This window comes from Notechis scutatus, chromosome 1, assembly GCF_049901735.1.
Source record: "Notechis scutatus isolate UNSWTSFEM ecotype Mainland chromosome 1, rNotScu1.2, whole genome shotgun sequence".
Classification (NCBI taxonomy): domain Eukaryota; kingdom Metazoa; phylum Chordata; class Lepidosauria; order Squamata; family Elapidae; genus Notechis; species Notechis scutatus.
In genome coordinates this window covers 41,701,031-41,761,978 of record NC_142009.1, presented here as the reverse complement: position 1 = coordinate 41,761,978, position 60,948 = coordinate 41,701,031, and the positions used below count along the sequence as shown (strand labels likewise).

General features: G+C 37.7%; 1 protein-coding gene across 2 annotated transcripts; it reads right to left on the bottom strand.

Annotated features, from left to right (window-relative positions):
• Positions 1 to 436: 436 nt before the first annotated feature.
• Positions 437 to 38,177, bottom strand: MRPS5 (mitochondrial ribosomal protein S5). Of its 2 annotated transcripts, none has more exons than XM_087961941.1 (11): positions 37,792 to 38,177; positions 35,551 to 35,688; positions 30,633 to 30,758; positions 29,011 to 29,244; positions 26,219 to 26,253; positions 9,555 to 9,645; positions 7,614 to 7,660; positions 5,916 to 5,973; positions 5,060 to 5,122; positions 2,174 to 2,310; positions 437 to 909 (listed from the first exon to the last, which is right to left on the bottom strand). In XM_087961941.1, exons 1-11 carry the CDS (start codon positions 37,859 to 37,861, stop codon positions 688 to 690), a joined length of 1,221 nt encoding a protein of 406 aa, XP_087818067.1. In that variant the 5' UTR covers positions 37,862 to 38,177; the 3' UTR covers positions 437 to 687. The 2 variants fall into 2 exon arrangements, with proteins under 2 accessions (XP_087818067.1, XP_087818075.1); XM_087961949.1 differs by having other exon boundaries at positions 29,011 to 29,219; positions 30,662 to 30,758; positions 37,792 to 38,169.
• Positions 38,178 to 60,948: the final 22,771 nt, after the last annotated feature.

Genomic DNA, 60,948 nt, shown 5'->3' with positions numbered 1-60,948 from the left:
CAGGAAAGACTTCAAAAGTCAATCTTACTATCAACCTAGGCTTAACTTTGTAGTCCATCACCAAAAAAGATGCCATGTTTTTAGATATATTTAGAGTGGTGGATGTTGCATGCTGATATCGCTGAAGTCTTATACCATAACAAATGATTTCTTCTATTATCTCAAAACTTCCTACAAAAGTTTAAAACAGCTCTTTAGGGTTTCAATTATATTTTTCACAGCCCTGAAATTGGACCTGGAGCTTATACCTCCTCTAACATAATGATGTTAGGCTAGGAGGAGTTAGCCAAATGTTGTTAATATCACTGGGACTTCTTCCAACTGTTCCTTTTGGTTCAGCATTGTCCAAGTAGTATTAAAAGCCAAATGCATCAAGCTGCCTTTCATTAAAAGCCCAAGTTACCTACTTCAACATATAGAGATAAATAAAGCTAAATGAAAATCAATTACAACTTTATTTTTCCATACTGTTATCTTCTCCAGTTATTTGGGAAAAGATTCATTTTCCTGCCAAGAGATTTTGTAAATTACCCTTTTCCTTTACAGCTTACACGCCACAAGATGATTGCATTTTAAATAGATATCAACTGAAGAATTTTTTTTTCACTTCATGTGGAAACAAAGACTGCCTTATTATGCGATTATGCTGGATCTTCTTTAATTTTTATACCTAAATACTGCCCAAATCTACCAAACTACTCTTTTGACATCAGCCCATCTACTCCTTATTCCTTGTGCTGCCTTCACTTCTTTCCATTCCAGTTTGACATCAAGAGCTACTTCTTCTGGTTCAGGATCTTCTCTGACTGGTCCATTAGGCTTTGCAACAACAATGGGCAGTGGGCCACATTCATCACGGAATTCTACCACATAGAGCTTCTTCTTGTCTGCTAGCTTTTGATGAGTTTCCTGTGGGGATAATTCAAAGAGCAGATTCTAATCTACAGAAATACCAATTTATCAGTTTTCAAAATTAAGTAAACCAATAGTTTCATGGAAGGTAAAAGCTATCCTTAGCTGCTAGTCCTAACTACTGTTTTTAGTATCAGACACATAAAGTATCCCTTAGCCTCAGCTTTAACCTCAATATTTTAGAATATCAGGAAAGATGGACACGATAGCCTTTGGTAAGGAAAGCCTGAAATGAGGAGCGAAAATTGAAGATTTGAAAAGTCAAGACATAGAAAGAACAATATGCATTCTGCTTTCACATATGAATAGCTTGTTGCATCAGGCCAAAGGATATTTTAATCTAGCAATATTTGTCACTTCCTAGTTCTTCAAACTAATTCCTAGTTCTTCACTCTTTCTAGTTCTTCAAAACTATTTTGCCTATTTCCCATAATAATGTACTGCATTCTTACTAACTAATGAGATCTGCAGATTGATTTCCACCTTTACAGATTTTCTTGGCATAAAAAGTGACTGCAGGTTGGATGAGCTGAGATGATTTCACAGACATATGATAATAATGAAAGCAAGCCAGTCAGAAAGCAGGCTCTACAAAGCACAAATGAGGCTGAATAAAATACAGCAATATTATAAAGCTGAAACTTGTTTGTTTGAAAATCCCTCAGTTATGAATGAAAGTACTCCCCTCACAAAACAAAATTTAGCCAAAAAAAGAATGGCAAAAATCAATATATTCCAAATAGGAGGACTCAAGTTAATCCATGGCATATTTCAGTAATAATGGATGATGAGAAAAAAATATCTACTTGCCCAAAATCCAAGAGAGACTGTCACTCAAGCTGTTAACACTAGGCACACAACTAAGGTACACAACTTTTTTATTTGGCTTCTGATTGTCATACCTGGGCAAAACTCCTAACTGATTTAATTTCATTCACCTTTATATTGCATCAAAGTTGCCATTGTTCTGTGCCTGCCTCAAGTCTCAGCCATGGCAGTATTTTAAAGAACAAATACAATCCATCTTTGGATTATAAAAAACTTATTTTTAATCAGAATTGGAGAAAATTATCATACTCCACAAACCATGCTTAGGAGATCAAGAAACTACTTTACACCTATTCACTTTAAATTAATTTGAAAATTCCCTCCCACTGCACTACGGCAAAGCACCGTTCATAAAGTGTAATTAAAATACAGGTCCAAGTTAATATTTTCAACACACTGAGATGCATGCATTAATCACTGACTTCATTTTTACCTGATTAGCTAATCCCTTAAAAAGGCATGTAGTGAGATTCAGTATATTCTTCGATCCATAAACCCTGGCATACATATCTTTAACCCCAATCAGTTTGCAGAGTGTGATGATAGCACGGTGACAACGAAGACCATACCCTGTGAAAAACAATTTAGTAAGATTCAAATAAAAAGGGTAATATTATAAACAGCAGCTATTATTACAAGTGTTTAAACTTATCTGAGGACTATATTATTTGGGACTATGTACAATAATGTATTCTTGGAAGCAGGTTTGCTAAATGCTCCAAAAGGTGATGGATTTCTTCCTAATACAAGAAGTATCTGGTCTGTTGCAATTCACTTGAAACAGCAAAGCCTAATTAAATTTCGTTCAGATACTATTCATATGCTTTCCGTTTGTTCCTCCTTTGTCTTTTAAATAAATATTTTCTATGTTTATTAATCAATGTTAATTAGCAGGTTTACCTGTTAAATTAGCTACGTCATGAAATTTGTTTAATTCAATTTTTGACAGACACATATCATCTGTAAAAAAGTAAATGTTGTACTTTTAAGACCCAGAATATTCATATTCTTCCTAATATTTTGTTTGATATTATTGCAATTATATTAGTATAAGATCAAACAAAATAGGTAAGAATGGATATACACTGCTCAAAAAAATAAAGGGAACACTTAAACAACACAATGTAACTCCAAGTCAATCACACTTCTGTGAAAGCAAACTGTCCACTTAGGTAGCAACACTGACTGACAATCAATTTCACATGCTGTTGTGCAAATGGAATAGACAACAGGTGGAAAGCATAGGCAGTTAGCAAGACATCCCCAATAAAGGAGTGGTTCTGCAGGTGGTGACCACAGACCACTTCTCAGTTCCTATGCTTTCTGACTGATGGTTTGGTCACTTTTGAATGCTGGCGGTGCTTTCACTCTAGTGGTAGCATGAGACGGAGTCTACAACCCACACAAGTGGCTCAGGTAGTGCAGCTCATCCAGGATGGCACATCAATGTGAGCTGTGGCAAGAAGGTTTGCTGTGTCTGTCAGCGTAGTGTCCAGAGCATGGAGGCGCTACCAGGAGACAGGCCAGTACATCAGGAGATGTGGAGGAGGCCGTAGGAGGGCAACAACCCAGCATCAGGACCGCTACCTCCGCCTTTGTGCAAGGAGGGACAGGAGGAGCACTGCCAGAGCCCTGCAAAATGACCTCCAGCGGGCCACAAATGTGCATGTGGCTGCTCAAACGGTAGGAAACAGACTCCATGAGGGGTAGTATGAGGGCCCGACGTCCACAGGTGGGGGTTGTGCTTACAGCCCAACACTGTGCAGGATGTTTGGCATTTGCCAGAGAACACCAAGACTGGCAAATTTGCCACTGGCGCCCTGTGCTCTTCACAGATGAAAGCAGGTTCACACCGAGCACATGTGACAGACATGACAGGGTCTGGAGACGCCATGGAGAACGTTCTGCTGCCTGCAACATCCTCCAGCATGGCCGGTTTGGCAGTGGGTCAGTAATGGTGTGGGATGGCATTTCTTTAGGGGGCCGCACAGCCCTCCATGTGCTCGCCAGAGGTAGCCTGACTGCCATTAGATACCGAGATGAGATCCTCAGACCCCTTGTGAGACCATATGCTGGTGCAGTTGGCCTTGGGTTCCTCCTAATGCAAGACAATGCTAGACCTCATGTGGCTGGAGTGTGTCAGCAGTTCCTGCAAGACAAAGGCATTGATGCTATGGACTGGCCCGCCTGTTCCCCAGACCTGAATCCAATTGAGCACATCTGGGACATCATGTCTCGCTCCATCCACCAACGCCACGTTGCACCACTGTCCAGGAGTTGGGGGATGCTTTAGGAGATCCCTCAGGAGACCATCCACCACCTCATCAGGAGCATGCCCAGGTGTTGTAGGGAGGGTCATTCAGGCATGTGGAGGCTACCACACTACTGAGCCTCATTTTGACTTGTTTTAAGGACATTACATCAAAGTTGGATCAGCCTGGAGTGTTTTTTTCCACTTTAATTTTGACTGTAACTCCAAATCCAGACCTCCATGGGTTGCTAAATTTGATTTCCATTGCTAATTTTTGTGTGAGTTTGTTGTCAGCACATTCAACTATGTAATGAACAAAGTATTTAATAAGAATATTTCATTCATTCAGATCTAGGATGTCTTATTTTTGTGTTCCCTTTATTTTTTTGAGCAGTGTATTTGTTTAGTGTGGTTATTTATTTTAAAAATGTTTATATGGGAAGTCTGCTTAAACACGATCAATTCTTAATACGGGAAGTCTAGTGGCATGTCGGTTGTAAAATGGAATGTAGAATACTTTTCTTTGTAGACTTATACTTATTTTTGATGCAGTTATTCTACTGTCACTTTCACTGAGAATAATAGTCCTCTTATATTTTCCAACAGAAACTGGTTTCATGTGATTAGGCTTGCAAAGCTTTTAAAAATCCAAGTCTGACCAAATGTATTTTATTAAAAAGCTACAAATACAGCTCTTTGTGGTTATTTCAACTGTAGGGCAAAACGTCACCCAGCGACTGGAGAACTGTCCATTTCTCGTAACAACAGTAGATGCACAATCTATTAAATGAGAACATTCCACTAAGATAGCTATATGAATAGTAGGACAATACTTTTATCATTGATTCTTCCACAAATAAATATTGCGCTGTTATGTTACTTTATAACTATAAGAGACTTAAACCAAGTTGCTAACAAAGAGTTCAAAAGAAAATTAAAGCCGTCCAATTGAGTAGGTCATTCTGAAGTCCAAACTGAATATTAACTAACTCTGAACAGGTAATACTATACATTTTCCCCATAATAGAAATTCCCAATCTCTATGCAAATGTCTTTTCCCCTCCTCACCTTTGTTTTGCTTCTTCATCCGAATGGTTGTTTTCTTAAAAGTGGCTGCAATATCATGGTAAACTAAAATAAAAACAAAATATTGCTAAATATTTTGAATCCTGAATTATTTCAATGCATAATTTTAAGCATGTTTACTGTCTGTTTTTTCACAGAAAATCTACTTCTTAAATAGAAAGCAGTACAACACAGGAAATAGAAGCATTTTCATTTGTTGAGTGTGTACTGCTTTGAAAGTTGTCTGAAGAGCAATTTGTACAATGTTTAGATCTTTAACAATATGGCACAAGAATGAAAACCAAGTATATTGATTTTCTGCTTCTGAATCTTGAGAAAACACAAAGCTTTTCCTTTTCTATTGCTAAGGTAACATAAATAAGAAGGCAGTTTTGGGGCAATCCACAAATTGGTGCAATTAATTTATGTTTGTGTGTTTTATCCAAGTAGCTAATTCAAATGAATCACAGTAGTTACCATGCATAAAAAACCAAGGCATAATCTGGAAGAAAAGGCAAAATAATCTTGCTAGAGCTAATCAGATGTTGATAATCTCAGGGATGGGAGAGGAAAGAGGAAAGGGAACTCTGCAGGCATTCCCGACATTTTCTAATGAATTTGGATAAATTCACGCAAAAGAATGAATGGGTGTGAGATGGAATAAAACAGCTATTCATTCATATGGCCAAAAGAAAAGTTTTATATGGGGCATATTAATCAGACTAATTTTGCAAGTTTATAAAACTTGGATTTTGAGACAAAGAGATGGAAGAAATAAACAGTTTTATAATATCTGGGGGAAAATACTGTAACTAGCTCACTTTTAAAATTTCAATTAAAATATATTTCTCATACTTACTTGTATGATCTTCATATCTTTCAACATAATGTAAATGGCGAATAGCTTTGTTCTTTGCCTGGGGAAACAACATCATTTTTAAAAACTAGAAATGATTAAGAAAATGTACCAACTCAATTTTAAAGTTAAGTCACAGGATTGATAAAAAAAGAAAATATTAAACTTGCTTCTGGGTCAATTATAAACTACAATCTAGTACTCAAATTAAAAGAATCAAAATGATAGTTGGAAGTACTGTCCACTTATGTTAATATTGTTATTGTTAATATCTACTTTCTCCTAGGCTCTACTTTTAATAACTGTTTTATATTTTTAATGCTTGTTTTACAACATTTATTTTTTATTTTATTCTGTATACCACTTAAGAATGACTTTTTTGTGAGATGGATGACTATATACATTTTCTAAATATACTATACTTAACAAATTCTTGTAGATTATTTAGTACGAGATGACATTTTAATAATTTGGGTCATTAAATAGCAGCCCTCTTGAAGTCTCCTGGAGACAATAGCTTCCTCAATCCAGATGACCAAATAAGGGGCTAAATTTAATCTAGCAGACTGATATTCAAAAGAAATGTCAAGTCTGAATTAAGGAAACCTTATTATTCTTCACCTAGAACTTAACAAAAAGACATGAAAAATAATTATGATACTAAAAAACAAAGGAAAGAGATGCTTAATTAATTCATCTGGAAAAACTGACTTGCAAACCTTTCTTTTAAAGAAAAGGGAAATTAAAATGGCCCGTGATGAGTAAAAAAAAAAAAAAAAACCTCCAAAGAAATTATATTCCCTCCAAAGCCTTAGTTAGCTCAAAATAAAAAAGGTTATATGCAGGAAAAAAAAACAGTTGCATATAGTATTTAAAATCTGTATATATTTGTTGATTTCAATTTGTCATTTTTGATTATGACTTTGAATCATAAATCATAAATTGGCTTCAACTGAGAAGCCTGATCTGATCCTTTTAAACTTTTGATACCCTATTATTTTCATCAAAATATAAACAAACTGGTTCTCTTATCATTTCCTTCCTCCCTCCCTCCCTCCCCTTACTCTAAAAAAGTTAACAGCAATAGGGATTTATTTAGCACAAAGAAAAGCACGAAGCATATGTGAATGAAAATGCAAAGCCAGTTTCTCTACACACGACAAACAACATCTTTCAAACGGATGCTCTTCCTTGACTTTTAAAATTGTGAAATCTTTCAAATCTGTCTTTTGAAAACATTGCAATTTGTTCAAAAAGAAAAAGAGGAGAAAAAGGAATACAGTCTGCAGAAGAGCCTATCTATCTTTTGAGTATCAGTCTATGTGCAGCAATGGGAATTGAGTGAATCTTTGCCACAAGTGGCAGCAGTGAATAAGAACATTTTCCCGTCCACACCACTGTCAATTCACAGTCCTTATTATTCCATGAATGATGTTTATAGAATTTGTGATGAGAAGGACCGCTGAAGGACAGAGAATTTATTTCGCCCACAAGTTCAGTGTCTGCCAAATGCATATAAAAGCAGCAAATAGAAAGTGATAGGAAAGGTTGTTTATCAGAAATTATGGAAAATTTAACATTTTCCAAATATATTCACAGAAGGGTAGAAATACGAGATTGTGACTTTATATCTCAGAACCATGGAAGTAAACACAGACTTTAACAACAATAAATGGTGTTACACTTTTTTGCATTACATACTTTTCTTAGTGCATTCTTCATGTTAGATGCTTTTCCTAGAGCAAAACCTGATAAATACAAATGGGTTGTTAGAAAACAAACACCACAAATGGAAACTTGCAAAAAAAATGAGGAAACTCCTATATATAGCACCAACGTTTTTTATATGAGAAGATTTTCACCCCAAGGCTGCCCACCATCTTGATTCTTAACTTTTAAACTTTTTATTCTAATTTTAATTGTTTTAAGTACTTTTTAACTCTTTATTTTATTGCAAGCTTCCCAGGTTTCTGTATTAGTAAGATGGAAGCATAGAAATTTAATACATACATACATATATACATTCACACATACATTACATACAATACCAAGGCTTTCCCATGTCTATGCAATATTAAGATTCTATTCCAGTTTCCCCACCAGGAACTTTTAAGAGCTGCAAATATATCCAAGTAACTAGAAGGCACAGGTGGAATTCTTGTGATCTATCTCAGTGAAAAAGCCTCAATGAATTTCAAAAAGGAAAATATTTTGAATCCTGAATTATTTCAATGCATAATTTTAAGTATGTTTACTGTCTGTTTGTTCACAGAAAATCTACTTCTTAAATAGAAAGCAGTACAACACAGGAAATAGAAGCATTTTCATTTGTTGAGTGTGTACTGCTTTGAAAGTTGTCTGAAGAGCAATTTGTACAATGTTTAGATCTTTAACAATATGGCACCAGAATGAAAACCAAGTATATTGATTTTCTGCTTCTGAATCTTGAGAAAACACAAAGCTTTTCCTTTTCTATTGCTAGGGTAACATAAATAAGAAGGCAGTTTTGGGGCAATCCAATTTCAAAAAGGAAAAGATCTGCCCCCTTCCACTACCCCCAATAAATATGCTCCTTGATTAATCTAAGGTTCACTTTTCATTCAGCAAAAGTCTGAGTCACATAAAGATTTGTAATTATATTTTTTAATTTTTATGATCAATAATTGTTAGCATGTAAAAAATTATAAATGGTAAGGGAATCTAACAGACAAATATGGGTAATTATATTGGCCTTGTTGCTGGGCGTTATTTTTGTTCTGAAACATAAATAGGTCCCTGATGCTGAGCTTTACAATCTGGGCTGGGCTGCTGCTACAAAACAGATTATTTCCAAGAAGACGGTTGACAGATTTAGAAAGCTTCCTTCCCTGTTTCTTCAGTCTTTGCCAGATTTAGGCAATACTGTGTTGTTGCTACATTTCTGTCCTAATATAGAAACTTCTCTTTTACTTCTTGGGCGATTAACTCATATATGACATATACTGCATACATTTAAGTTCTAAAAGGAGAAATAAGACGAAAGCAAATAATGGGGCTTATGAAACCAAATGGTAAGAAATAATGAAAACAGCATCACAGGTGAGATGAAAGCTGGAGATGTTTTCAAAAAAGAGCGGGTGGAAGGTTGAATCTGAAGAGCCTGCTGCTGGTCTGTTACCACAAAGTGAAGGCTCATTCATTTGTCTATCCTTCAGTACATGCTTATATCTGAAGTGCTAGCGGTTAACAGAGAACGCTATGAATAGAATCCATTTTCAGTCAATCTTGTTTAAGAGCTGCAATGACAACCTTATTACATACAAAAAACAGTATCAACACTTAATGTGATTCTCCATCTTTCTGCAGAATAATATTTAGAGGAAGTTACAATATACATTCAAAATGCTTATTCAACCACGCCCAAAGCTATCATTTCGCAAACCTTAAATTTACTGGGATCTTCTGCATCTCAACACGAGTCTGGAAAGTTAGAGCAGACACAAAAGCTATTTGTGCTCTTCTTTAATACTAAAAAATGCCTGCCTGATGCTATATTCCCCCAAATGTTAATTCATTCAACAAAAGGAAATTTCTACCTATATTGGAAGGGATTAACTATAGCTTTCCATGCTTTAAGTCATTTACTAGAGGACAATTACTTACCAGCAGATCCTTTTCCATTGCCAACGGCCACAAGGGCCCTCATGGATCTTTTTCGGCCTTCATTTGAAGTCATGTTAAATACAGATCTTAGCTGAAGGAAAAGATAGCAATTATTCAATGTGATTAGACTGACTCAGTAACGTATATTCTTATTTATTTTTTTAACATGAACAAAGAGTTGTGATTTCTCCCCCAATGATTTGGGATTGAAGGGAAGTTATTCATTTGGGAACTAAATAACTGCAAGATTATTATACTGTTTTTCTGAGGTAGAGATGAGATCAAGGACCCTTGGTGCTCTCTGAGCTTGGTTGTTTTCTTGCCAAGTTTCATTATCCAAACTAGGGGTAATGAAATGTCTGCAAGAAAATATATAGGCTGCTCTAACTGACAAGGATTCTAGGCAGGGTACAAGGAAGTCATACACAGAGAAAAAAGGAGTACACCACAGACCTGATTAAAAGCTATAATAATAATTTTTAAAAATCCCATTGGTCTCCAATAACTAATTGCCCTAATGGCCAAGTGCCTCAACCACCAAGTAAAGTAATAACCTCCTATTCCAGGTGTCAAAATTCCAGGTGTCAAAATGTTACCTGTCTCTATTGGATTGGAACTGTTATTACATATAACCTGTATTAACATTGCTTAATACAATAGGAGGTTTTTTCACACTATGAAAAACACAGAAGCCTAGGTGCAACAAGATCTTGACTGGGTTCCATGAGAGTAAAGATTAAAAAAAAAAACCCATCCAAATGCAGCCAATTTTCCATCACTAGTTTTTGCTTCTTAATCAGGAGTTTTGGGGACTTAAAAAAAAAACCTAACAAGTACCACAGCCTGAAAAGATTAAAAAAAAAAGCACTCTGGACCACATGCATGTTTTAGATGTTTTCAAATATTCTTTTTCGTCTAGTGACCATTCCAAGTTACAATGGGACTTTAAAAAATGACTTATCACCAGTTTTCATACTTATGACAGTTGTAGCATCCCCACAGTCTCGTGATCAAAATTCGGATGCTTGGCAACTGGCTCATATTTATGATATTTGCAGTCATGTGATCATCTTTTGCAACCTTCTGACAAGTAAAGTCAAAGGACGAACCCAGATTCACTTAACAACTGTGTTATTGACTTAACAACTGCAGTGATTCACAACAATGTCAAGAAAGGTTGTAAAATGGGACAAAATTCACCTATCTTGCTTAGCAACAAAAATGTTGAGCTCAATTGTGGGCCATAAGTCAAGGACTACCCATTTAAGCAAATTACTGACAAGTTTAACATATCATTGTGATGTACTATTGCAGCCTTATGTTTTATGCTGCTTGAAGTCACCAAGATTTTGCAATATCTAAATGTTAATCAGGATAAAGTAGAGCTTGTACATGCATTTTTATGGGAAAAGGGAATCTTTAAGGAGAAAAGATCCACATATAGATGATTTGCAAGATATGCTCTCTGTGTTAAGCAAACCTTGGGTCAACAGAAATTTGCAAGTATGTTTCTTAAGATCATACACTGATCTATGGGAAGAAAATGTATGGCTTTCATATTATCAGGAAAGCTGTTTTAAGAACCACTGCTCTAAGATTATGTATAGTCTGTACAAGTACAGAATGGCTCTAACTTCCCAACTCTGGATTAAATGTCAGAGCACCAGGTGTTCCTTAAACAAGTCTGGAGACAATGTTCACCATGAATAATGCTAACCAAGACTTCTTATTAAACCGGGATTGAAAGATTAGCACATTCTAACTAAAAGTAGGAATGGTTGCTATGGATTGGGAGAACACAATTCCATGGACTACTCGGTATTTCTTAAAAATGTGTGAAATGTGGCATTTGTATTAGACTGCAGATAAACTGGCAAATGAAAAGGCAGGAGAGCAAGGCTCCTTTCTTCCTTTCCAGCAGATGGCAAAAGCAGCACACAGAAACAAGTCAACCAAGAAGTGACTGTCTTAAAAAAAAAAAAAAAAAACTACCCACGTCAGCTGTTTTTGTGTAGCTTAGAAAGAAAATGTGCCCAGTCACCCATCACAATCACAGCTATCACATCTCTCTCAAAATTCCATAGAGACTTTTCAAGCTTGCTCACATGTACAGGCAGCCATGGACTGGCACTACTTTTTTCCGTTCACTGAGCATTGGCAATTAGTTCACTTCCTTCCCCTTTGTAGAAAAAAAATATATCTTGGTGCATAATTGCATTGCTAAGAAATTTATAACTCTTACAGATATGAAAAAAAGCCCTTACTTTGGCTTCAGTACTATCATGTCCTTCAGAATCCAGGTAACTCCATGCTAAACATAATCACTCAGGTATCTAATACCATCCTCCGTTCAACAAGATTTTTACTCAGCAAATTTATTTAGAATGTACACTTTAAGGAATGGAGGATAAAAAAGCATGTTTGCACAGATATATGTGTAAAGGTGAGGGAGAATCACAAGTACTGTACATTGGTTACATCCAGGTTGCTACAGAACAGCTTTTCTCAACCTCAGCAACTTTTAAGATGCATGGATTTCAACTCCCAGGATTCCTCAGCCAACACTTTCCAAGACAGTGGACAGAGGAATAAAACTACTGCACTGTTTTCTTTTTAAAGACTATTCTACTCTGTTAGTAACTAGAAATGTAAAACATGCTAATAGACATATTTAATCCCTCTACAACTGCTAACTTGTCAGTCAAAGCAAAAATTATTTCAATGATGACAAACATCACTTCATAACCCAAAGCTCAATATACGAAATTTTAATAACATTACTGTTATGTATTAAAGACAGATCAGAGAAAATTCCTTATAGAAGGAATATCACGTTTATGTTTCTCTCAGGTAATGTGGAAGTGTAGCCTTAAATCATGTGCACCAGTTGTGACCTGATGAAATGGGAGGATCAAAGAAAATATATCAAGAGATATAAAATATAATCAGTGTAGATAAATATAGTGATAGACAAAATATAGTGATAGACAAAATTATGGATTTTTTAATATAGCTGTTAAAGAAGAAACACCACGAGTTACTCTGTGCTGAGCAGCAATAAAAATCAAAACGCCAAGGACTTAGCTTAAGGACTAATAAGAAAATAATCACTGAAATCATAGCAAATTCTATAATTACATAGATCATCAATAGGCAGTACACAATCACTTTCATTCTATATTGCATGGGACTTGGCAGAAGTATATTCCTAAATCTTACTTTTATGGGGTTTCAAACCAGAATTTGAACTCCTGAACCAATGTACAAAATTTTGAAGCTTTCCAGTTCTGGTGCTCAGCAATACAAGAAGGGACGTGTTGACTTTAGTATATACCGTTCCACATCTTTAGAAAACTTTTAATTTACCTTTGAACAGAATCCCAAGGGAACCATTAAGTATTGCTTTTATGATACAAATTTAAGGTCAAAACAACATCTCTTAATGCTGGACTAAAGGACAAGCCAAATACCCTTCACCATAAATTACTTGTGTACAAAAAAAACTCTGAAGGTGTAGTCTTAGACAAAAGCTAGGAAGCTATTAACAAATACAACATCCAATATGCAGATATTTACTATCCTGTTGCATCAGCAAGACAGATTAATCATTGTTTTCAGAAGGGTACCATTAGGATTCATTGTTCATAAAATACTAGTAATGCTGCTTTGGCATCTTTGTTCAAAAAGCAGTGTCTTCTACAGTATAATTAATTTTCAGGAAAATGCTGATTAGCGTAGGCCAACAGTCAAGCACTCCGCAGAACCATTCCCCTTATTAACAGAAATGGAAACAAAAGTAACAAAGGGAACTATATAATCATATATAAGCCCCCTACCATTAATTATTCCATGGTGCCATTTCTGTTTGAATTATTCTATTATTATATCATTCACATGTTGGTATAACTTGCATATTTTAATACAATTTGATATACAGTATAGAGTTGATATACACAATTGTACTTTGCTAGGTTCTGTCAAATTTTCTGTAACTTGCCCAGAATGTTTTTTGTTGAATGGATGGCCAAACAAATGTTTGAAATAGATCATAAATATTAATGAAAATATGCATATATTACAATACTGTAGTGTTCCTTGATATATTATGAAAGTGTATGGATTCCTAATATAATGCTAACTTATTATTTGGTACTTTAATACTGCTACCCTCAAAAGTAAACACATACTTGCATCTAAAAAAAAGATTGCGGAACACTATGAAAGTGGGAAGGGGAGGACACAAAATTATGATCATTTTTATACTGCTTATAATTTAAAACTTCCTCCTCTTCAATGAAAAACATACGCTTAACAGTTACATTCTGAATTATTTGCTGGTCCTTTCCAAATTATTGAGTGACTCAATAATTCAAATCATTAGTTACAAGATTTTAAGGTTCTTGTGAGAAAAATATATTAATCTTAACTGACAAAACCTCAGCAGTTTTCAAAAACTTTATTCTTCAAGTGTTTTCTGATAACACTAATAAATTTAAAGCTATGTAACTCTGAATCAAGATACTGTAAGGCTGGACATATTTTCTAATACAATGGTTTCAGATTATTTCTCCCAATGTAATCTGTGTCAGGATTCCGGCAGTTACTCCAATTAAATCATGAGCCTCGAGCCACACTCCCAAAACTAAAAAAGATTTATTTGAAGGTAACATTCTACCTCTGGCATTTACCTGGGCGTAGCCAACTCTGAGATACATAATTCACTGTCACCCTCGATCCTGCTTTCCCCCCCATGCCTCTGGGTGTATCATCCAACGAAAAATGTCCATAGCCAAGAGTCATCAATCATGCTCTCCAATTAGATTTCTGCCGTTGGAGGTTTCCGGTGGCAGGACAGGGACGTGCAGAGGTGGAGAAGACTGCTGTGGTTTTCTATTACCTTCTCTAGCGTCTGGAGCGATCCCAGGGGATACACAAACCCCGGAGAGGTTCGTGTCAGTATAGGAGAATCTTGAGTTACAGGGTGGGGTAGGCAACCCCCTGGTAACGAGAGAGAAGAGCTCCTGAGCCCAGCGTGGAAGAGCTAGCTGCCAGTTTATGGCGGCTCCAAAGTCCGGTCTGCCACTGAGGTGACTAAGCAAGATAGTGACAGCCTGCAAGATCGGAGCAGGAAAAGGTGTTGAAAGAGCTTAATACAATATTGAAGATCGAAGATTGAAGAATGACAGTGGGGTGAGAGATTTATCTTCCTGGTTGTGAGTAGCACTTTGTGGAAGCAGAGAGAAAAGCGGCCAGAAAAGCAGCTTGAAAAGCGGAAGTGTGACAATCACGAGCAGAAAGGCTCGTTAGAACAAAAGTGTGGATTACAGCTTTTGAAAGGGAAACTCCTGGGGAGAGAGGAAGAACATCAGAAACCAGGAGATTGGAGACTTGAATTTGTGAGTGATTTGGCATTTGGGATTAACTTTTTGACAATATTTGAGAGGAAGGAGGTGACAGAGGAGGAAAAATTGCGGCACTGAAAGTGACTTATTAATTCTCTGAATTGAGTTCAATAGGATTATTGGCTTTATTTAATACAGCTGGGAGGACAGATTGTTAAGTGACCAAGAAGAGATGACTATTGGATTTTGGAGGGAATAATAGGTGAAGGAGATTTGCACATTGAACTCAAAACCGGAAGGGGAAAGAAGGAAGAGGAAGAAGGAAGAAGAGACCAACAGAAGGCTGGGAAGGATTGACTTCTTATTGCGATTAATCAGCACATTATACCATTCGCTCCCGGAGTGCTGGGAAGAAACTCAAAACTTAAACCTTTAGCTTGAAGACTGACTATAAAGTTTATTTTATATTTTTTCTCTTATCACATTTCTTTATTTGTAGGAATTTCTATTTGGTAATACTTTAATATTACCATTTGGGCACTATTTTTACAATTTGAACCTCTAGCCCTTGCTTATTGACTGCCTCAAATCAAGGTAAACTTTTCCCTCTTCTCTTCCCCTATTGTTCCAGTCTTTCTCCTTCCTATCTTAACCCCTTAAAAGCCTGATAAATTTACCTACTCAAAAGGAGGGGGAAAAAGGTATATTGTCCTTATAGATTTCAGTGACAATTGATTTGATTGTCTTAAATAGTAACAACAAAGAGTGAAAAATAGTGTTGATTTAGATTATTTAGAATACTTAAGATTAATTCTTAAAGAAGTAACTGGGTTGGATTTGATGTATTATTGATGATTAATATTGATATTCAGTATATAAATTAATTATAAAGATTATTATATTATTAGATAACATTTTATAATATAGGTGTACAGACTGCCTATCTATATATTTGATTGAAGTATTAGAATAGAATTTTTATTTTAGGGTTAAACACTGAATGGTGATCTGGGACAATATATCCAATATAGTGCAACAACAAAAACAAATATTAAGAGAGATGACCTCCACAACAACTATGGCTTTGAAATCGGGAAAGAAGACCACCCGACCCTAACAACTACTTTAACTTCTGCTTCACCAACAATCCAAAAACCATTGAAGAATCTCTAATAGGGGAAAAACAGTCCAATGTCTCTAACGTTAATATACAAGCTACCCTACTATCCTTGCAAGAAGCAATATCCAAGATGCAAGAAATAATGATTAAGAATCACATAGAAACCAGAGCGGATATTAGCGAATTAAAAGATGAGATGGGAAAGCTTAAAGTGGAAATGAAAGCAGATTTACTTAAGGTGGAGGATAAGATAGGGTCCTTGCAACAGGCTATGGAGAAAAACGAAGTTAAGATAAGAGAAATAGAGAGTAGGACAGAACGGATGGAGACAAACTTTGAAAGGATAGAGGAGGAATTTAGAAATGTAACTAGAGAAACCGAAGACTCCTCGTCCACCTCGAAATGGATAAAGCAGCGGCATATTTAAGGTTTCAAAATGTGGTAGAAGCGAAAAATGAAGAACTAGAACAATTAATGGCAGATCTATTGGCTGAATGGTTAGGGAAAGAAAAAGATGATCTAATCAAAGAATTTGACGAGGTGTATAGGGTCAGCACAAGTTATGCTAGACGCCATAACTGCCCAAGAGAAATTCATATTCGTTTCACAAGGAGGTGTGTGAGAGACCTAATTCTTAAAAGGTCCAGAGAAGAAACAATAACATATAGAGGTAAAGAGATTACGATCCTAAAACAAATCCCAAGGAAAGTGAGGGTCATAAGACAGGATTATAAATTCTTGGCCAATTATTTAAATAAAAAGAAATTCCTTTTAAATGGTTAATCCCAGAAGGGATGTTAATAACTTGGAAAGAGAGAAAAATCAAAATAGATTCTATAGAACAGGCCCAAGACTTTCATGATCAGCTAATAGGCACGGATAACCAATACACCAAGGAGGAAACTAAAAGGAAACCACAGGATGATCGTAATCGCCATAGAAACCAAAAAGAAGGACTTCCTCAAAATTTAGGGAACGACAAACCACAACCAGGGAGAGAAGAACTAATCTCACAACAACAGCAAGAAGAAAACCGAATCATCACTAGACAAAAACTAAACAGACCTAGATAAATGGAGATAGGAAAGAAACTCCTCTCCATTAATATAAATGGTTTAAATTCAACATCTAAAAGGAAAAGGATATTAACTAAATTAATTAGACAAAACGCGACATAATATGCCTACAAGAAACACACATTAGGAAAAAGGATGAAAGATATTTAATTTGCCCGAAACTTGGAAAACTTTTTACAGCACCAGCAGACAAACATAAAAAGAAAGGAATTGCAATATTTGTGAAAGATGATGTAAAAGCAGAACTAATCTGGTCGGATCCGGAAGGAAGAACTCTGGTTATACAAATTTGGATTAATCATATCACATTTTTATTGGTAGCAATCTACGCGCCAAATGAAGAACAAGGAAATTTTTAAAGATCTTCATCAGAGAATAATAGGTTTCGAAAAAGGAATATCTGCATGATAGGCGACTTCAACTCCATTGCTGATCATCAAAAAGACCATAGTAATGTGAATAAGAACAAGAAAGGGAAAAGAGAATTTTCTATGCCCTGTAAGGACATGATGAAAGAATTAAACTTAATAGACTTATGGAGAAAACTAAACCCAGAAGAGAAACAGTTCACATATTATTCAAATCCACACAAAATCTGGACCAGAATAGATATGGCCTGGATGGATGGGGAATTGGCCAATGAAATAAAAGAAATTAAAATCCTACCAAATGAATGGGCCGACCACAACCCAATACAACTAATTTGGAGAGATAGGAGAAAAACAAAGAAAAGATGGACACTAAATACTCAGTTAATAAGCGAAGAAGAGTACATTAAGAAGCTGAAAGAGGAATTAAATTATTTTCTAAAAGAAAATAATAATGAAGCAACCACGAAACAAAATATTTGGGATACAATGAAGGCAATTATAAGAGGAACAACAATCTCCTATAATGCCATGAGAAATAAAAAGAATACATGCCCAACAAAATAAATTCCAACAACAAATTAAAGAATTAGAAATACAACTTCAAAAATCCCTAAAAACCAGAGAACACAAAATCAGTTAATAACAATTAAACATAAATTGAACTTACTTGAACAAGATAAAATAGAAATTAACTTGAAAAGGTCCAAACAAAATTATTTTGAGCATGCAAATAAACCAGGAAGATGGCTATCCCATAAACTTAAAAAGTGAAAGAAAAGAGATTGATACACCAACTAATGGATGAGAAAGATGTCTTACAACATGAGATAGAGAAGAAAAAGATATCATTTACAACTATTTTCAAAGATTATATAAAAAGGAGGAAGTTAATGAAGATAAAATAAGAACTTATTTAGAGGAGCGAATGACAAGGTAATTGGAGAGGAATGGATAGAGTTATTGAATAAAGATATTACATGGTCTGAATTGAAGTCAGCAATGGAGAATCAAAGTAATAACAAATCTCCAGGACCAGATGGGATTCCGGCAGAACTATATAAAGTAATATTGGAACTAGTAGGACCACTGATGCTGGAAGTGTTTAATGAGGTACTTCTGGCAGCCAAGATGCCGGACTCGTGGAGGGGGCGCTGATTTCGCTAATCCCGAAGGAGGATGCAGATCATAGATACATCAACAACTATAGACCGATTTCACTTTTAAATGCCGATTATAAATTGTTTACTTCTATCATAGCTAATAGAGTAAAACAAGCTTTAAATCCACATATACACGAAGATCAAAATGGATTTCTTCCGTCCCGACAAATAAAGAACAATTTAAGAACCGTTATCGATGTCCTAGAATATTATGAAGCCCACCGGAGAAACAATCCGCACTCATGTTTTTAGATGCTGAGAAAGCATTTGATAACTTAAATTGGCACTTTTTAATTCAAAAATTTACAATATGAGTCTTGGCACCAAATTTGAAAACATTATAACAACTATTTACAACACACAACAGGCTAATATACTAATCAATGGCGAACAAACAGATCCAATAAATATAGAAAAAGGTGTCAGACAGGGCTGCCCTCTCTCACCTCTTCTTTTCATTTTTGCCCTAGAATCACTCTTAACACGGGTTAGACAAAACTCTGAAATTAGAGGAGTGAGGGTCAAATCAGAAGAATATAAACTACAAGCGTTTGCTGACGATATGGTTTTCTTTTTGGAGGAACCCATGGAAAAAGGTTATAATCTAATAAAAGAATTAGAACAATTTGGCACAGTGGCAGGATTAAAAATTAATAGAAAAAGAGCGAAATTAATGACCAAAAATTTAACAGAAAACCAGAAGGAAGAATTAGAAACAATGATGGGGATACAGGTAACAAAAGGGTCAAATATTTAGGAATATGGTTAACACCACAAGGTAAATCACTCAAAGAGAACAATTATGATAAACTACTTCAACAAACAAAGAAAGATTTAGAATCCTGGAATAAGTTGCAGCTTTCCTTATTGGGCAGGATTGCCTCGATTAAAATGAATATATTACCAAAATTTCTTTATTTATTCCAGACAATCCCAATTAAGTTGTCAAAAATTTTTTGAAGAATTAAATAAGATCACACTTAAATTTATTTGGCAGGGAAAAAACCCAGGATCAATGTAAAGGCCTTACAAGATGCGAAAAGTAGAGGGGTCTAGCCCTTCCAAATTGGGAATTATATTATTCGGCAGCTATCTTATTATGGATAAAAGACTGGGTGAACTTACTTAACAAAAGAATTTTAGCATTAGAAGGGCATGACCTCCAGAGAGGGTGGCATGCCTTCTTATGGGAAGTGGGGAAACCCAAGCAGTCTTACTTTCATAGACACCTCATTAGGGACTCATTATTAATTAATTGGAAAAAATATGCAAAAACACTATCTAAAAATTCCGATCTGGCTATCAACAATGGAGGCAATGGTACATCCCAATAATTTGGACATAACAAAAATGATTAAATATAAAGATTTATTAGATCCCAAGGAAATTAAAAACTCGACAAGAACTACAGGAACAGGGATTTAAAATTGATCAGTGGTTATATATACAAATCCATAGCAGATACAAACAAGATATAAAAGACTTTGGAATTTATAACAAACTGCAGTATTTAGATAAAATTTTACTAGGATCAAACAAAAAGAACATATCCAAATTCTATAAATACTTACTGGAAGTAGAATTAGAACAAGAGATAGTCAAAGGGAACATGATAGCCTGGAGCAGGAATGTCGGAAGAAGTATTACATTATCAGAATGGGAAAAGATTTGGAACAGAAATATTAAGATTACAAAATCGGCAGCATATAAAGAAAATACATACAAAATGTTTTATAGATGGCACTTGCCCCCTTCGAGGTTGGCGAAAATGAACCCAAACACGAGTCCAAAATGCTGGAAATGTAAAAGCATAGAAGGAACCTACTTTCATATGTGGTGGTCTTGCAAAGAAACCCAGAAATATTGGCAAAAAATCAGAAAATGGTTGGAGGAGATAACCAAAGAACAAATCGAATACAAACCAGAGTTCTTCCTACTAGGGATCTCTGATAAACATTTACCCAAAAGATGAAATATGTAACAATTCATATCCTAACTGCAGCCAGATTAGCGTTTGCCCAGTGTTGGAAATCACCCTATGCACCTACAGAACAAATGGTTATCCAGAAAATATGTGATTGTGCAGAAATGGATAAATTAACTATAGCACTTAAAAACAAAGAGGCTTCAACATTTTACGATAATTGGAACTCTTGGTATAATTGGTTAGTCCAGAGATAAACTGCTTAATGGACAATGGGTAATTTAAGCATAGATATCGATAAGATGTGTGTATTCAAATTAAGGTAGGAGAATTGGATCTTGCAGACTGTCAAAAGGATATTGTCTGTTTTTAAACGCATCTTTTTTTTTTTTCTTTTTCTCTTTCTCTTCCTTTGTTTCTTTCTTTCTTTTACATCTCCTCTTCTCTTTTCTTTCCAGTTTGTAAGACCGAGTGTTCTTTTTTTGTTTTTTTCCTTTTGTGTATGTAATGTCGATATGTTTTTAATTGTAAATTTAATAAAATTTATTTAAAAAAAAATAAAAAAATAGATTTCTGCCGTTGGTAGAAGCTTCAGTCATCTAATCAGTGTTTGAAGAAAATATGAATGGAATGTACTTTCGATTCCACACTGCCACCTGCTCTTTGAAACTCCCCCCTTCTTTCTGTTGTCAACTATAAAACATGTATACAAAATGTTTTATGAGTTGACAATCTGCTTGATTTGTTGTTGTTACTATTATTTAATATTATTAAATGTTACGCATTTTTGTCTAGATCCTTTACATTGTTGTAAATAGCTCTTTGCTTCTATTATATTTGGAAGTCATCTTTCCATTATAATGTCTCTTTATTTCTTGAAATGAGTACAGGTAGTGTTCTAATTAGTGACTGGGTACTTAATGACAGTTCCAAGTTACGACGGGCCTCCCCAGAGCTACATATGATCTGATTCTGGAATTCCAATAGCTGCATCTCCCACTACAGTCACACGATCACATTTCGAGTGCTTGGCAACTGGCTTGCATTTACCGATGTTTGCAGTGTCCTCAGTCATGTGACCACGATTTTCAGCATTTTTGCAGGTTTTCAGAATTTACTTCTGCTTTCTGGCAAAAAAATGGCCATTGAAGAAAATGAATTTCTTTAACGACCATGGCATTAGCTTACCACCGCTGCAAAAAATGTTGTACCATTTGGCACAACTGCATCATGACCCACTGAATGATGCCATGACTTACAACTGCAATTCCGAGCTCAATTACCATCAAGCACTACCTGTAACACATTCATTTAAAAACTGAAGTAGAGTCTCTTGGGAGAGCAATCAAGCTACCATTTTAAAATTGAAAAAAAATATTATGCTCTTTCCTTTAAGAGTATTAAAATAAAAATTAATTTTCACAGTTCATTACAATTAATTTAGTCCCATAGCACCTCTAACAAGTTGTTCAAATGCACTTGTGACCCATCTTCATCTATTTGTCTTAATGGCTTGATCTGTATTTTGCTGTGAGCTTTTTGGCACTCTAAAATCCTTGGATGGAAAAGCAGCAGCTGCTGAATTGCCAGTGGCATTAAGGGCTTAACATGAAATTCTTTGCCCTAATTTCCTCTAATCTTTTTGCTGAGACATCCCAAGCCCTGCTTTCACAATTTGGCTAGTAGAAACATATTTATTAAAATTATGAATGGCATCAAAAGAATGGATGAGTTTTCTAGTCTCTCTTTCTTAAGAATCTTAATTTTTGTCTCATATTACCTAGGCCTTGTGACCATGGAGATAGTCTTGAAAATCTGACAGATGCTTTGCTATGATCTGTGCCTGGATTCTACCTACTTTTGAAATAGCAAGTTGCCTCGAGCTGTATATAGCATGTGTCTGCCACCACTTGAACATATGCTCAAAAATCTCAGTGACAGAGCACATGTTTGCGTTCAGATATCTCAAGTGTAATCCTTGGCTTTTTCTATTAAAAAAGCAGCACAGATTTTTTTAAGTCCTACTGCTACTACTAATAATCACATTTCTAGATATACTAGACCAAAGTTTGGGTAAGAGAGATCCTTTGTTCTTTCATGCTCCACAAGGCTCCTCTACAAGGCAGCTTCATTCTGGTGGCTATCCTAACAGTAAAAAAATGAAGAAAATGAAGAAAAAAAGAAAATTGATTTCTTTCATTCTATCTTCACAGGAAAAAAAAATCAAGAACATGCCGAAGCTGAGCACTTGCTCCAAGAATCAAGACATGACCGAGGTGTACAAAATTATGCAAAGTATGGATAAAGTGGAGGAGGAGAAGCTATTAGAACCAGAGATCACCCAATAAAAGTGAATCCTGAAAGAATCAGGACAGAGATTTTATTTTATACAGTGTGAAATTAAATTTTGGAATTCACTGTGAGATAAGGTACTTGCTGGCTTCAAAAAGGATTAACCAATTCATGTAAATTAAGGGGAACAATGGCCACTAGCCTTGATGGTGTGGTGTGTGATTGCTTTTGAAGACCATCTGCTGGGAGACTAGTGGACTACCTGGTGCAGTTGACTGACCACTATGGGAACAAGCTACTGGACTAGATGGCTCAGAGATCTGCTGCAGCAGAACACTAGTTATGTTCTTACTTGTGCACATGTACTAGTACTTACATGTACATGGCCAGATAATATTAGAAGGCCATCAAAGCAGCAACTTTATACCTTCCAAAGGATTTCGTGGATTCCTTTATTTCTTTCCTTTCTGAGCAGCAGATCCACAAATATACTTTGCTAGCACAACAAAAGGTTTCATATAGGGGTGGCATTCAAATTTTTTAACAACCCATTTGGTGGACGAGGCTTAGTTGGTGGGCATGCCTTGGTGGTCATGTGACTGGGTGGACGTAGCTTGGTGGTCATGTTATTGGCTGGGCGTAGCCAACTCAATATCACTCACATCGTGGCACGCATCTCTTCGCCTGGCCTCTCATGACTGTGGGGGTGCTGCAACAATCGTAAGTGTGAAAAATGGTCATAAGTTATTTTTTTCAGTGCCATTGTAACTTTCAATGGTCACTCCACACAAGCAAAGTACCAACAGAGCGGAAAAAAACTCCAGAGAAGTTCCTGAGTCAGGAAGTCTAGTCCTGCCAAGAATGTAATAAGGGTTAACGGAGAGGCAGTTTCTGTAAGCAACACCAGAATGTTTCCTTCCTGCCTTCCTTACAGGATTAGGCCAGTAATTTCTTCTAACAACCGGTTCTCTGAACTGCTTAGAATGTTAACAACCAGTTCTAGCGAATAGGTACAAACTGGTAGAATCCCCCCCTGGTTTCATATAGTACTCATGGTCAGACCAAAAGCACTTTCAATACTTGATTTAGACTGGAGCAAAGCTTTCAACCTAACTATTTTAACAGCACAGTCCTAGGATTAAAACTACCTGATATCAAAGGAAAACCTGCTGCCTGAGAGAAGAGTTCATACACAGAACAATTTAACACTGATACCTGTTCTCTCCATGTTCCCATTACTCATAAGGCTAAATTCCACACATAGATTCTTCTCAGTTTGACATCTTACATTACTTTGAAGGTAGAGAAAGCCAGCAATGGTATGGGCTGAGACAACCTTCAAAATGTCTGTGGCATTCAGCAGTGTATTAGAAATAAATAACTTCCAGATAATTACAAATTAATATTCATCCTGTTCATTTCTGCAACCCTTTACATGTTGATTAAAATAGAGAAGGAAATAATTTATTGTAGCATCTAAACCCAGAGTCTTCTGTTGCTCCCAAACATTTCAGAATAAAAATAAGCAGTAACTGCAACACTGGGCACACTGCCAATGGAATGCAATTGACGCTAACTATGAGCAAAGATTGAACAAAGGACAGTGAAAATAATTTTTAAAAGACTTGCGTGATCATTTTTTCCCCTCTGAGGATTACTAAATTAGATATATAATTTAAAAATCCTCATTGATATCAATGGAAGTGGGGGGTTTTGTATGAAAAATCACACCTGCATTGGCATGACAGTCATTTCTTTCAAGGCACACTTACTTGAAATTCAAGTGTTTGGTCTTTGTTGCCTACCAAACTTGTTCACCCTCATTAGAAGAAAGCAAAGCCGACCACAAACTTTGCTTGACCTGCCTTAGTGGAATATGTAAACTTGGGATAAGGATCAGGGACCATGATCACAGTGTATAAAATCACAGGTAGACAATGAAAGTGGCAGAAGAATATTTTTCTCCCTTCTCAGTAGGTTCTCCAATAAAGCTAAAAAGATTTAGGTTCTCCAATAAAGCTGGAAGATTTAGGACAGAACCATTCCTTCAATGCTACATTAATTACCACAGAATGTGTCGGTCTGGAAGGAAATTGGATCCATTCACAAAGATCTATCTAACATGAAACTAAAAGCCAACTATGCAGTGGTGGGATTCAAATATTTTTGCCACCGGTTTGGTGGGCATGGGTTGATGGGCGCGCTTTGTGCATGTGCACGCATTTTGCATGCACGCGCACGCCAAACGCACACTTTGCGCAGGCGCACAGGCGTTCTAATTTGCCTCCTGCAAGCCTACACAATCCCGGTGGCTTCAGCAGCTGCCACGCGGCACTATTCTGTGCCGCGCAAAGCAGCTGCACTTCAAATTCAGCGGTAAGTATGGGAGCCCGGGCGGGAGGGCGGGCCCAAAAGCAGAGCAGCGGAGAGAACTGGTTCGATCTCCGCTGCTCATTGCTACTACTGGCTCGCCAGAACCGGGCCGAACCGGTAGAATACCACCAACTGTAACTATGGCAGTTCAAATCTCATCAGGCTCAAGGTTGACTCATCCTTTCATCCTTCCAAGGTGGGTGAAATGAGAACTCAAATTGTTGGGGGGGAAATAGGCTGACTCTGTAAACTGCTCAGAGAGCTATAAAGCAGTGTAAAGCAGTATATAAGTCTAAGTGCTATTGCTTAAGGAAAAAAAACCCAAGTCTAATGTTTTTCAAGAACAGAAATACAAAAAGTGATCCTGACTCCCCCCACCCCCCCCTTTATATAATTTTATTCTGGCATTCTTTTGGTTTGGATAGAATGCAGATTAATTGGAGAAGAATCTGTTCTATGTCTATTCGCTTTCATGTGATTAACCTAACAACTTTATTAGTTTTTCAAAATTGATCAGAAATATCCTCTATTTAAAAAATGCTCTCTTCAAATTATATTAGTTTTTATTGACCTTGACACAGCACATTTTACTTTGAGGTTGTAATACATTATTTCAGAATCTATTGGTCTGATAAATTCTTGTTTTAAAGACCAGGCCCGCACAACATGTGGCTCACCAACAGCCTTTTGCAACCTGCTAGTGGTTTTTCAAAAGTTAATACATTTACTGCCATTGCCCCCAAAGACACCCGGCCAAGCACCTCCAATGTCTCAAAGCTTCACTGTCTTTTTGCTAGCTGTCAAACAGTTGATTGGTACACCTGATGTTCCTTTGTGGCCCGCAAATGATTTTTAATTTATTAACGGGGTCCTTTCTCCTCTACAAGTTGCACAGGTCTGCTACAGAGCTACAGTGAAAGGAATAAAATTTACACTGGATTTTAAACATTGCTTTTTATATTTAAAGACACGTAAGCTTACATTTTTAATAAAAAAACCCTCTTACCTCAAGTACTCTGCTATCAAAATCTTCAAATGTTTCTGTCAGTTAAGGAGACATGTATCAGTGATATGCTGCATATACAATATTCATATTATTTTCCATGAGCAATTAAGGTGCATCTCATTACAATCAGACCTCTGTGGAATCAAGTCATGTGGAGTACACTAAATTATACAGATGTTGGAATTGGCCTTCAAGGAATCATTTGATGACCATAGTGGTACATCAATGGCCTTGTTCCATGTGAATACCACTGTTTTTTCTAACTTAGGACAAATATGAACCAGTCCATGCAGCAATAATAGGACACTAATGAACTGGAACATCTATTCCATAAGGAATGAAAGTCCCTCAAGAACAATAGCCATTTGTGAAATGCAAATGGAAAATATAAAAAGAAGGAGTAGGACTACATTTTGTTTTGCCCTTTTTATTTTTTAAAGTGTTAAAATGTAATTAAGTAGGCAGCATCAAATTATAAAGCAAGCAGATGACAACCATTTTACTTAATTTTGAAATGCCTTATTCACCTAAGCATTACCTGGACAAGCAATCAAGATTGTATTTAAATTAAACAGAAACAGCCAGGCTGTAAATGCTTACTTTTACTGTGCCAACACTACAATAGGATGTCTAGAAATGAGAAAACAATTAATATTTCTAACTGTATTCTAGTTTCTCCAGTAAGTTCATTTTCCAAGGGAGCCAACAGGCAAATTATACTGAGCCAATTTCTCTGGAATTCTCTCTGCTCTGGGTGTTCAATTCTTCCCATAGTCACTGGGGAAATGGTGAATTTATAATCATAATTTGTTAACATTACAAGACACTAATTTGAATTTCTGGACAGTTCACAACTTTAAATTCCCATTAACAACTTGGAGAATATGGCAATTGAGCTATATTCTGAAACTTTTCCAAGATGTTTTAATAAATATTTGCAGTTATTAGATATGATCAAAATCTACACAGTAACTGTGTAGCCTGAAATAATAGTGTGGAATATTACATGTATCTTCCCATCCTTTCTTCTTAAGATACAGCATTAGCAAGGAAACAATTTCCCTTCAAAACTAGGTTTTTGTTTGTATGTTTGTGGGTGTGATCTCTAGTCTTCTACATGGCCTTCCATTTATGTACACTGCTCAAAAAAGTAAAGGGAACACTCAAACAACACAATGTAATTCCAAGTCAATCACACTTATGTGAAAGCAAACTGTCCACTTAGGTAGCAACACTGACTGACAATCAATTTCACATGCTGTTGTGCAAATGGAATAGACAACAGGTGGAAAGCATAGGCAGTTAGCAAGACATCCCCAATAAAGGAGTGGTTCTGCAGGTGGTGACCACAGACCACTTCTCAGTTCCTATGCTTTCTGACTGATGGTTTGGTCACTTTTGAATGCTGGCGGTGCTGTCACTCTAGTGATAGCATGAGACGGAGTCTACAACCCACACAAGTGGCTCAGGTAGTGCAGCTCATCCAGGATGGCACATCAATGTGAGCTGTGGCAAGAAGGTTTGCTGTGTCTGTCAGCGTAGTGTCCAGAGCATGGAGGCGCTACCAGGAGACAGGTCAATACATAAGGAGACATGGAGGAGACCGTAGGAGGGCAACAACGCAGTATCAGGACCGCTACCTCCGCCTTTGTGCAAGGAGGGACAGGAGGAGCACTGCCAGAGCCCTGCAAAATGACCTCCAGCAGGTCACAAATGTGCATGTGGCTGCTCAAACGGTCAGAAACAGAATCCATGAGGGGTAGTATGAGGGCCCGACGTCCACAGGTGGGGGTTGTGCTTACAGCCCAACACCATGCAGGACGTTTGGCATTTGCCAGACAACTCCAAGATTGGCAAATTCGCCACTGGCGCCCTGTGCTCTTCACAGATGAAAGCAAGTTCACACTGAGCACATGTGACAGACGTGACAGGGTCTGGAGACGCCATGGAGAACGTTCTGCTGCCTGCAACATCCTCCAGCATGACCGGTTTGGCAGTGGGTCAGTAATGGTGTGGGATGGCATTTCTTTAGGGGGCCCTCCATGTGCTCGCCAGAGGTAGCCTGACTGCCATTAGGTACCGAGATGAGATCCTCAGACCCCTTGTGAGACCATATGCTGGTGCAGTTGGCCTTGGGTTCCTCCTAATGCAAGACAATGCTAGACCTCATGTGGCTGGAGTGTGTCAGCAGTTCCTGCAAGACGAAGGCATTGATGCTATGGACTGGCCCGCCTGTTCCCCAGACCTGAATCCAATTGAGCACATCTGGGACATCATGTCTCGCTCCATCCACCAACGCCACAGACTGTCCAGGAGTTGGGGGATGCTTTAGTCCAGGTGTGGGAGATCCCTCAGGAGACCATCTGCCACCTCATCAAGAGCATGCCCAGGCGTTGTAGGGAGGTCATATAGGCACGTGGAGGCCACACACACTACGAAGCCTCATTTTGACTTGTTTTAAGGACATTACATCAAAGTTGGATCAGCCTGTAGTGTTTTTTTCCACTTTAATTTTGAGTGTAACTCCAAATCCAGACCTCCATGGGTTGCTAAATTTGATTTCGATTGCTAATTTTTGTGTGAGTTTGTTGTCAGCACATTCAACTATGTAATGAACAAAGTATTTAATAAGAATATTTTCATTCAGATCTAGGATGTCTTATTTTTGTGTTCCCTTTATTTTTTTGAGCAGTGTATATATTTTGGTATTAGCAGTATACACAGAATATGAAACCACCAAAGAAATATTTTTCTAGAGAATAAAATATTCATTCTTTTCATAATTATCTCACCTCCATTGGGACCAGGATCAGGAGGTCCTAAACTGACACCTCCCCAGGATCGTCCAGTCCAACCTCTTTCCTTCTTAATCCGTACTCTCTTTCTTTTGTCTAGTTGCTTTTGTTCCTCAGCTTTTGCTAACTGCAAAGCCTTCTGCTCTTCTTCATTTCTCTGAGTAATGCTTTGAACTTTTCCAGATACCATCAATGGAGCATTGAGACCAGGCCAAAGGAAACCAATTTTTCCTGAACACATCAACACAAAACAATTACAACAAATACAAATTAAAACAAATCATGGATTTTATTTAGCATACTACCAACCTACACTTCTGAGCAAATATCAGAAGTCATAAAATGATTTTGTTGCACTCATTCACTTTATATGTATAGCTTATCATGGCATCTTAAGGAAGATTAAAACTGTAAAAAGTGGCAGACATTTTTGGCTAACCAGAATTTGCAAAAGTTTAATTGTTTTTAATAAGAGAACCCAACTGTCTAGAATTCATGACTGAATTTATTACTGAAAGTGAGTCAATTTTTACATACAATATCTCCCTCTATTCCAACTTGGAATCAATTCTTTTCAAGTAGAAAACTTATTTCCTGAAATAAATTCTGATTATCACTCTCTGTGCACCCCAAGGAAATCCTTATAAATACAATATTATTATGTGAATTCTGCAATAAGAAATTGCAGTATATCCTCATATCCTAAGGTAAGTCTTTCTGCTGGGATTCAGCAGTAATTCCTTCCGCACATGGTTGACTCTATTACAGTATAAGATGGAATGAGGGCACAATTTACCTCATGCAGCATATGCTAGGGAATCTGGAGAAAATAGCAATGATAGCTTCCCCACACCATTATTGTTTCCCAGATATTCCCACTCCCAAAAGACAGCTATCTCCCCTATTTAAGCTATCTTTACTTCCTACAATACCATCTTACTGTTTGGGAGGTTTTCTTTTCCAATTAATTAACATTTGGCAATAAACAGAGCTGGAATTTATTAATTTGCTCTGAGCCTTTGTAGTTTTAATGATTCTCCAGAGCAGGATTTCCCAAACTGTGAACTTTCCCCTTTTTTTGGAAAAAATTTTAAATCCCATCTTTATTATTTTTATAAATAACTCAAGGCAGAGAACATAACTAATGTTCCCTTCTTCTATTTTCAACAATTTTGAGAGTTGGGCTAAGAAAGACTGATGGACCCAAAGTCAACCAGCTGGTTTTCATGCCTGAGGTGGGATTAGAAATTCAGTTTTCTGAATTAGCCTTGTGCCTTAATCTCTGGCTTCCTTACGTTGTTACGTTGTTATATTATAATCCCTTACATTGTTAACTCCTTTACATTATTATAAAAATCCACCCTCCCCAAAGTTTCATTGTATTGTTTTCATTGTTCACTTGTGTTAATTTTGGTATTTGGATTTTTAGGGGTAATGTGTACATTAAGATTACACTAAAGGGAAGTGTAATGGCAAAAAATGTAACCCCTGTTCCTTCTAATTTCTTATGGCCCTGATTTAACTAATAGTGTTATCGTATCAGCATCCAAGTTCAGTGTTAGTTAGACTGATTCCAATAATTAATCCCTTCTGGATTCTGCATTATTTCATGAGTTTACCTTCGCCAAGGACCTGGCCTCTATTGAGATCCCTCGTTTTTTTCCGCTTGCCTCGCTTGCCTCTCCCTTTCCTTCCACCTGCAGTATTCTCTGCTGCAACTCCTTTCCAGAGTTCGTTGGCTGTCACTGTTATGAAACAGATGTCTATAAGTTGTCCAAATCATAATATATTTTAACAGCAGTTCAAATGAAGAAAAAAGTATATGCTATTTACTCTTATGTTTAAGCCAGCTATACCTCAAGTAAAATATACCTCAAACAGCTGCTAAGATGGGCTTGCACTTAATTTGTTTGCAGAACAGTATTTACTGAAGTTAACACCAAATTTATAAGACAACACAGAAACATAATGACCTGCTGTCTGGAGGTTAGGTCACGGCAACCACTGACTTCTTTTCTTTTTGGTTTGAAATGTTTTGCTGCTTATCCAGGTAACTTCTTCAGTCTGAGAATTGTCATCGTCATGATATATTACCTAACAATTGCACCAATTTATACCAGGGCTGTCAAACTTGCAGCCCATGGGCTGGATGTGTCACATACTGGTCATGCCCATGCCTGGTTTAGCGAATGAGAAATTCGCTATATGTCACGTGACGCTGCAAATTTGATACCCCTGATTTATATAATCTTTTTTTTATTTCCACAAGAATATCAAATAGTGATTTCCATTTCCAAGTGCCTTCCAAAGTGTAAAACTGTACATAGCCATAGGACTACAGGTAAATTTTTGGGATATGATGGCAATTCTGGTAATCTCACTTGCCATCGCTAAACAAGGACTGCATGGGTTGTTCTGCAAGGATCTTAATAACTGCAATTTCAGATTTCCTGCCATAGTCCTCACTGACTATGCTTGTGACAAGCTGACACGAGAAAGTCACAAATCATAATCACATGTCTGCAGTTATGCTGCGATGGTCAGAGCTATGAGAACATGCCATAAAATAACAATCATTCTGTACCACTGTATATCATTCATTCACTGAACATTAAAAGTTAATAATACATACCCCTGCAGATATGGCCACTGGAATGTTCTGTGGTTATGGGATCCACATTTGGGTGCTTGGCAGCCCAACCTTATGACCACATGGGTGCTTCAACTTACCCCAGCAATCCATATCCCTCCCATCTTTGCCTTTTTAGCACCCAGCACTTGCTGCCCAGTGCTCTGCAAACCCTGGCTAACCTTTGCCTTCTTGCTCCTGCTGCTGATCCATGCATGTCCAGCCTGGCTCTTTGCAAGGCAACTGCTAGCTGCACAAGGCTTTCTTCACAAGGTCATGAACCAAAGCTTCCTTGCATGATCTGGTGAAGAAGGCCTTGTGCTGCCTCATGTGGAGGGTTACGCTCAAGCTACCTCATCAGCAGCAGGAGTAAGAAAACAACAAACATCAACTGGAGCAGTGAAGTGAGGGTGGCTAGGGTCTAGGGAGTGCAAGGTAGTGAGAGGAGCTGGGGCAGGGTCTGTGTGCCACACTACTGGGCTAGGCTGCAGCAGCTTCCCAGGTTGGTTATGGCTTTGGGCCACACTACCGGGGCTTCCGCAGAGAACCAGAGGCTTGACACCATGCTGCTGGACTGAGTTGGGGCTTCCTGGGGCTTTTGTACTTTGCTGTGGCTTGAAGGCTTAGAGAAACAGTGCAGCAAGCAGCCCGAGCTGCATGATTGTAGGGCTACTTGCTGCCCCAGAAAGCAGGATGCATGATAGGCAAAAGGGCAGAGATGGGGGCAACAGACAGTTGGGGGGAGTTCTAATGGCTGGGATGGGTAGGCCAGTCAGATTAGACCTGGGCTTCAGAATAAAATGATATTTTTAGTGGGACTTACAAACTGCAAAGGAGATGCTGATCTTTAATATGAAATTAGAGTATCAAGATTATAATTGATAAAAGGCCAAATTAATAAGATCCAACCAAGTTCATGCTAGAACCCATTCTGATGTGTTTTCTTGTTTAGGCTCTAAAGAATACATTACAGATGGTGACTACAGCAGGAGCTGTTTAATTGTGCCCCGAGGATGAGTGCCTTGATATTAGTCTAGAGCAAAAGAGATTTATGAATAATTTTAGTTTTCTTTCCATTTTTATCCTCAATTTACCCAAATATTCTGGTTGGCAGCTGAATTTCATATCATGGATACTTTCTGGATGCTCGACACTGGTTTTATTGTCTTCTCTCCTGGCATTCTCTATTCCATACTCTTTTCTTCCCATCAACCACATGACTCATCACTTCTAAAAAAATCAATTCTCTGCTCCTCTTCCACCGTCAATATGGAGCACAGCAGAATCAATTCACAGCTGGTAGTGACAATACTGCTAAGTGCTACTTAAAATATTCCACAGTCTTTCCTGAGGTGACCGTGCATGGCTAATATAAAAGAAAGTAACACTTCAAATAAATTTCAAAATATGGAAACTTATAGCACTTAACTAGTCAGAGGCACAACAAAGACTGTCAAATGTTCATCAGGAAACTAATAATTCATTCTTATTCTCTTCAGTTAATAAAGATACAGAAGATTTTAGGAAATGTGGACTGGCTTAGCTCTAATCAAGCTTACTTCAGGCACAAACTCCAACAATTCATCTCTGCTTGAGACACACACGAAAGGGAGTTCATCTTTTGCATGTTAATATTTTGATTCATCCAATATTGATGCTACATGGAGGATCTAATCTAATCTAAATTATTTTATTTTCTTGGCTATTTTCAGCCAGTGTTAAAGGGATCTAGCTCATGATTCTCTGCTTTGCGGAGTGCCTCAGAGTTTTCTTCTTTCTCTGGTCTTAACATCTGCATGAAGTCACTGGGCAAGGTCATCTGTTGACCTGGGGTGCAATATGCTTCATACGCTAATAAAACTCAGTTGTACATCTCTATCCCTGGGCTGACCAGGCAGTGCTCCCAAGGTCCTTTCCCACTGTCTGGAGGCCATGAGGGTCTGGATAGGAGAGAATAGGCTTCAGATCAAACCCTGGCAAAACTGAATGGCCATGGACTTTAAGGCCATCTAGCAGTGGGGATTTTCCTCTTCTGCATGGAGGTGCAGTAAAAGTTGGTGCACAATTTGTGGGTCTTTCTGAACACGTGGCTCCTGCTCAAAGGGGTTTTTGCACAGATTTGTCTTAGGTATTGTTCCCATTCTCAGAACAGCGTTACACATGGTGACTCACTTGGATTATTGCATGTAGAGTAGAGTTACTTTTGAAGAGCATTTAGAAACTGTAGCTGATGAAAAATTTATCATGCAGATAGTTGTTAGAATTTCTTCTTATGCCCATAAAACAATGCTACTCTGTAAGGTTTAGGTGTGATTCCAGTTACTGGTTATCAGCTACAAAATCCTACATCAGAGAGGACCAGGCTAATTGTGGGACTACCTTTTTCCTTTTGTTTCCCTTATCCCACCAGATCTAGAGAAGTCCAGGTCCTTTCTATCAAACAATGTCATCTTGTCTAGAGTAATGTCTTCCCAAGGGTAGTGCCTGCCCAATGGAATTGTATTCTTCACAGATTCAGATGGCCCCAACCCTGAATTGGATTGGGTCCAATTGGATTGAGCCAACCCTGGCTATTTGGGTCAGGTGGTTAGGTGGCTCTACTATTGTCAATATGGTTTTTTTCTGGTGAGAGGAGTTATTGTTCATCTTTGGATACTTGCCATTATATATTTTGGGTTTTGCTGTGTCTGTAATCCTTGTCAGTCGCCCAGAGTTACTTCTGTAAGATTGGCAACTATAAATACATACATGCATATAACTCAAGACTACTGGGTCCTTTAACCTCTACCCTTCTATCAGATATTCTACTATGAGCCACAGTCATTATTTGAAATATAACTGCTAAGAAAAAATATATTAAACATTGCAAAAGAGTTTACATCATGTAGCATGATCCAATGTAATTGGATATATAATTAGGGAAAATGGTAATATTCTCAAAGTAGTTTTGATCCTCTAAATGTTACCAAATTACAGTTTGCAAATCAAACACCATTTGCCATTTTGAGAGGAGTTGCTTATGGTTGAAACTGAGTAATTATCTGAAGGACTTCAATGTCCATCTCTGGTAAGATTGGACTAATCAACACTGATCAGCTCTGATTGTGAGAACTTTAGGGATCCACCAGAGTATTTTAATTTAGCCAACTGAGGAATCATGTAAACTCTTAAGCAGCTCAAATTCTATGAGAAAATTTGAGCCTACACTATGGTAGTTAAGGATGGTAAACCAGGCCCACTTTTCTACCCTGAAAGTGTCCACAGAAGGTCAGGCAGCAGCACTCTTTGCACAAGTAGTATTCCAGTCCACTCCACTCCAGGAAGTACAGGTAATATAGTGAGTGGCATATTTGCATAATATGGCTAATGTGCCAGCTATAAGCCTTCCTGAGTCAGGCAGCTTTAATGGAAGTTATTCACACTTTAGTGAACTGCTATCTTGATGTACCCTTGAAAAGTGTCCAGAAATATAACTGAAGAAAAGTGCTGCAGTTAGACTAGTGAAGAATGCACTAAAACTCTGCACAAACTGCCTGTGTATCATCTAAAGTTTAAGGCAACAATGCTGATGTTATAGCCCAAAAAACTTATGGGCTGGTTGTCTGACCAACTAAATGTCTCTCCCACTACGAGCCTGACTAATAACTTACATTAACAGGAGACGCTTCTGCTGCCAGAAGCTTGTTTATTTGACATGTGGGAAAAGGCCTTCTCTTATGCAACTTCAAGGCTATGGAATCAAAAGATTTTTCACTGTTAATAGATTTTAACGTCACTTTATATTTTGATTTTAAATGTGGTAAGCTGCCTTCAATGTTTATAAAAGTAGAAAAATGGGGTGTGAATCTAATTAACATAATAGTTAAATTAAAGGCTGCAGGATTGATTAGCAGCTTCCAAATACTTACATTTATTGAAAAAGCTTCTCTGCCTTCTCTGCTGCACTGTCACATTATATGATGCAGAAATGTTGCAATGTGTCTGAAATGAACATGCCAAGGCAGCATACTGGCAGCTGATTCCATGGTTTGAAATCAAAGCATAACCTGTGGGGGGAAAAATCATGTTAATATCTCAATTATTGAAAGGCTGAAAAATTAACTTATGAATAAGATAGTACATCTCAAGAAATATTAGTATATTTGGATATATTTCTTGGATAATATCTCTATACACAATGTAAGAGAAAGAGAGATGCCTTTCTTAAGATGATTCAGCCAATAATTTTTATAGATTCTTGTAGTAAATATAACAACTTTAGACTTTTGCTGACCAACTGATCAAACACATCTTTTTACCTATTAAAGTAATTTATATGTATTAACTTAATCAATTTACTCATCCTAAAGGAAATTACACCAATTTAAATATAAAGCATTAACCCAGAAAAACAACACAGGGTCTACATCTCTTTAGCAAATTTACACAATTGGTTGCTTAATATTATACTCCTCCAGTTTTCTAGACAATTCTCTAGACCGGTGTTTCTCAATGTGGCAAGTTTAAGATGGGTGGGCTCCAAATCTCAGAATTCCCCAGCCATGCTATCCATTATAAGCTTGGCAAGGTTGAGAAACATTGCTCTAAACCAGGGTGGACAAATATGGCATTGTTACAACCTGCGGACTTCAATTCCCAGAATTCCTACACCAGCATATCCACAGGCCATAAAGTTGCCATAGTTGTCCACCTCTGCTCTAGACAAAATAATTTCCTTCAGCATCTCTGTTACTGAGAGAATGGACTCTGCATTTTCTTTGCTATAAGTAAGAAGCAAAGAACAGAAAAAGAAAAGCCTTGAGGGCAAGAATCTTCCTTATCTCTTATTATCCTTTCACTTAATTTATTATAAAACAATATATACAATTAATGTATTATACTTTCACACAATTTATTACTGAAAAAAAGAAAAAAGATCCACTGAACTGCACTGTATGTCCAGTTTAGTCTAGGGGTGTGTGTTTAACCCCTTTCATTTTTTATTCTTTTTCAGAGCACCAGTTATAATGCCCAGTTAAAAGCGGGCATTATAACTGTTTTTCTGCAATGGCCTATCACATGTCTTCAGGAAACCTGAAGGGTGCAACTGTGGTTGGTTTCAAGGTCCATGATACGAAAATTTCTACCTATGAATAACAATTGGAGCCCATTCTCAATATCAACTCTGGGAAATTCCGAAATGAATATAATTCATACAAAAACATACCCACCCAACAAAATTCTATTACAGATTATCATTGCTGTGTTTTACCCACTTATCACTTTGCTTTTGGGGAATGTCATGGAAAGCAAGGACTGTGAGACAAATGAATGCTGTAATATTTATTGGGAAGTATGAGATGAGGCCAGTGAACGTTGGTACTAACTGGACACACAATTTCCCAAAAGAACAAAGAGACAAGAAAGGACTAAACTCTCTGCATTTGAAATATTTTAAACTTTTGTTTATTATTACTAAATTTATTTGCCATCAACTTGATTATTCTAAGCACTATTGACTAAACTATATCTGCAATAAACTCTGAAAGCAATCCATCTTAACCAGAGCCTATGTCTGATATTTCAATTTAGCATGCTTTTTGCAATGCAGGCAAAAATTGCACAGTAATATACAAGTTATGCAACAATTCTAAAGTAATTTTGTTTTTATTCCTAATATGTAAATCTGCATGTTTACAATGTAATCCCACTGTTGTCTTTTCATGATAGGCTATCACGTTTACCAAACTGGTTATGCAAGTCATTTTATGTATTTTATGGTTTAGTGTGCCATGCAAAGGCTTAGGAATAGTTAAGTTAATCATGTGTGCTACTTGTGAACAGTTTACGTGTATTTATTCAGAAGCTGATTTCCCTATGTACAGTTGGATTTATTCCCATTTAAGTAAGCTTGCCTTGACTTTCAACAGTGCATAAACTTTCTGTGTGGAAATACTAAATTCTGATCCCGTCTTCTCATTTATTAGCAGATTTCCTACTCTTAAAATTCAACCGAAGCTTCAGCAGTTATGATGGCTGCAATCAAATGATCATATATAAGGGCAGAGGCGAGAATAGCCCAGAAGAAGGAAGGTTAACGTGAGGAAGCCCCGCCGATCCAGCCCGTGCATGGAAATCTCAGCCCAGGCGAAAGCAAGAAAAGGGTTCACCTCTGCACGCGGTCCTGAGGACGCCGGCATTGCAGACTCTCTGGGCCGCGACAACTACGGCGGCCGCCATGTTTCCAAAGATCCCGGGCAGCTCCCGTAGTTCTTGCGGGCAGACACCTTCTTCCTTCTTCCGGATCTCAAATTTGACCGCGTAAAAGTATGAATTCGGTTTTTCAGTAAATCAGATGAAGTTAATCAGAATGACAGGCACTGTTGAAGGCAGCTCCTTCCCTTGGAAGGATTATCGTTTGGACGCAGCCACCGGATCCTATTAGCTAGCATTTCTTACTTTAAAGTTGTATGGACTTCAACTCCCAGAATTCCCCCGCCAGGCATGAGAAGCACCGCGTATACCCTTGCCTTGCAGATTCAAACACTAAGAGTTCTAGTCCCCGACACGTTTTGTCGTCACATCCTGGTTTCTTTCGGAAAGTGGCGAGGAATCTCCGTCTTGCTTCCATATGCGGGGCTCTAAAAAATTACTGAATCCTCCAAAGGGAAGGATGCATTAAATAATAAATCGATGGCTATTTGTATTGTATTAGTGCCGCTCGTCACGGCTGCCTTATTCAACACGGGAAGTAGCACTCGTTCTTTGCCAGTAAGCCTGATTTAATATGCTCCCACTCCGCTTTTCGACGGTATGCTTCCAAACGCGAGGAGAAGCAGGTGTCTGGACTGGCTTAATCTACATCTCTCCTCCTCCCTCCCTATATGCTGGGGATCATATAAAGAATGTTTATTCATGGTTTGCAGTACAGCTGCAGCATAAGTGACAAATATAAAGTGAAAAAATTCTTCCTGGCCATTTCAGAAGAAAAAAAAAAGCCTTTAAAAGCCACTTGACTTTTGGTGGCTGCCAGGACGACTCCATGCAGTTTTCTGGGCAAGATTTCAGAACTGTTTATCTAATTGCCTGCTTCCTAGGGCTGAGAGTGTATGACTGGTTCAAAGTCACTGAGCTGCCTTTTGTGCCTAAGTAGGATTAAGAACTCAGGATCTCCAAGTTTGTGGCTTGGTGTCTTAACCATACCAAACTGGCTCACATGACTTTTAACTTGTTCGAATCAGTGATCTTGTAGTCACTGAGCACAGATTTGATGTTGGTATATGGAGATTGTTCAGAACAGAGGTGGTATTCAGCAGATTCTGACCAGTTCTGGAGAACCAGTAGTGGAAATTTTGAGTAGTTCGGAGAACTGAACTGGCAAATACTACCTCTGACTGGATATTTTACAGTATCCTTCCCCTGCCACACCCACAGAACTGGTAGTAAAAAAAATGAATCTCACCACTGGTTCAGGGGCATATCCAACTTGTTTCCCTGTTTCTTTTTTCTAGTTAGTAAAACTACTGTAGGAAAATGAACATTCCAAATAAATTGCATAAACTTGAAATCTATTTGTGTCTGTACAAAAGTAGACTATCAGAGTGATCTTCCATCTGTGGATATTGGAGCGAATATAAGAATGTAGATCTTCCAGTTTGTATGATACTCCCCAAATTCTGCTTTTTATTACCTTTACCGTTCCTATTTATGCAACATTTCCCATACATTTCCAATCACAGTGTATTATCACCCTCTCCTGGCCCTTTGAAATTATTTATAGGATAGCCTCAGATTACAATACTGACTGAGACTGGGATTGTCATCAGTAAAGCAATGTTGTAAAAGCAATGCAATATGACTGCATTACTTAGTGATCACAATCTTGGCAGTTCCAGTTGACATTGTAACCCTAGGATTGTGCAAGTTGTTAAGCTAGAAGAGGCAGGATTAGGCAAGGAACGAAGGGTGTGTGCAGATGACATGGGTGGGCCCTATGGGGTCCAGATAAATTGGTGGGGACTATGGGAAGGCTGGTGGGAGAGGTAGGTGTTGCAGAGTGCTGGTGGAGATGGCAAGTGAGCCAGGTGGATGCTACAGAGCATGGGCAGTCTAGCAGAGGTTGTGCTGAGGGTGGATGCACTACAGAGTGTGATTGGGGAGTGCTGTGAGTAGGTGCATACCTTGGAGGGCTGGCGGGGGCTGCTATAGTGTACAAGGTCCCTGGAAACATACTTTACAGCAGGGGTCCTAAAGAGAAAAAGTGATGGGAGTGATTTATAAAGACTAGGGGCAATGTTGCAATATCTCAGGGGCTGCCACAAAGAAGAGGGAGTTAACCTATTCTCCAAAGCACCTGAAGGCAGAACAAGAAGCAATGGATGGAAACTAATCAAGAGAGAACCAATCTAGAACTCAGGAGAAATTTCCTGACAGAATAGTTATTTAGAGAAATGCCTCTAGAAGTTTGGGTGCTCCAACACTAGAGGTTATTAAGAAGAAATTGGACAAGCATTTGTCTGAAATGGTATAGGGCAGTGATGACTAACCTTTTTGGCACCGAGTTCCTAAAGCACATGTGCGTGCACCCCCAAAATGCAATGCACACATCCCTGCACATGTGCCACACACCACGCATGCACATGTGTCCCCTGCACATGCAACCCCCGCATGTGCCCCATCATCTGCCAAAGACAGATGCAAAGACCAGCTGGCTTGTGGGAGGCGCGCATGCATGCCCGGTGGAGCTGAGCTGGGGCGAATGCTCACATGCCCACCGAGAGGGCTCTGCATGCCACATCTGGCACTAGTGCCATAGATTTGCCATCATGGGTATAGAGTTTCCTGCCTGAGCAGGGGATTAGACTAGAACAGTGGTCACCAACTGGTGGGCTGGGGACCACTGGTGGTCCGCAAGAAAATTTTGGGGGTCTGCAGAGAAATGTCATCCCCAAAGCAATTAATCCAGGCTGCACCAGAACACAAGGCTGCACTGCCCACATGGCCCGTGGGAACACAAGGCTTGTGTTGCTTGCATTGCGCACAACATGAGGTAGGGAGGGAGGGAGGAAAGGGCGGAGGGGTGGAACTTGCCCCACTCGCCCCATACGCCTGGCCTGGCCACCGGGCTGTTTCTTTTCACTTCTTTCTTCTGCTTTTGACTGAATGCAAGGAAAGCAGCAAAAGTCTTTCTTTTTCTCCCCCAAACTCTGCCAGAAGCGAGTCTTTGGGACCCTGCAAGGCATCCTGCTCCAAAAGGCTGCACCAGCAAAGACTCATTTCTGGTGGAGTTTGGGGGAGAGAAAGACTTCTGCTGCTTTCCTTGCATGAAGCCAAAAGTCTCTCCCTCTCTCCCCCCCTGAGAACGGAGCTGGAGACTGTATCCTGTGATCCCAAATAAAAAATGATCGATCAGTAGGAAAACGGGGTGGGGAATTTTCCTGCAGACTTTTTTCCTGCAGCCAACATCAGTCAAAATTCATATTAGTGGTCTGTGGGATTTAAAATTATCAGTTTGGTGGTCCCTGAGGTCCAAAAGGTTGTCGACCCCTGGACTAGAAGACCTCCAGTGTCCCTTCCAACCCTGTTATTCTGTTATTCTGAATGACTTGCAACCACCCCTTCTGGCTTCCGTATTACTTTTGCTCGTAGGAAGCTGGCAAGGAGGGTTGCAAATGGTGACTGTGGGATGCTGCAACTGTTGTAGGATTGCCAAGAACCTAAATCATGATCACATGACCACAGAGACTGCACTGATGACCATAACTTGAGGACTTGTCCTAAAGAGCATTCATTCAGTGCCATTGTAACTTTGACCGGTCAATGAATGATAATCATAACCTGATGATTACATGTATTCCTTCAAGTAATCTCAGTTCTAATGCTAAATATAACTAACGATGACGTCTGTAATGAAAGGTGGCTATTCCCCTCATCCATTTGCCTATCACAAATGATCTGAGGTAGGGTTATTTATTATTTATTTAAAACATTTGTATAGATGCCCATCTTCTAACCAACTCTGGGCAGCTTCCAATAAAAAATTAAAACAATTTACAACATTATATTAAAACTATAAAACTAAACAGATTAAAACATTAAAAACAATAAAACCTGGCAACAGGTCAACTTCTAAAGTGCAGTTATCCAATCTTATCCCAGCACTTGGGGAAAAAGCCATCCTTGTTTTCTTTTTGGCACCAGACAAACACAATTTTACTCTCTGAGGCCTTTTATTAATATGTTACTATCACTGTGATATGCAACTATTGTACATTACTGTTGCTTTTACTTTCTCATTGTTTTAATGTTCATTTTACTGATTTTGTTTTGTTTTATGATTGTATCAAATGTCTTAAGATGATCATAATAACTGTTTGAATTTATAGCTGGAACCATGTGTGTAATTTTTAATGAGAAATGATGTATAAATATGATCAATCACACATGCCTCCATACCAATCATAGTATGTTATTTGTGGGATAAGCAGAATGCAGAAAAGGAATAAGAAATAGTAAGCAAAGAAATTAAAGGTATGAGAGGAAAGAAAAGGAAACATAGTTAAAATGAGTTTATACCAACATGATTCGATTATCTTTTCATATCTTCTTAACATTGAAATGTTCCATACACCAATTCATATACTTTTGTTTTTTAAACTTCTCACTTGTTTTTCTTGAAGCTCTCAACTCCACCCAACCACAGTTTTCTTGATTTTCCCTTTTCTCTAAATTTATTCACTCTTCCTTCATGCATTTGTTCTGCAATTCAATCCTTAACTTTTTCTAAGTGACCAAGCCAACTCAATTTTTTGAAAATGGTCATTCTGTTTTGAGTTTAGTTCACATTCAGTTAGCACCTATTCAGACTATATGGTATCCAGAGCCTTCCTAGCAAGATTTGCATATCATAACATTTCTTTATCTATTTCCCTATATTAATAGATTCTTCCAAGGTACACTAATTCATTTATTGGTTCCAAATGCCATTTATGTATAAATGGTATTGTTTTTCTTGTCAAATATTATCAAACCCTGGTTTTTGTATTCATTTTTAGATCAATACTTTTCACTGCATCATATAATCTAACAGTTGCTGAACAGCACATATGCATTCATGTTCCTAACCAACATATCTTTAATTTAATCACAAGCATTCCTTCTACACTTAACCATAAAGCCATTGAACAATCAATGAAACATAACATTTCTTTGTCTTACTCCCAATTCATTGTTCTACCACTAATTAGCATTATCATGTATGCATTGCTTCCATCAATATGTAACTTACCACATTCAGAAACAACTATCAACTTCAAATTTGTGCACAGCTTCCCATAATTCAAGACTATTTACTTTATCATGCAGTTTAATTAGATTTACAAAATACAATAAGTTTCTTTCTGGCAATTATAATTCCCATTAGCATTGCTCCATATGCTTCTGTGGACCTCTGGAATATATTTTTTTCTTGCTGCATCAAGCATTTTCCACAGCCCACTTATCATTCATTCTATTGGGAAATGTATCTATTTTTTCATGCAGAACTCATACGTTCTCTTCCTGTAATAGTTTTGACTTCATTCTCATTTTTTTCCACTATTCTTTTCATCCGTGGCTATTTTATTTTATGAAGAAACATTTGTTGACAGAGTAAAAACTAGCCTGTTCCATATTCAGAATTTCTCAGTATTCTTATATCCGCACCTAATTTTAGCAGACCCTTTTTGGTCTCTCATCAGGTCAATATTAACATAACGTTCCTTTTTTTCCTATGTGTGCCTGTGAATAGACTTATGCTTAAACCACATACTCACATTAAAAAATGAAACAGTACATATGCATATAAAGAGATACAAGTACCTGGATACTCATCTATCAGGCACCATTTTCTTTCATTCTTCAATCTAAGAATGGGCCAATAACGTTTTCTGTACTAGGATGCCTTGCTCCTTCCCATTGTTCATATCACCTTGCAGAGGTTAATTCTGTACCCTTTATAATAGTACAATTAAAATTTCTCTGTAGCATAAAAGTTCTGCTATGTACTTATATATTCTTGTCAACCTAAGGAAGTCATATAATTTGCAAAATAATTACAATTATATATTGAAATCTTTTATAGTCCTTTGGGCAAAAAATAGTCTGCATAGGAGAAATCATTCCATTATTTGGTCATGCTCCTTTGAGTTGGTCCAAGTTACAGCACTGATAACTCATTATAATGTGGGAGTTCTGCACAAAGCAAATTCTTCCTAGGTCCAGGAATGATGATACCTGATTGGTGTATTTAAAGGGTCACCACTATTTCCTCCATATGTTTGGACTTCAACTCGCATCAGTTACTTGCCACCATTACCAAATTTGGGAGTTGGAGTTGACCATTACATCCTATTGAGGTAACTTTCTTAGTTTATGCAATAGCAACCAATAGAGAAAGCAAATTTTAATATAAGCAGCCTGTAGAACATCTCATGTAAGTAATTTTGTTTCCCTCCCTCTATTTTTTTTACAAAAAAAAACCCTTTTTTTTAAAAAAAGAGCAAGAAACAATCCTTATTTTCTCCCATAAATGGCAAAGAAAACATTTATTCATCTCTCATTTTTGTTTCTGTAAAAGCCATTTCAAGTGGAAGTACAATCTTTCCCTGACAAAGATTAAAGAAATCAGTCATGGCTTGCACATGGTATTTTGCATGATTTAAGCAGTTAGTGAATCAAGCAACAGTAATAAGGCTAGAACATAAGTCATAATTTCCCCGATTTGTGTGTTATGTAAATTGCACACAGATTAAAGGCAAGGAAATCATGAATACAGAATGTCAGCCTTTGATTTTTATAAGCTAGAAAATTCATCTCAGCTAAGGAGGGAGTAACTTATTGGAATCCCAACATTTGTTATCCAAGTTGATGAAAATTCTCAGGCCAATCTATCCTATTATGGAGCAGTGAAATGACAGTATATAAGGTGGTTCTGTATTTCTCAGATATTTTGTTTAAGTGACCATAGACAATCCAGGCATTAGTGAATTCCTTCCCTAGAGAAAGAAGCACTGGTGAACACAAAATAGCTACAAATTAGTCAGGTAACAAACTGTTCCTCCAAGCCTATCTTGTCTTTCCAAAACCTTTCTACTAACTATGTTCATCATGGTCTTTTGGGGAGGGAGGAGGAAAGGTGGACACACTTTAAATAAAATACTAGGCCATTTTAACATTAGCAAAACAATTAACATTAACAAAAAATGTGAGGCATTTTTATAAATCAAGATAATCTAAGAGATTGGGGATTTGTTTTTTACTAAGCATGTTTCCCACCTATCTATCTATCTATCTATCTATCTATCTATCTATCTATCTATCGCATAGCAGCATATAGTAGTAGACAAATTTGTGGAGGTTCTAATGAGATGGTTTTTCAGTAGAAGTACCCACACTTTAAATGGCATGTAAAAATATTGATGCTATCATGATCTTTATGACTCTAAGTTTATCCCTATTGTCACTTTTCTAGTTTATTTTTGCTTTTTGCTTCGATGTATCACTTTTCTTTCTTTTGTGAGTTGCTGGCATTTAGATTATAATAAATAACAGGCAAGATCAATGCTTCTGGCAGAGAACAAGCTATTTCCCCCCCTCCATATAGTGTTTTGGAAAAAGAAATAGAATCCACAAACACACATTTCTTGACCATCTTTGCTCAGCTTAACATTTACCCAGAACATAGGAAATTAGAAAATTAAGTGAGAACCTGTTAAGCAAATGTATCATTTAAAAATGGCATGACCTGATTAATATTAAGAAGAAAATGGTTTTTATTTAATGACTTCATTAATGTTAACTTTGGTTTTCAGATTCCACCCCCCTTTTTTCCATCCTAAGCATCTCTGATTTTTCCTATTCCTTCCGCAGCATTTCCCAAAGAGTGAGTTACACAATGCTTTGCAAACTCTTTCCACGCATGTTTACCAGTTTGATGCACAAGGACACTGAATGCAAAAGCCCCAGGGTGCTGTATGAGCCTGAATGGGGGTTTTGTTGATTAAACACAACATCCTTGCATTTCACGTGGAACATTCAAGCATGAAGTTTCTGTGCAAAGTTCACACACCCCTAACCAGAAATTGGAAGGGAAAGGAAGGACAGGGAAGAAGGACACTATTGCAAGAGAAGACGAGGAACATAAAAAGCTTGAAGTTATATGGGAAGCAAAATTGTTCTGTGACTGTTATTACATTGAGAGAAAAACTGCCAAATGCAACTCATAGCTTACCAGTGTTTTGCCAGCTGGAACATTTGAAGGGCCCTTCCTCACAGTGGTTATTACTGTATTTTCCCCTTTACTCAAGAGGATGTTGTCAATACTGAAAAGCACTGCTTACTTTTTCTGTTTTATTGCAACAAGGCTGGTCATTGGTGTTGCTGCCCTCACAGAATGCAATCCAGACAGTCATTGGTGGATTCCCACCTAGTATCATCTATTGGCATAAACCCAATCACCAATGATTGCTAGAGCCCACTGTAACTACATAGTCAAAAAGGCACTAAGAGTTGTTAACCTAATTCTATGTAGCTTTTTCTCTGGTAATACCACACAATTAACTAGGGCATACAAAACATTTGCTAGACCAATACTTGAATACAGCTCATCAGTCTGGAACCCACATCACGTATCTGATATTAACACAGTTGAGAAAGTCCAGAAATATTTCACAAGAAGAGTTTTCCACTCCTCTACTCGTTGCAGAATACCTTATGCCACCAGACTTGAAATTCTAGACCTAGAAAACCTAGAACTACGCCACCTTTGGTCCAATCTAAGTATAGTATATAAAATCATACATTGCAATGTCCTACAGGTAAATGAATACTTCAGCTTCAACCATAACAATACAAAAGCACACAATAGATACAAACTCAAGGTTAACCACACCAAACTTGATTGCAGGTAATACAACTTCAGCAACAGAGTGGTCAATGTCTGGAATACTCTACCTGACTCTGTGGTTTCTTCCCCAAACCCCAAAAACTTTAACCTTAGACTGTCTACTATTGACCTTACCCGATTCCTAAGAGGTCTGTAGCAGGCGTGCATAAGCGCACCAACGTGCCTTCCATCCCTGTCCTATTGTTTCTTTTATTTTTCTTATATGTTTTCATTTCATGTATTCAAAACTATGTTTATCCTTATACCTATTATCTTGTAAGCGATTGACAAATCAAATAAACAAACAAATAAACAAATAAATAAATGGTTTTTCTGTACCTGTAATAAGGACAGGCTGAGTGAGCCAACTGTTTTTGTTATTTATTAAACAACCTGTGCCCCACTGGATCATCATTTCAGAGATATTTCCTTACTTAAACCTCAACAGAGAAACGAAATGTCCACAAATGAGCAAAAAAGCAGTGGAATCAGGAGTGACTTCTGACTTCCAGCGGAATGCCCCAGGGGTCTCCAGACCACACATTGAGAATTGCTATTCTTATTGCAAAGCTGTAGAACTCTTGTTCCAATTGACTGGCTTTCCCAACTGGCTCTATCTTAGGCCTAATTCCATTATCTGATAGTTCATTCATTGTATGGTCTAGGTCTGTGATGGTGAACCTATGGCTTACGTGCCACAGGTGGCACGCAGAGCCATTTGTGTGGGCACGCGAGCCCCAAAGCAAAGTTACCTCACTGCACATGCATGCGGCTCCCAGCTGATTTTCGGGCCTTTTTCGGCCTCCCAGAGGCTTGAGGGAAGCCTCTGCAGCCTTTGTAGGCTGAAAAATGGGCCCATTTTGTCACTTCCTGTATTTCTAGAAATACAGGAAGTGATGAAATGAACCCATTTTTAGCCCTACAAAGGCAGCGGAGGCTTCCCTCGAGCCTTTGGGAGGCCGAAAAAGGCCTGAAAATCAGCTGGGAGGTGCATGCATGCACAGTGCAGCTAAGAGGGCGGGGGGAGGATTTCATGCGCATACACAGGGATCAGGGGGCCCACAGGCATTGCCTTCTGGGTGCTAGCACGCGCGCACAATTTTCACAATCCTCTCTAAGCGGCTTACAGAGTCAGCATATTGTCCCTCCTTATTTTACCCACTTTGGAAGGATGGAAGGCTGAGTCAATCTTGAACCTATAACAGTTAAGAATTGATTTTCCATCTTCAGAGGCAGCATATCATTAGATACCAAATCTGAGGGAAACAAAATAAGCAACTACTAGTTTTGCAAATTGGGACATATGCAGGGAGACAAAAAAAAGGCTAGATGATGGCCCTGCATCCAGTTTGACCCTCCCATAGAGCGTTGTCTTACTGAAAGCAGTGAAATGACAACAAGAACTGTTTTTTTTAAAAAAATATAAATATTTTGAACATGGAAATGTAAACCATTGCTGTAGTCATCATAGAAACATGAGGCAATCAAATATTGCAGAGGAAAGGAGACTGTAATCCCCAGATGTTGTTGAAATACGACTGCTAGAAGACCTGTTGGCTGAAGCTTCAAGGCAGTAATAGACCAATATCTGGAGGCTATAATTTCCACATCTCAGAAAAATAGCTTTCTCCTGAGGTTAAGCAATTATGCTGTCATATGGATCCCTTTATTTTGTTCTGAGTCACACACTGGAAGACTTCTAATCAGCTGCCTCTCCGAGTCTAAGATCGGTTTTGTTCGAATCAATTTTCTGTGAACAAATAGTTCCAAATGTATCCCACATCTAGCCTTTCAGAGGTTCAAACGTGCCTTCAGTGCAATGCAATCAAGAGGAGAAAATGATCAGCTTTAGCATTGGCCTATTGTGATAGTTCACTGAATATCAAAAAATTATCTTGCTTCTTTAACTGCATGCATGATTCTGAAAAGTTATGTGTTGTTAAAAACAAAGTAACTAGCCAATTGTATATAAAGCTAAAACATCTGAGTATCACCTCTTTCCAGTAAAAAGGCTCTAAAATCAACAAAACTCCTCAGTTCTTGAAAGCTTTGAGAAATTGCATAAAATGAGATGCTGGAGGAGAAGATGATAGTTTCTGTCACGAATGTCCCTTGCTGAAAAGTGGCTGCTATAGAAATTCCTCCTGGACGACTGCAATCTGACTTATGTAATGTAAATACAACATTTATTTCAATTCCTCCTCTTTCCCAATAGGTTATATTTATTTCATTGCTTTATACAATAGTACAGTGATGATCAGCATGCAGTGTATTTCCCTCCTTAGCCAAAATCATTGTGTGAATCAATCCACAGTTGGAAGGGAAGACGAGGAAGAGAGGTTGAAAACATCAGTAAATTTATTTTTATTGTAATGAGATTGGTAAATTAAGGGGAATTTCTTCAGCATGTATTGACAAGTATTTGCATTCAGGCCAGGGGTATAATCAGCTAAAACTGATTCAAAAGGCTTTTCTTTCCTTTCTAGGGATCTTGAGCCTTGTTCTTCTACTGAGACAATCCAAGCTGTTTAACAAAAACTTATTCATCACAGGCCCACTACAGATTTCAAAGCCTTTAGGTATGTTGGCAATTTAAAATGTGTGTAATTTCTTGTTTCAGCAAGAAGAATCTGTGTATACCATTGTATACCTCTTTAGCTAATTAAGTAGAATAAAAGCAAAATGATGAAATGTGGGGTTAATCTAATAATATTAATATAATTAATATTAATATAATATTATTTATACACTGAACTCATAAACAGAAGTGCTTCTTTGGCTGCTATTCTACAAACTTAATTTTCTTCTTTTTGGCCAAAGCTACTGTTTTCCTTATATTTGAAAACTCACATTTGTTTATTTGTCCTCAGAGTTGTTGCTTAATATATGTAATGGAGGCTAAGGTATTTAAACCCCTTATTTCTTTTTGCTTTTCCCATGTACTGCATCTGCTTCAGGAAGTTTAAAGTGAGTTTCTGGTACATAGAGATTCACTTTAGAGATTCACAGTAGAAGCAATAATAGAGGACACCACTGCTTGGTTGCTAATGAAAAGAAATCACTTGAGTTTCAGTTATTAAGAAGTCAGTAACTCCACTATACACTATATTGAAAGAGACACAAAACTCATGGGCTAACCAAGCTGAAAATATTTTTTAAAATCATGATTGAATCTGGATGATGAATCTTAGCCTGGAGGTGTTTTCTTGTTAAAACAGCATTTTTTTAAAAAAAAAAACCTAAAAAACCAAAACCTGTTTTAAAGCTTGCTTAAATTATTTATTTGAGAGATTGCTTGCAGGAGAAGCATTAAATGATTTTGCCTATTAAAGAGTGCCATCTGGCAGGATCTTGGAAGAGAGACTTTTCTGTAATATTTCCACCATCTTTCAACCATCCTCCTGACCTTGTTGGCTTTTTGTAAGGTCTTGAAGATGTGACTGTATCACCAAACATGGTGGACAGAATGTTTGGCAGAACCCATGGGATGGTTATAGTGATGGATATTTGTAATTCTGTCTTGGCTGCTGTATATTCATCATTGTAATTTATATTATGTTGGATTTTGATATATTTTTCTATTTTTCCTTTCAAAGCATAGAATAGGACTGAAGCTCAAGCCACACTCTTTCAGAATACAACACTTGAGCAAATATTCTAATTGTCTCCAATGCACTTTGAGCTGAACTAAATTTACCTTGCCATCCCTCTGTGAATTAAATTAGGGACATTGTGGAATCATTTTAATAATGCTACAGTCATTTGCTTCAGCTCTTGTAAATAATTGAAAATTATGCTGCTTTTTTTTAAATGCTGTGCTTGAAGACAGAAAGTTGCAGCAATTAGTTTGTTCATTCAGCTCCTCTGCTGGTACTGATTCATATGTATTATTTAGTTTATTTGCCTGCTGATTTCTCTGAAGGCAGAAATTTGCTGGATTGTTAAGTGCTGGCTAGCTTGACTCCATTTTCAATGTCAAATTGTGTATTTTTTTGCTTTTCCTTTATTAGGACAGTAATTGTTGAATTTAGTTTTGACACTGGGCTACCTAGTCTAAATCTAAAGATTTTAAAGTTCAGTTTCTTATCCTGACTAGGCTGAAAAATACTTTCTGAACATTCAGTCACTGTTGATTCAGACTTCGTATCTCTCTCTTTCTGTCACTATGAGTGAGAGATGGTCCATCGTCATGTGCAGAGTTAGGTCAGCCCAGCGTTTTCCTCGGTTGGAAACAGAAAAGGCTTGGTCTTGCAGGCTGGGAGATTCTGGGAGTTGAAGGCTACACATCCTAAAGTTGCCAAGGTTGAGAAACAAAGGTCAAGGATATACCTGTGGGGGAGAGGCTGAGTGAAGAATGGGCGTTCCCAGCAACTTCAGATTAAAGTGGGTGTCGCTAAAACTCTAGAGAAGACCAGAAAATTTAAACAGAGTCCTTCACTTCAGGATATCATCTGTTTCTATAGAAAAAGGGAAAGATGTATAGCCAGGAATTTGCAGTAGATTTTTATATTTGTTTTCTATGTTATGCATAGTCTCAGTTTTTTCTCCCTATATAATTTTGGAATAGAATATCTCAGGTTATATTCATGAAGATGTTTCTCCTTAAAGTTTTGTTGTAATGTACGATATTTTGAATTCTCTCCTTGTAATTTACATTATTTTGGGCAAAGGATTCTTCAGGCACACAGTTCAGAATCACCTTGTGATTTGTCCAAATATATTGTAGTTTTTAAACAGTTTACTTTTAAAATTAATTTACAAATTGCTGTATTGCTATGATCTGGACAGCTCCGTAATTATCTCCTTGGACACTGAATGCTTGCATTTTAATATTTATGGTTAAAATAGTTTTGTTTCATTCTTATTTCATTTGTTTGATTTTTGAAGGCAGTATACCCTCCCACTCCACTATAGGTTCAAGCAAACTTTGAATTCTATGGTTTTGTATGGTCATCAAATTTAACAGCCACTGATGGCTTCATACTTCATTAATTTGGCCAATTATTGTTTTTCTTTAAAGGAACTGAGGAAGGCTATATGAAAATGAAAGATACCTAAATTTCTTACCAGTCCCAAGAAAATCTTGTTTGTAGAATGTTAGCTGGAATGACTTATGAAGCCCAATGTATAGAAGCCATATGTGTTGTTGTAACAGCTTCTTAGCTTACTTTCTTTCCTTGTTTATATTCTGGCTACTTCATTCATTTTGATAGTTCCCAAGTTCTTTTTCATAGAAGAAGGAGGGTACTCTAGATTATTTTACTTCAGCTAAAATCTCCCCTCAGACATATAGATTATTTTCCCATAAGTCATATATAATGTTCTCTGGTACCACTTAACCATTTGAAATAATATATAGCCTGTTTTCATCACTGTTATATGATCAAGGCTCTTGAGAAGAAAGTCAGAAAAGTCAAGATGTGATTGTGTGACCTCAGCCTAGTTCCTCTATGTGCATTGTGTGCATGCATGACACCAGGCACAATGATAATTGACTAGTGAGGAAATAGTCCAGAACTTGTAACAATGGCTGTGTAATTGAAGAAAAAATTAATTGTGCTAGCTTTGAAAAAAAAGTTGCCTAAGTGCTATTTACAATGTAAATACAAAAATGGATCCTCTGCTTATTTATTCAGCATTAAATGCCACTAAATTGCACTTGAATTACTCTTCTATTAGTTTTGAATCAGTATCAATTTATATCATTTAAAATGAAACATCAGGTTGGCATGTAGGAGTAATCCCACACATTTTTCAGAGCACTCAATCTACTATGACCTTTAATCTAATTCATTAATGTGCGCTTTTATAAGAAGGAAGATTTAATACATGTACTTGATTTGTTATTCTTCACAGTTCTATCCTTTGAGGCCTTTTCTATTTGTACAGCAGTTGGCTGGCTTTTATTTGCATTCATTGTAATAAGAAAAATGAAAGTCAAGGTTATCTGCTGTTCCTTTCTATGACGTTTATGCAGCGTAGGCTGTGTCTTTGCAGAAGGAAGCTTGCTGGGTAGATTGTTTCCATGGAAATTAAGACTGTGCCAACACTAAGAAATAGATGTATCCCAGGCCTTAATACATCAAATTAGAGCATCAATTGATGGATGCTAACAAACATTTACTTTTAACCAGTTGAACCGAGGATGTATTATAAATCACACAGTTACCTCTATCAATGATATTGATGCACCAAATTCTTCTCCAAATTCTCCTACTATGCAGAAGGAGTTCAGCAGGTTGTGACCAGTTCTGGAGAACCGACAGCGGAAATTTTGAGTAGTTTGGTGAACCAGCAAATTCCAGCTCTGACTGGACATTTTACAGTATCCTTCCCCTGCCTCGCCCACCAAACCATGCCCACAGAACCGGTAGTAAAAAATTTGAATCCCACCACTGGTTCAATCGTGTCTTGATATAATCATATTGCACATTTCCTTGATCCTCGTAGACTTTGATAGGATCAAGGACATGAACTGAAACTAGGTTTGTACACTGCAATTAACCATAGTTTATTGAATAAACATAGATGACTGGGTTTGCCCAATCTGCTAAATTAAAAGCAAACAAAATTACATTACGCTTTAGCAAGCAATCTGAATCCAGCTATGGCCATTTTGGCATAACTATAATAGGACTTGCAATATTATACATAATGAAAAAAACAAAAAAACATATAAATAGGGTAAATAAATATATATATATATATATTCAACAGAAACCAGTTTTGTAGGTTTACAAAACTTGCTGAGAAACATGTCTCCTTAGAGATTTGTGGTCTCCATGTGTGTATTGTATAATTTGAACTAAATGGTTTGCATGTTTCCATAGTTACATAGTATATTGAAGAAAGAAAAAAAATCTCAATACTTAGATGAATGGTGTTAATATTCATACAATAAAATTTGCCTACTTGTAATCAAATCTATTGAAATATAATTGACTGTTTAAGTAGGTTTAGCTGCTAATTCTAATTCCTTTCTTAAATCATTGGTTTGGATTCTGGGATGGGAGGGAGGTGAAATTTCAATACAGAAAAGCTAAGAAGCAATACAGAAAAGCTAAGTAGAATGATATATCTGTCTTACAGATTCATCCCCATTAAAATGTTAAACTTCTGTATGCAGGTTTAACTATTTGGGATGCTGAAGGGGAATGCAGGAAGCAACCAGGAAGCATGAGTCTTACGCTGTCTGCATCACCCCTCTGCCAGCCGCCCCTTCGAGCATTTTAGCCGAGTGCAGGCCACCGCTATGCAAGCTCCATGGGTGGGAGATTCACTCTCACAAGGCTTGACTTGCATCATTCTCACAACAGCGGCCTGCATTCAGCCAAAGCACGCAAGCTGGTGGGAGGCGGAGGGAAGGGGCGGCAGGCAAGGGGCGATGCGGGAGGCATAGCATCGTGCCCCCTGATTGCGACCCCCACCCCCGCCCTTAGCAGGCAAGGCCCAGCAGCTGCAGAGAATCCAGGCAGGACCCAATAGCTTGGGGAAAAGCACAGAAATGTGTCTTGGTAGCAAAAGCCAATAGTGCAAAGTGGCAGTTAGAAAAACTATTACAATTTTAGACCATAGTACAAAAACATTATGTTCAGAAAGTAATAGTTCTCCTGTATTCTCATTACTTTACATTTGGAATAGTCTGTTGAAATCTAGACATCACATTTTAAAGATTTTGACAAATTAGACTACATCTCAGAGATACCACTGTAAGGAGACTGAAAACCAAGTGGTCTGATAAGCAGTTGAAACAGCCAGATAATTTAGAATGGAATAAAAAAATATTCAAAGGAAGTTTGATACCTTTCTTCAAATACATAAAAAAGCAGTCAGGTACAAGGTAGAACAGAGCTTTATGATGTATTAGAAACCTCTTAAAAACTGGCAATAAAATAGATTTCCTTGGAAAAGGGGGGGATTCTCATTTGCCAGGTAGTCACCTGTAGTTAATAATATAGCAGTGACAGATCACCAAAAAGTTTTTTCCAATTCTGTATGTCAAGATTCTGACTAATGAACCCAAGCAAATCAGAAGTCTGAAACTAGAATCCTCCTCAAAGTTCTTCTTTATTGAGTACATCATATCGGCACAGCTTCAAAGGAAAACCCCTGGTTTCAGTATAATTAAAATAGGAAATAACCCCATCCCCAAGTGTCACAAGTCACGTTTGCCAATTGGGTTAATTGGCAGGCTCTCCAGGCACTCCTTCCCCAACCTTATCCATTGCTAGTAGACATGACCTTGGTTCTCATGAGAAAGCTCTCTGTTGTGTCTAGTAAGACATTCCAACTTCCTTCCCCCTCTATGTGGCAACTGAGGAACAGAAAAATGGCTGCTGCCCAGGTTCGATTCAAAGTTGATAATGTGATTATGGTTCTAAATGATTTTTCTTATATCAGAAAGCTGGTTTTTTGTACTGTGAAAAGGACCACACATTTCATGATATATGAAGTGTCATTGCAGACAATAGGTATCCCAAACAAATGTAGCCAGGCTGGGTTTGCCATTTAGAAATGGATAAGTTGTTTTGGACTTTTTATTCTAATTATTCTGGTCATAAGCATGGTGCTAGTCCAGGGTTGTCAAACTGGTATCCTGCAGGCTGGATGCGTCATGTGCAGGCCACATCCACCCCAGCTCCGCAAAGGAGAAAAATGACGTGATTTGTCAAGTAACGGCAATGTGACACCGCAGGTTTGATACCTGTGTGCTAGTCATAAAGTCAGAGGAATGATGTGAAAGAGGCTACATTTATGTAAAAGTATCTTGATGATTCTATGATAAGCAAATTCATTTAATTCATCAAATGAACAAATATTTTTCTGAATTTTTAGATGACATCAAAGAGTTTTCATCTGGACAAAAACTTTCTTCAGCAAAGAAAACTTTCTGCTCCTTCCCTCCCTGCTGTTACCAATATAATTTCTGCTCCAATGATGCAGTAAGATATGTATAATTTGGGGGGGGGGGATTTCTACCTTTGATATTAAATGAAACAGGATTATAACAGATGGAATACCCTGATGCTAATACAGCCAGCATGTGTTACTCCAAGCTCACTTCATGGTTCCATATTTGTGTAATGTAAAGCATTATTTTTTTCCTTAAATAATTTCACAGTGAAGATTGTGAAAAATACTAACATGGTACTTGTGATAGGTACTAGCCGATAGTAGATCAAATCTAACAGAAGAGAACTTCATAATTTGATTAAATGAGATGTGGCAGATATTTAGAATGACCTTTCTGAATAATAAGCTGCTTCCTGAACAGTCTTAAAAAAAGTATATGCAAAGAATTTAAAATGGCATCTGTTTTTTTTTTTCAGAAATAAAGTTTGTATTCTGACACAGGAATGTGTTGTGTGAAATTGTATATAATAAGCACAATTATTAAATGATTAGATGATTCTAAGATAGTTATACTAGAGGAGATGGTAAATATGTTCAGATCAATTATGTATGACTTAAAGATAAAAATAAAATATAGGGATCAAATAAAGTAATGAAAGCAGCTCAGAATGAATGATTTGGAAATGAACAGAGATAAGCCATCTATCAGATTAGGCACATCTGAAGAAAATAACAAATCCACTGACAGACTTATGTACAAAGTAGAAAAATGTTTTGCTTTGAAAAGCTGGTAAATCTACAGATCTTTGGGAAGAAAAGTGATATGGTTGTAATTGAAAAAGTAGATATTTCAAGAGAACAGTAGTGGATAGAAAATCCAGAACCACAAAAAAAAAAAAAAAAAAAGAGATAAGTCTTCCAAAATTAAAATGTATGGGCATTAATTTGAATTTCTTATTGCTAATTGTGTTGAGGTAAATGACAAGTGAAAAAAAATCTGTGATTGGTGTGGTCCAAAATTGTATTGGAAATGGCAAAAAAAAAAAAAAGAGGTACATAACTGTCTGTTATGCTTATAGAATTGGTTAATTGAGTAATCATAGAAAGATTAGGAAGGCTATTAGTGGTGGTAGTGGTGGTGATGCCTTCATTGAAAATGTGGCTGTAAAAAAAGAGAAAGAAACAATGGACAAAAGCAAAAGAAGCAGGCAGGCCTATATAGGGCAACATATACCTGGAATGAATTGGGATTGTGAATGTCTTATAGAAGCAGGAAATATACAAATAATAATAAAAACCTATCCTCCTAAAACATTGTACCGTATTCTAGAAGGATAGCAGCAGGGATTCAGCCAGTTCGGACCGGTTCAAGTGAACAGGTTGTTAAGATTTTGTGTAGTTCGGAGAACCAGCTAATCGCACCACTGGTTGGCTCAGCCCCCGCACCCTGCCCGCCCTGCCCCTCCCAGTCATTCCTTATCTCACCTTGCCTACCTTGGCTGTAGCTGCTGGTCTCTGGCTCTCTTGCTCGCCAGCTTGCTTGTCTCGACCACATGGCCCTTGCAGCTCAATCCACTTGCCTGCCTTTGCCCCAGCCTCCCGCGTGGCCCAGATCTATGCCATGCCTTCCTTTGCCATTCTCCGCTGCCTCCCATGCAGCCAACCTACTTGCCTGCCTGGTGAGTCTTCTTTTGCCTCTTTGCTAGCACGAGCAACCTCTAGCTGCTGTCTCTTTGCCAGTGTGAGCAGCCTCCAGCCACCACTTCTTGCTGGCCTGAACTGAGGCAGCAGCCACTGCCTCTTTGCCAGCGTGAGGGGCCTCCAGTTGCTGCCTCTTTGCTGGCATGAGGGGCCTCCAGTTGCCGCCACTTTGCCGCCTGGAATCGAGATGGTAGTGGCTGCCACCTTGGTTCATGCTGGTGAAGAGGTTGCGGCTGGAGGCTGGCTCACGCCAAAAAAAGAGTGGTGGCTGGAGGCCCCTCATGCTGGAAAAGAGCAGTGGCTGGAGGCCACTCACACTGAAAAAAGAGTGGCAGTTGGAGGCTGCTCACGCTGGAAAAGAACAGTGGCTGAAGGTCTCTCGTACTGGAAAAGAGTGGCAGCTGGAGGCTGCTCAAGCCAGAAAAAAGTGGCAGCTGGAGGCTGCTCATGACAAAAAAGACCAGCAGCTGGAGATCCCTCACACCGGAAAAGAGGTGGCAACTACAGGCCAGTATCTCGGGGCAGGGTCATGCCCAGGTGCACCAACAAAGGCCAAAAGTAGCTGCCCGTGATTTCCTGCTGCAAAAATCTTTTTTAAAACTCTGACTGTTGGGCAGCAAGACCCAGCAAGAGTTGAGGTGTCAGAGAATCACCATCGGTGTTGCTGCACAAAGGTAAGTCCAAGGCTCCAGGCATCACTATTGCTGCTTTGGCCCGCCTGCACCGCCCCACCTTGTCGTGAGTGACATCGAGTTGACCATGCATACCCAGTTACATGAATACCCCAAGCCATGCTCACCTGGTCATTAGGAAGAACCGGTTGTTAAATTAGTTGAATCCCACCACTGGACAGCACTATTATTTATCATATGGCACATTCACATCATATATAACAGCAGTATTATACTTGAAGGAAAATGAGAAAATACATAATAATGAAAGGATATTAACTGGTCAGTTTCTTTCTGCCACAACATTTAGAAGAAGAATGTGAAGAGGCAGTTTTATTATTCAAATAAAAAGGATGGGAAAGAAATAGAGTACTGAATAATTTAACCAGTATCTTTTAAAGAAAAAAAGAGAAAATAAACTCTAGGAATCCCTTATGGCTAGTCAATAGTCATTTTATACTTTTATGTGATGTGAATAGAGGAGGATTTTTTTTTTTTTTTTGCTTCAGCTCATTACAAAGAAGCAACTTACACATATCCTACCTAAAGAATCTGCTCATGCAGTCCTTCTGCTAAGTGAAGTTTAATTTAGGATCAATTTATCTTCTGAGTAAATGGGGGGCATAATATAATAAGTTTCCCACTTCTATATCTGACATACAGCATTGCCAAGTAAAAAGTGTCAACAATAAAAATGACACAGAATTTTTTTTCTGGGAAATAAAGTTGCTTCACTACATATATTGAAGTACAAATTTCAGAAAAAAATTAATGAATCTCCAAGTCTACTCTAGTACATATTCAAAGAAATACATATAATTCTATTTTCCTTGAAGGAAATAAATATCTTTTCATAAAAAGTGTAACAGGCTATAACAGATGGTGTTTATAAAGCCACAATATGTTATTTTATGATTTCTGAGATATGAACAAATCTTACATTTGTGAAGGTCACATCCTACAAATATAAAGTGTTTATCTACTTAGGTTTTCTTTAGATAATACCACAATGATGGCTGGAAAAAAATAATAACAAGGCAGATATCACTTTGCCAACATGACCTTATTCTAGGAGGGTCAAGTTTATATTGTCTGTTGTCTCCAAATATTTCTGAATTGCAACTTCCAGTATCTTTCACAATTGCTCATAAAATGGAGGTATTGGGGGTTGCTGGGAGTTAGCAGCTTTTAAAAATGATGTTTCTCCACAACTCTAAAAAAAGTAGGGCTAGGTATTCATTAAAATATATTCTGTTTTACAATCTGCTTTAGAGTCAATTTTCCCCTTAAAAAGTCTGTATTTTTTGCAAGCTGATTGAGGGAAGATGTGAATTCGGGTTTTTTAAGTTATTAAGATTCCTTTTGCGTGTTTCCAGCACCACAGAGCTCTCTGATGCTGAAAGTTGCTTCTGTTGCAGTGCCTTTTGGGATCTCTATATGATTACAAAAACCTCGCTCTCTGTAGGCTGAGTTTCATAACCACCAAGAACAATGGTCATATTAACTATGGGGTTCTGGGGTTTGTAGTTCTAATATATCTGAAGGATATCAATTTGAGAAAAAGTGGTCCTTATCATGTGCTCAGTTTAGTGTACCTTACTTGGAATACCAGGTACTGTGATGGGCATTGGTGTTGAAGAAGAATGCCATCACATTTGAAGAGTGTCAGTTCACATCATGTCATAAAGCAAAGAACACTATGTCTCTTCAATGCATGTTTCAGAAGAAATCATTAAAGAATCCCATGGATTATGAAACTGACAGTCATATGAGTTTGGCTATGTCTGTGCTGACTGTTTTCGCTTGCTTCCCATAGGAAAAAAATTCTAAAATTTTAACTCTTGCTGAGAAGCGAACATTCTCTTGGACTGCTAAAAAATATGTCAGCAACTTAAATTTGGATCATTCAGTCCATTTGGAAAAAATGACACTACAGACATTTGGCTGTTTCTCCAAGATAGAGGTGCACAAATTAAAAATTGGGCTTTGTACCACTATAAAAGCCTTGTCTTTAGTGCTGAGATATCTATAAAAAGTTATTAGTAAACTTTTTATGGTACAGAATGGGAAAAACAATGAATATGTAAAAAACAGAATAAAAACAGCCCATAAAAAGACTTTAAATCTTGGGGATATTTAAATCACCAGGGAGGCAAGTTCATCCATCAGTGAGGTAATCCACTCTCCTGGCCTTCTAAAAAGGGGTCAAAACATGGCTCAGCAACCTCATGTGGAGAACCTAGAAGAACATGCAGCCATGGTGGTAGATAGTGCCCTAAAATGCTTCCTATGGTTTTAAAATGGTTCTAACAGTGTTTAATTATCCTTGCACCCTTCTATTTTTTTTAATTTTTATACAGTATATACTGTTTTTATGTTGTAACATTTATTGTATGCCACCCAGACTCCCAGTTCAAAAATGTGATAAGTAAGTAAGTAAGTTGGGGACAAATCATACCGGGATGTTCTCACTGTGCTATACCCCAGCCACAAAACAGAGAGAAGAAACATCTGTGACTCTCAGCTAGACTCTTGGCTAGGAAACAGTTTCAAGTGTCAGCAGCTGCAGAAAAATTATTTGTCTCTGCATTAACCCATAGTTTAATTACAATTTGTTGAATATGCCCCAAATAAATCAATCTTAAAGACAAGCCAAAGTATCACACAATAATTTGATTAGTAGCTGGCTTTCTCCTTTGATTCTAAAGTTGCTTTCTCTAGCATCTTGAATAGCTCATTCTAAGCCCGGAATGGCAAACCTATGGCATGCATGCTGGAAGTGGCACGCAGAGACATCTCTCTGGGCATGGCAGCCGTCACCCATTGTTCTTCTGGGTTCCGGTGCATGTGTGCCAGAAAGTGGAAGACCAGGTGGCTGGCATGCATGCGTGTGCTGGAAACCAGAACCTCAGCTTCCTGACACGTACATGTGCATCGGGGAGTTGCTCTTCCAATTTTCAGCGCTTCCCTGGGCATGCTTCCGTTCTGGCACTCGGTGCCAAAAAGGTTCACCAACACTGTTCTAAGCTAAATCATATGACTTTAGCTTTCTAACAGAGAGGAGGAATTTATTTATTTAAAATATCTGTACTCTGGAAATGGGTGATGAGGGAAAGTTACATTGCCATATTCATTTATTTAAATGTTTGACTTTCTACTAATAATTCCCTCAACACTGT

What these genes read in the sequence shown, in the direction of transcription:
- MRPS5 (XM_087961941.1), bottom strand. Translation starts at nt 37,861, where the DNA reads ATGGCGGCCGCCGTAGTTGTCGCGGCCCAGAGAGTCTGCAATGCCGGC. An exon ending in CCTCAGGACCGCGTGCAGAG is followed by an intron (nt 35,689 to 37,791) that starts GTGAACCCTTTT and finishes TTCCCCCCACAG; the next exon opens with GTTATGCTTTGATTTCAAAC. An exon ending in CAATGGAAAAGGATCTGCTG is followed by an intron (nt 7,661 to 9,554) that starts GTAAGTAATTGT and finishes TGTATTTATCAG; the next exon opens with GTTTTGCTCTAGGAAAAGCA.